The 72,089-nt window shown below is 45.3% G+C and overlaps 1 non-coding gene and 1 pseudogene across 1 annotated transcript; one reads left to right on the top strand and one right to left on the bottom strand.

Annotated features, from left to right (window-relative positions):
• The first annotated feature begins 25,470 nt into the window (after nt 1–25,470).
• On the top strand, nt 25,471–42,487 carry LOC123076252 (photosystem II CP43 reaction center protein-like; annotated as a pseudogene).
• TRNAS-GCU (transfer RNA serine (anticodon GCU)) lies at nt 38,898–38,985 on the bottom strand. Its single transcript has one exon. It is a non-coding gene; the product is annotated as a tRNA-Ser (tRNA).
• Nucleotides 42,488–72,089: the final 29,602 nt, after the last annotated feature.

Below are 72,089 nucleotides of genomic sequence, written 5' to 3' on the forward strand. Positions count from 1 at the left end.
TTTGGATCACGACGAGTATGACTCCATCAACCCCGTTCTCTTGAACGCTTCCACACGCGATCTACAAGGGTATGTAGATGCACTCCCCTCTATCTCGTTGCTAGATGACTCCATAGATTGATCTTGGTGATACGTAGAAAATTTTAAATTTCTGCTACGATCCCCAACAGTGGGATTCATATCGAGAGACATATAGGGTGTGTGAGAGAATCACATAGAGAGAAAGACAAAGTGAAAGATGAGTGGAGACTGTGGGTGTGGCGGTGAAAAAGAAAGCTTAGGTACCTAGTGATACGAGAGAACGGTAGAGACGTGAGAGATAATGAAAACCGTGTAATGTATAATGATAGGGAGAGTGTGACACTTCTCAAGGGAGACGTCGAGAGACCATGTTTGCGAGGATAGGAGAAACATGAAGTGAGCGTGCGGGTGAGCTAGAGAAAAGAGAGTGATAGCTACATGATGGAGCATGCATGCGAGATAGATGGGCGTGAAAGGAGTGAACATAAAAGGGATTCAAATATTTTAATTCGAGATGATGATACATGTAATCCATACTCGAACCAAAATTGATCTATCAAACATGCATACTCATATGAATCCACGCGCATCTATGTTATTTAATATGTAGATATTACTGATCCATACATTTTAGTAGAACATAATTTGGTTTAATTTTTTGAATTCAACCTTATGAATTTGAGATCATTGTATTTGTAAATCATATTATACATATAAAGGAGCAGAATTCTTTGTTGCTCTTTTGAAAGTATATATAAAAAATGATGTACATAGAATTTTATTCCAATCGAAAATGGATCCTGCCCGGAAAAAAAAAGAATACAAACGGGATTCGAATTGAGTTGGCACGGTAAACGTGCACTCTACAAAATTTGAACGAAGCGGGGAAAGTCGCAGTAACCGCGTGAAACCAAAATCTGCGAGATGGAAATTACTACTGCCTATCCCTGCCACGCAAAGCCTATCTGCTCGATTTCTATAGGTTTCGATAGGGGTAAGTTTGTAATTTCACTCAAACATGACATAACCGCCTCTCATCCGGATTCATACATGGTGGGTGCCAAAACACAGTGTGTCCTCGGCCGAAATCGACTCCCTCCCCGATTCATACACGGTGGGCGCTAAAAACAAACTCTCATCGGCAAATATTCGGTGTATGCAAGATTACCGTCCTATCCCCAACCGACTAATATTGCTGTGATGTAGGAAATTTGAAACGGGGGCTAAGTTTGTAAATTTCCTCGCATTTGAGACAAGCGCGCCCTGAAGACATGGTTCCCCCCTTCCTCTCTACCTCCATTTCCCCATTCGTACTCCGTGGGCGCCAAAACACCCTCTCTACCCCAGCCTCCTCCGTCCGCCACCCCATCCACCGCCGTCCTCCTCCACCATGCCGGAGCTGATACCCCGACGCCGCCGTCCATTACAAGAGATCGACCTCTCTCATCCACAGCTTCGGACCGGGATCCTTGCATCCCGTCCTCTCGCTTCATCCCCGCCGTCATCCACCTTGCCGGCGCCACTCCTACGACCGTCTCGTCCACCGCGCCCCGCCGCCACCGTCTACCCTCCTAGATCTGCTTCCACGCCGCCGGCAGCCATCTCTACCACAGTATTGTCAAATTCTCAGCAGATGCATACACGACGCCGCACTAGAGGCGGTACTCTTTCGTATCTGTTCAACTTATTTATCGCAGCAAGAAAATAGATCGCCACTGCTTTACTTTGATTTCTTGTCCATCACTTACTTTCTAGTTGAAAGCAAACATTGGTTGCGAAGTTGCCTTTGTCCAGTTTGCACCTTCAGATCTGCCATGGCACGCTCAACACTATACTCCCAATGCTTATGGTTTTCCCCTTTTATATTCCACACTAGTTAAATCACAGTAGACTAAATTTCAAATTTGGGTCAGTCGATTTTTCAGAGCTCGCCGGAGTTCGCCGGTGCGAACGAAGGGGCTAGGGTGGGGACGGTGGTTGTGGGGGGGGTGGTGGTTGTGGGGGCGGTGGTGGGGCCTCGCCCAACGAAGAAAACTCGACGCGGGTGGGGCAGGGGTGGGGGTGGCGGAGGAACAGAGGCGGTGGGGGACGGTGGTCCGGCCGGCGGCCCGTGCGGTGTTATGTATGGGAAGAATCAGAGACGAGGAAGAAGAAGGGTTAGGAGACGTAGGATCTTCATCCATCCGCCTGAAATGGTCGACTGACCCAAATGACAAAAGTCACGCGACTTGCATGCAGACATGCCTTTATATTCAGTACCATCATCGTACCTGCTTAGCACTGCTCCTGAATCCATCAAGCTAAACAACATGCCACTCATAATTCCAAACTTGTTGCTCAAGTACGAATCTGATATGATGCTGATATTACTAAAACAGATAATATTTAATTGGTCAGCTAATGTTCCTACTTTACTTTCGAAAAGCACGTGCACCACATATAGAGAGACAACAGGGAGTTGCTTTGTTAATGCGCTCTGGTTCATCATGTGTGGGCACTGCGCAACGAACATTTTATTATCCAAAATCTGCTTGCTCTTCTTTAGCATGTTCCTCTTCCGTTCTTCTTTAATAAGTACTCTCTCCATTCCTAAATACAAGTCTTTGTATAGATTCCACCATGGACTACATATGGAGCAAAATGAGTGAATCTACACTCTAAAATGTATCTGGATACATCTGTATGTGATCCATAGTGGAAATCTCTACCAAGACTTATATTTTGGAACGGAGGGAGTATGATAGTAGTACAGTATGTTCCTTGTAGTGAAGATGAGCAGGGACATTTGCAGTGTAGAGGTCTATACGGTCGGTTGTGGTGGACACTTTGAACTCTTCGGGCCTCTTTGATTCGTAGGACTTTGTAAACATGGGAATAGGATTTGTAGTGGCCTACCCACTTGAATCCTATAATAATAGCAAGGAAATGCGGGGAGCTATGTCGCCTTTGAGAGTTACACTGATATTAACAGTACCGCACCTTCAGCCGAAGAGAGCTGGTATCCGAAGCCTTTCTAGCCGTACCAGCAATACTAGCACATATATTCCAGCAAGTTCCACTTTCCTGATTTTACTCTGATGCTTACGGTTTCCCCGTTATATCTACACTATGATCTGTGTAGCTGCTTTGTGTCGCACTAGCAGCAGTCCACTCTTGAAGCTAAACACCACAATGACTTACAAAATTGGCACCAAGGTATTGAGTGCCATTCTAGATGCAATGAAACTCATATGCTCCCCACCTGTTGATTCTTGTTCAGAATATGATCCTAATGACTATTCTAACCTCGAGGAGTCAAAGGAAGATGGCCTGTCCTGTTCACCCATCAAGGTGCCTGTTCTAATTTGGCAAGGTTTTATTGATTGCACGTATCTTGCATATGTTGTCTTGCATTTCTTCTACATTGTTGCACTGCCATCTGCTTAGTTTACTCATCATATATGTCGAGATGCCATGCCCATCCATTATCAATACATATTCCATCTATCATCATACCATGTTTTTCCACTCAAATGTTGTTCTTGTGCATCAGACATCAAAAAGGAAGAGGGTGATTGCCGAACCTGAAGGAGCACCAGCAAAGTCCTTGAAAAATGTGGTGGTGTCGGAGAAATCAGACAGCACCCCACTTATATTGGTTGTACAACTAGTGACACAGAACGTAGGACCGACTCCTGCAGACTGTACCCATACTTCACTGGCCACACCACTAGCCCCACCACACAGGACCTGCACTCCAGCAAAAGGTATACCGATTGCAGTTTCCATAGCACCAGCCGTACCACAGAAAAATCCCACTCCAGCAAAAAGTACAGCAAGTCCACCGGCCAAAGACCTATCCCAACTGCAGAGACGGCCAATTCCCGCGGATTGGAACCCCATTCCAGTTATTCCCATTTTAAAAGACAATGCTTTCAATGTTCTTAGGGACTACGTGCATATATTCCCATCATGGGAAGATTATAGTGAAGACAAACACCATTTTCACATCTTCTTGTCCAACTTACGTGTAAGTGCTATTATTCATGGTTATTATTTTCCTGTTTTTTGCTTATTGAACACATCAATGATTTACATTACATTGTTGTAAGTGGGCGAGGGTCAATCTAGATAGTCATGACGAGCAAAGCTTGCTTGTGCTTTTCAAGGAAGCATTGCAGCAGTATCGATGTTACCTGAGGAAATCACACTTTGATGGCAAGTCTATAAACGAATTTCCTATGAAGTCTCCTGTGCTAAATTTAGAAGACATTGAATGGAAAAACCTTGTTATGCACTGGCCTCGTTCCCAGGATGAGGTACTATCTATGAAATCACATGAAAATTTGAACTTCTACTTTTCCGCATGTGCCTTACGGATCTTTTTTGCAGGAAATCTTCTTGAAGAAGAATTCCGGTTTGAAAAGAACGACAGGATATCGCAAATATGCTGCCCGCTGCTTTGCTCTTGTTAGTACCTGTTGTCCTGTATCACTGTACTTGCATACATACCTGGTTCATTATGTGACAGCAGTATGCATGATAGCTTGCTTATCAATTGTTCGCTCCAAATTATCTGATCTGTATAAATGGTTACATTAGTGTAGAATATATCCAATGCCAATAAAATTTTTTAGCTCGGCATTGTTCTTGTAAGTACTTGCTGTCCTTTATCAGTGTGCTTATATTGACAGGTAGTTGTTCATGTACCATCACTCTGCAGCTTATTTTCCTTTGCCCTCCATTTTCTACACATCAAATCTATATTTACTCTTACCATAAGGTTGGATAACACCGATGGTACTGAAGAAGTTTAGCTGTGCATTGCTCTTGGCTGTACCTTTTGCCTGTATCGCTGTACTTACACTTATAGCTACTTGGTTATGTAGCATCACTCTTCATCTTATCTTAAATATTCTCCATTTTTTCTTATATTATCACATCTATATTTACACTTAACAAAATCTAGAATAAAGGCAATGCTTATGAAGAAGATTCTGTGGTAAACTTCTTGAATTGCCCCCCCCCATCAGCATGGACAAGGGCTTTATAGAGCCTGTCTTCACCAATAATGTCAGTTTGTCCTTCTCAAGCCTTCAAACTTTGTTGTGTATATTTGGTTAGGCATGACTGCAACAGCTGTTTATTTTTGGTGTTTGCATCAAATTGCATGTTTAAAGTTTATTATGTAGTTCATAAACAAAAGTTTGTCCTTCTCAATTTAAGTTTTCAGTTGTACAACCAAGTTCCTTCTTCATACCATGTAAATTAAACTATACAGAGCAAGTGATCTTCTTTTGCACTGCATGTATGCTTCTGTTCTTGATCCGTAATCCAGTGGTGTGGTGAACCTACCCACTACAGCACAATGTCATATTCTGAAGTGTCTTAACTATGAACAATGTCATATCATTCTACTATTATTTAAACCGTCTCTTTATTTGCCAATCTGAAATGGGATAAATTGACAGCACACTAACCATTGATACTTATGAGTTCTTGATCTATAATCGAGTAGTGTCGTGAAGCTGCCAACTCCTTCACAATGTCATTTCCTGCCATGTCTTGACCTGAACAATACCATATTGTGTTAATGCAATTTTAAACTGTGTCACTTTGTTCGTCGGTAAGAAATGTGATGAATTGTCAGCACTAATACTTTTATGTGCAAAACCTGTCATCTGTCTGCTTGTTTATCTTTCAGAGTGAGGAGGACATAAGTGTTAAACAAGCGCGGTCTCATCAACTTGCTCAGCTGCTTGCGCTGCAACTCCCCAGCAAGGCTAACCGTTCTTGAACTCTATTGAAGTGCTGTCGGTTTTGTATATTATTTTGTCGGCGTGTTTAGTTGCACTGGTGGCGATCTTTGATGCCTAGTGTATGTAATCTGCTGTCTGCTTGTGCTTTATTATCATAGTGGCGAACTTTGATGCCCAGTGGATGTAATATGCCGTAATTTCTTTATTGTATAGTCTAGGTTTTTTCTTATTCACGATGCTGCAGTTATTTTACTATATATATATATATATATCCTGTCTTCGCAGTAAACCGGCCAAACCGTAAAATTACGGTACATAATCGGGCCGTCATGCAATCACGATGTATGATCCACATCATGGGCCCCGTCATCTTGGTCCGTTAAAAGGCCTAAATGTAAACTGGCCCACTAGTAGATTCGGGCCTTTAATAGGCCAAGTAAACCGCCGGCCCTCTTTTCACAAGAAAACTCAATGGGCTTTTAGGAGGCTGAGAAGTAGGTTGGGCCTGAAACATGCCGAACAGCTCACGGGCCGGCAGCAGCTCGAAATGGACCCCGGCCCATGATTGTGCCAATCAAATCACGGGCTTTTAACAGGCCAAAATTGTCTCAATCCTTGCTTGGCCCAATCAGATTATCGGCTGCGAGCAGGCCGGATGCAAACCGGGCCGTAGTTAGGCCCAACTATATGACGGGCTTTTAATAGGCCGAAACTAATATAGGGCCGAAATGTTAAACCAGCCCTTAACAGGCCGAAACTAATATCAGGCCGAATTACTAAATGGGCCTTTAGCAAGTGGGCCCAAAAGCATAGCGTCCATTTGACGGGCCGAATTTGATATGGGCCATAATTTAGCCCAAAGCCTCTTAAAGGGCCGGACCTGATCTGGGCCGTAATTTCGCCCAGAACGTGGTAGGCTTTTAATAGGCTGGATCTCATATGGGCCATTGTTAGGCCCGGAACGTGGCAGACCATTAATGGACCGGATCAAATATGGGCCGGCATTTGGCCCAAAACATGGCAGCAAATTAATGGGCCGGCCTACTAGGGTCCTCAAAATCTTGTGGGCCTACAGCTGGGCCGGCCCATTAATGTCGGTGAAATCTCGCGGGCCTTTAACTGGGCTGGCCCATTATGGTCCACAAAAATCTTGTGGGCCTTCACCTGGGCCGGCCCATTATGGTCCACAAAAATCTTGTGGGCTTCACCTGGGCTGGCGCATTATGGCCCGCAAAAATCTTGTGGGCCTTTACCTGGGCCGGCCCATTATGGCCCGCAAAATCTTGTGGGACTTTAGCTGGGCCAGCCCATTATGGTCCACAAAATCATGTGGGCCTTTAGCTGGGCCGGCCCATTATGGTCCACAAAATCTTGCGGGCCTTTAGTTGGGCCGGCCCATTTAAACTTTATGGGCCACTTTTGGGCCGATCCACGTGTCAACATATCATAGGCGCATCTTGCACATTGGATGAGTGACACCTGTGCCAACGCAGAGCTGACACGTGTTTCCTCCAGCCAATGATGATTTTACACGTGGAAAATCCCCATTGGTCTGGGCTGTTAACGGGTTATCGGATCCAAAACCGGACCCGATAGCTTAACGGCGTTCCGTTACAGTGGATGCCACGTGTCGGTCACCCTTGACGAAAGCACTTCTGTGACGCGCGATTTATCGTCATGGAAGTGGACACTTCCTTTATGATAATTTTTGTAATATCATGGAACACTTCTACGACAGCACATGTATGACTATCTTGATTCTGTCATAAAATCGTCATGGATGTACATGCAAGACAAAAAACATGACCTACTGTGAAAAACACGTATCATCACGGAAGTGTTTTTTCGTAGTGAATGGGTGCTAGCTCATCGATGTCTGCCGTTGTGCTCGTCCGATTGATGGTGCGTCTCCTGACGTCGTTGAATGGTGGTGCGAGCATCTTCTGCTCACCTTTCCACCAGCACTTGCCGCTGACCTTGCTGCGCCCGTGGATCTGAGGAGGCCATCGACACGTGGTCGGGCTGTGCATCCCACTGAGTTTGCTATGATTGCCTGCGCTGCTGCTAGGATTGCTGTCGTGGAGGTGATTGCACTATTGGCGGGTGCCACGAGGGTTCCGCCAACTGGGATCTGTTTGCACCGGCAAACTCGATCAAGCTCCGGATAGTGGCTCTCCACTCGTCCATCTTGTCAGCTACTAGAGGGAAGTCCAGCAGCATCTGAGCTCGCGCCATCGCTTCTGTCGCTGTAGAGGGCATGTTGGAGCGCGAAGAATGTGACGTCGCTCGACTCCTGGCAGAGCCAGTAGGAGCGCCGTTACGATCTTGTCGCCAAACTGCGGAAGCGGTAGCAGGTTGACGAGGTGGGAGTGGTGCCTGAAGATCCTGGACCTGATCGACAGGTGTCTTGCCGTGCGGGCACTGCTGTGGAGGCACAACAAGACCGCTCGATGTCACGTCGCACTCGTCTTACGGTGGATGCGCATGTGTCTTGATGTAGTTCCTCTCACCGGAGTTGCCGCAGCGGGAGGGTCGCAGCTCGCGCCAGACCGGGCAGGGTCACTCCGATGGCTTCGTTCGCCGATGCGCTACGGTGGCGGCGGCTGCGCGCCCGCACCACCCGCACCGTTGTTGCTATCTTCGCTGGAGGGTCGAGGTAGGTGCCCGTCTCCGTCGTCTCCACGGCTCACTCTCGCCGTAGTGGGCACGGCGACCACACCTCCTGTGCTGGACGCGCCTACCGCGGCTGCGATGCCGCCTACGCCGCTTGCATGCGCGTGTGGTGGGAGTTTGGATGTTGATGGCTTTGTCGTCATGGAGCCCTTCTTCTTGGGTGCCATGAAGGGTGAAGGAGATGTTGAAATTGATGAAGTCGACGCGCTGTTCGCCAGCTTAATTCATGTCGGTGATGCCCCCTACCTGGCGCGCCAAAGATGTCAGTGTCAGAGCCATCAATCTATGGGACAGAGATGCCCCTTTGTTGGTTCGGTGAGGGGCGTGCACACGACGCAAAGAGCAAGACAATGATGAGGACATGACTAGCTTGGATACTACAAAAAATATTGCATACACGCATATTTGTGAGGTGTATGGGCCATTTGTACAATCCACATATGAAGATAAGGAAAAAAGAGAAGTTTAGGTGATGTTCAGAAAGTCCTCTCACGTCACTTTTAGCACAAGAGAAGATAGAGTCCAAGTATCTCACGTTCTGGACTCAGATTCGAACTTCACAGACATACCTGGCTCAAAACACCAACATCTCTTTCATCCGAACTCCGAATTGGGCGATTTTTTATTTAAAGTAGGTTTCGTGCTCTTTCCATCCCAATTGGATTCACCTTCAAATTCGTTCGGAGCGTTGAGATATCGATGAAACAATCTGACGTTGCAGCAGAATCAGAGTCAATCTACAAGTCCAAAGGTGTTACATCACCTTCACTTGAGCCCATGAGCTTTGTACGACCTAGGGTTAGCTTTAGAGTGCCTTGGGACGTCCTCCCACCTCCTTGGCCGCCACCCCTTGCTCCTATATAAGTAGATCAATCTAGTAGCTTTTTCCTGGGGTTTTGTTTAGATTAAAAGTTCGCCATAGCTGCAACTCCGCGTACTTTGGTTGTGTTCAACGACCAGACCAAGATGTCACAGAAGCCCATTTTAATTAATAAAGCTTACCCCTTATATTCACAATATCCAAATTGTAATCTCGGTTTCTTGCTTGTTCTTCGTTTGCTCGCAGGAAATAGACCCTCGTGGTCAGGTTGATCGTGCTCCGGCGTGGTCAATAACCCCTCGGAATTTGGTTTAGCGATTGCTAAGGCGAGACGCCTTCGCATGTTCGTAGTCGGATCATCAAAGTCGACTCCCACAGAAAACGATAGCTATCTCATCGAAACATCGGGACACCTTCACCTATATCAGACGACGAGGGACACGACCGTGTTTACCTAGGTTCAGGCCACTGGAAGCTTAAAACCCTACTCCTGCCTTGGTTTATTGATAGGTGTGTACGCAAGCACGCAGAGCACTCCGCAAGCACGCAGAGCAGTCTCCCCCGGCACGCCACAAGGAGAGGGCAGTTGCACGAATACCTACGCCTGAGGTTGCAATGGGTTTGATCCATTGTAAAGGTTGCCATGGCCCTCCTTTTATAGCTCAAGGGGTTACCACAGTGGAAAAAGGGTCTTTACAGGGTGATTAGATAGAAACAGATCTATCATACCTAACTCTGCTAGTTAGGACAAAATGCATTAAATGCATCACTAGGTGTCATGAGGAGGAGGAGCCCCGGCAAGGTTGCCGCATCGCTTGTTCATCTTCCTCCTATTAAGCTGATACGCAATTCGGACAGGTGTCAATAAAGGTAATTTTCTCTCCCGCGGGCCGCGACGTGCTCGATAAGCTTTACCTAACTGCATGCTAGCTCAACACCTCACCGATGGGTGACTACCTGCTCGGTGAGGTGGATCGCTGGTGGTTCGGTGATGGCCTGCCGGGCTGAGTGCTTGCCAGGCCTTCATCTTTCCGGACTCGCCTTGCCGGCAAGAGCTAGCTTCAACTTTGAGGTTTGTCTTGGTCTTCTTGATGCACTCCTTAATCTCACGAAGCTCTGCTCTCATAGCTTGGGAAATCTTTGTTTGAAAATTTACTATTGCAGGGAAAGCTGCTACTTGTCTATGCATAAGTCAGGGTATTACATCCCTTGTTTAATACATGGACAAGAGGGTCTTCAAACTCTTTCACTATAAAGTGGTTGAAACTGTAGATGTGCTATTCGATGAGACTAATGGCTCACAAAGAGAGCACCTGCCAAATGTGCTAGATGAAGCCATCAAGCTAATGGGTACTGGAGAAATCATACGCACTGAGGAACAAGGTGATGATGAAGTTGTGATTCCATCCCCTATTCAGCGTGAAAACAATGCTGAGCCTGAAGACAATGTTGAAAATGTAGACAATGATCAGCAACATCAAAGTCTTTGTGTTGGCGTGGAGTCGGCGATCTATGGGGCAATGTTGCCCCTTCTGGTTAGGTGAGGCGGCGGGGGGGGGGGGGGTGCGCTCAACACAAAGAGCAAGAACAACATGAGACACATCGGGATTTACCTAGGTTCGGGCCGCTGAGAAGCGTAAAACCCAAGTCCTGCTTGGATGTATTGGCTGTGTGCACAAGTACATGGAGCTCTTTCCCCTGGCAAGGTACAAGGAGAAAGCAGCTACACGGGTAAATATGCTTGAGGTTACAATGGGTTCGAACCCTTGTGAAGGTTTCCCTGGCCCTCCTTTTGTAGCTCAAGGGGTTACCACAGTGGCAAATGTGTCATTACAGGATGATTAGATAGAAACAGTGCTATCTACCAAACTCTGCTAGTTAGGACAAAAACACATTAATGTACCGCTAGGTGTCGCAAGGAGGAGGAGTCCCGGCAAGGTTGCCGCACTGCTTGCTCAACTACCTCCTATTTGCTTGACACGCCATTAGGACGGGTGTCGATAAAGACAATCTGCTCTCCCGTGAGCTGACACGTGCATGCGAGCTCCACTGCACCGCCTGCGGGCTTGACACCTCACCGAACAACTAGCTGTTATCTGGTGAGCTGGAGCGCTGGTGGTTGGCGGGGATCCCCTTGCCGCGGGGCTTGCTAGGCCTTCGTCTTGCCGGTCCTGCCCTGATGGCAAGGGCCTGCTTTTTCTTGCAGTTTGTCTTGGTCTTCTTGATGCACTCCTTGATCTCTCAAAGAGCTGCTTCCTTTGAATTTGCAACTTTTATTAAGGTGTTCCTTTGGCAAGAGAGCTACTACTTCTCTGTGCATAAGCCAGGGTATTACACACACATGCTGTCGGGCATCGTTGGGCGAGGTCCAATGCACAAGCAAGACAACGTGATGTGATCACCCCCAGCTATGTAGCTAATATTATTGTACCATCAGAGAAGGTCACAGCTGAGAAGGATGCATGCGACTCTGGCTATAGAAAATATATCATACCAGCACAACATGGAGTAGTAGCTGGCATGAGGAGAAGAGGTGCAGGTATACTTGGGCCCATACCGCGAGCATATCAGTCAATGCTACAACATTCAGTTAAATATCTATAGCCTGCGACACCACCAACGGAAGATATCAAGCCAAACTTTCGGACTCCACCTTGTTGGAATTAACTAAACCATATATGTGAAGGTCTTCTGGTTATATGGAGAATTTACTATATTAGTTTTGCTCCTCCTAGTTAATTAGTTTTTTCAAGTTCGTTCGTGTCCTCGTGAGTTACGGGCTTATCCCAGGTTTCCTGCGTGCACCTATATAAATAAAGGCCGAGTGGCCATGTAAAGAGGAGGTTTTTAGTTTTGAAGTAAATACTCAAAAAACGCATCTGGTGGATGTGCCACATCTGTGCTCTTGCGTACCTTATTAGGGTTTGAAATTGCATCGTGTTTCGGCGGCGTTGATCACCAAGACACAAGCTCCATTTTGGTTCTAGCAATTCTGCAAGGGTCAGTCCATTCTGCATCCTTTTTCCCTCTAGTTCTACTAGCTCAGGGTCTCCATCTGTCTAATTCCGTCGCCGTCGCCGCTGCTAATCGCCATTAGCTTAATCCCTCCATCTATCCTAGTACTACTACACCACGTCTACACCAGATCTGTACTTCTGATTCATCCAGTATATTTCATCCAGCTACTACATACGCCCTACAAGCATATCCTATCATCTATTGTTTTACGTTCTTTGCTGCCAACCCCATTGCTACTTGTCTGTGCGTGCGGTGAAAGATCGGGCCACGCAAAAAATCGTCTCAAAGCTACTTGAGGCTTATAAGTTGGTATCAGAGTGCGCAAGGTTTATCACTGCGCGCGATGTCAACCACAAGCAAGCATGATGAGGATGAGGTGCGGGAGGATGATGGGCCGCCGCAATATGGTCCCGATCTGGACCCAGCTGTCCATGCTATGTTCAAGGCTACATACCAACACTTCGACAACCGCATGAAGGCCCTCGACGAGATGGTGACCGACGGGTTCCAGGCCATGCAGGCAGCCCTCCGTCGTCTAGAGGCAAGGGCAACTGGCGCGGCTGCTCTAGCGAGGGCACAACATGCCCTGCAGCAACGAGCACCTCTACACGTCTGTGACGCAGACGTTGCCAACGATGACAATGATGCTGAGCCGGAGGATGGTTCTGATGCTCGCGGCGACTTGCCTCACCGACCACGACATGATGCTCGTCCCCGTGATGATGGACCAAGGCGGCACCGCGATGAGGACGAGGACGGAGGTATTGGTAAAATAAAAATTACTATACCTTCGTTCACAAGCAAGGCCGATCCCGAGGAGTATCTTGAGTGGGAGATGCGTGTGGAGCAGATTTTTTATAACCACCGTTACTCCGAGGAGCGGAAGTTTCATTTTGCTTCTCTTGAAGTTTTAGGCTATGCATTAATTTGGTGGGATCAACTCAACCGCAATGACACACGACCAGAGTCATGGCGTGAGATGAAGCGTACAATGCGTGCTTGCTTTGTGCCAGCTTATTTTCTGAAGGAGCAACACATGAAGCTTCGACGTCTTGTTCAAGGAACCATGGCGGTGGATGAGTATTACCAACAGATGCAAGTTTTGTTGATTAGAACTAATGTACATGAGTCTGACGATGCAACCATGACACGTTTCTTTGAGGGGCTGAATGAGGATATACGCGACCGTGTTGATTTGATGCAGTATAATGATATGCAAGAGCTTCTTCATTAAGCAGAGCGCGCCGAACAGTGGGTCAAAGCAAAGCAAGTTTCCAAAGGCCGCACCAATTTCAGCATGAGGCGACGTTCCTATTCGTCTGACGATGATAATGTCAAGCCAGTTTCATCCTATAGGTCAGCTGCCACCGATCACAAGGAGATGAGGAAAGAACCTATGGCCGCGAGCAAAGGGGCTTCAAGGGCTGATTCTAGTGCGCAGTCTGTTATGCGTACTGGTGTGATTGTGTCTTACACATGCGGAGGTAGAGGACACAAATGCATTGATTGTTCGAATAAGAAGAGGGTGCTCCTTGTTAATGATGGATATGTTACCGAGGACAAAAATTACTCGGAGTCTGATGAGCCCAAGCAAGAGGAAAGGGAACCAAATACTATCATGTGCTACTAATAGAGGCGGGGTGTCCCGATCTTTCGATGAGATGATGACTATCGATTTGGTGGAGATGACTTTGACGATCCACCTACAAACATGCACGACGTTGCGCCTTAGCAATCGCTAAACCAATTCCGAAAGGCTATTAACCACGCCGGAGCACGATCAACCTGAGCACGAAGGTCTATTCCTGCAAGCAATCGAAGAACAAGCAAGAATATGATAAAGCAATCTGAATATTGCCAATATATATGAAGTATTGATAAAGGTGGGGATCTGGAGGCGGTCTTGGTCTGGTCGTTGGACATAGACGAAATACACGAAGTTGCAATGGCTAACTTTTAACTAAACAAATCCCCAGGAAAAATCTACTAGATGGATCTACATATATAGGAACAAGGGGTGGCGGCCAAGGAAGTGGGAGGACGTCCCAAGGTATCCTAAAACCAACCCTAGGTCGTACAAGGCTCATGGGCCCAAGGGGAGGTGATGCAACACCTTTGGACTTGTAGTTTGATTCGGATTCTGCTGGAGCGTCAGATTGTTTCGTCAATAACTCAACACTCCAGACGAATTTAGAGGTGAATCCAATTGGGTTGGAGAGAGCACGAAATCTACTTTTCAACAAAAAAGAATCAACCAATTCGGATTCCGTATGAAAGAGTTCCTCACGTTTTGAGTCAGGTATGTCTGTGCAGTACGAATCTCAATCCAGAACGTGAGAGACTTGGACTCTATCTTTTCTTGGCCCAAAAGTGAGATGAGAGGACTTTTTGAACAGCACCTAAACTTCTCTTTTCCCCTTATCTTCATATGTGGATTGTACAAATGTGCCATACACCTGCAACCTGACACAAAAGTTTGTGAAGTATTTTTGTCCTCGATGACATAAATAAATTATTGCATAGTTTGCATTAGAAATGACCTCACAAATATACATGTATGCAATATTTTTGGTCGTATCCAAGGTAGCCATGTCCTCATCAGCTACCCTATGGATTATGATCTGCCATGCATCATGGTGCAACGAGCTAAAGAGGATCAAATTCTAAGCGCGGGACAGCGGTGGAAAATTTTGTAGTCGCAATGCAAGATCAAAAACAAGTGTTGCAAGTTGATTATCGATGGAGGGAGCTACACCAGCATTATAAGCAAGTGTGTGGTGGATGTTTTAGGACTAAAGGCATGGCCACATCCGCAGCCACATTGCATTGAGGGGTTGTACAACTCCGGACGTTTGAAGGTGACTCACAAGGTATGCATAAAGTTTAACATTGGCACATATTATGATGAGGTCATTTGTGACGTTGTGCCAATGGATGTGTGCCAATTACTATTGGGTCATCCATGGCAATATGATCGCAACGCTATACATGAGGGAAGGTCTAACAGTTATGCGTTTCGAGATATTGGCATCCAATGTGTGTTGCAGCCCATGGGTAACAACGCTATCAAGATTGATCCTCTGTTTGCCATACACAAGGAGATTTTTAAGAGTGCCCTGAAACCGAGGACGGTTTGGCGTGAAGGGGGAGTGGATGATGTGATCACCCCTAGCTATGTAGCTAATATTAGTGCACCATCAAAGAAGGTCACGGCTGAGAAGGATGCGTGCGACTCTGGCTATAGAAAATATATCATACCAGCACAACATGGAGTAGCAACTGGCATGAGGAGAACAGGTGCAGGTATACTTGGGCCCATGCCGCAAGCATATCAGTCAATGCAACAACGTTCAGTTAAATATCAATCGCCAGCAACACCACCAACGGAAGATATCAGGCAAACTTTTGGACTACACCTTGTTGGAATTAACTAAACCATATACGTGAAGGTCTTCTGGTTATATGGAGAATTTACTATATTAGTTTTGCTCCTCCTAGTTAATTAGTTTTTTCATGTCCGTTCGTGTCCTTGTGAGTTACAGGCTTAGCCCAAGTTGCATGCGTGCACCTATATAAATAAAGGCTGAGTGGCCATGTAAAGAGGAGGTTTATAGTTTTGAAGGAAATACTCAGAAAACACATCTGATGGATGTGCCACATCTGTGCTCTTGCATCCCTTATTAGGGTTTGATATTGCATCATGTTTCGGCAGTGTTGATCGTCAAGACACAAGCTCCGTTTTGGTTCTAGCAATTCTGCAAGGGTCAATCCACTCTGCATTCTTTTTCCCTCTAGTTCTACTAGCTCACAGTCTCCATCTGTCTAATTACTCCGTCTCCGTCGCCGCCGCTAATCGCCATTAGCTTAATCCCTCCATCTATCCTAGTACTACTACACCAGGTCTGTACTTCTGATTCATCCAGTATATTTCATCTAGCTAATACATATGCCCTGCAAGCATATCCTATCATCTATTGTTTTACGTTCTTTGCTACCAACCCCATTGCTACATGTCTGTGCGTGCGGTGAAAGATCGGGCTACCCAAAAATTGTCTCAACGCTACTTGAGGCTTATCACAACATTGATCTGAAAGAATTGGCGCCAATGCTTTGAAATTTTCATTGCTTCTTCATAAACTGAACTTCAAGCTAGCCCCCAGTTTTCGTCTGGCATTTATTTTCTTTTAAATAGTTTCTGCCGTCCGTGCTAGAAATGGGGGGCGTTTATTTTCTTGCAACCACGGTCGGCGCGGATAGGCCTACGACCATGCGCAGTTTGTAGTAACTGTCATCTCTGCCATCACTCCCAACTTTACTGCAGCTTTCCCCCATCCCCCATGACGCGGATTAGGTGCGGGACATGGGATTGGTGCAGAAGGACGGTCGTGGTGGGAGTGTCTTTATTAGATGAGCCAGGACGCCAAATTGGTGAGGCTAGGCGGCTGATGGAGTAAAGTGCCCACCAGAAACGCAGGGCATGAGATTAGTCGAGCGGGGTGATTCCCCAAAGGTAGTGGAGAGCCAGCCCCCACGCCTTCCCCTATAAAAGGAGGGGGCATGGGAGGCGATGCTAATCCATCTCCTTCTCCTTCATTCTCCTTGCATCTTTGGTCATCATGGCGAGAGGAAGAGGCCGTGCTCGTGCTTCTGCCGTGGTAGCAAGAGGAAGAGGCCAGTTCCAGCATGCAGGGCAAGGTCCCAGTTGTCACAATGGTCGTGGTCGAGGTGGCTGAGCTGGGGCGCTCGTGGTCCACCTCCTGCGGCGCCGCCCCCAGCGGAAGGCCACACGGGAGACACCACGCTTGAATTCATCGTAGAGCTGCGTGATCCGCCGAGGAGAAGACTGCAGCTTCCTCGTCCCTTTGCGCTTGAATTGAAATGGACCAGTCGCTCAGGTTGTTGTTGCGCGTGAATGGTTGCATCAATGGTGCTGTTTGGCTAAACGTGGAGTTCCCTGCCAACGGCATCATGTACCTCACCCGAGGGTGAGAATCCTTCGCGCGCGCCCACTACTTGGCTTCGGGGCACTTCCTGCACTTCAAGCTAGTGGAGTCCAACGCGCTCTCCGTGAAGATCTTCAGACTTCAGGTGCTTGTCTGGGGTGCTGTGCGGAAAGCTCGAGCAACAGCGAAGGCTCCTCCTCGAGCGACGGCGATGAGGAGGACGCAGATGGTGAAGTCACCGATGACGAGTCGCCGGTCATCAAGTCCGAAGACGACGACTCGGACTCCAACTAAACGCCGGCAACACCTTCATCACCAGTTGAGCACCGACAACACCATCATCTGCAGCTGGACCCTGGCAGAGCGAATTCCCGGGGGTGCTTTGCCTACGCGCCCCTTTTGCCCTCCTTGCACTCGATGTAAACCCTGGGAGAAGAGGGACAAGAAAGGCATTATCGAGCACTTTCCGTTTTTTCAAGAAATGGATGATATCTGACATGCTGCAATAAATAAATATTATCCACATTGCTTGTCTCTGTTTCATATGATTTTCTTCCTAGTGCCCTACGCTGTCTGGAAGCTTGCCGGGGAGCGACCACCGGCAAATCAACTTGTCGGCCTCGAACGTAGCTTGCACAGATTCCGTCGAGCGAACTCGAGGTAGAACTGGAGCGCAAAACAAAAAAACGGCAAGATTCCTTCGCGTGCATGTTTTTATACAAACACTGGAGCTGCAAAAGGAGAAAATTCTAAGATGCAAACAATGAAACCTTAGTTGATTTTTTTTCCAACTTATCTTTCTTTGCTATAGTTCTTATCGTAGGAAGTGAACATCGAACGCGCCAGAAGCCATTCGGTACCCTTCACCATCCCTCCTCGGGAAACTTGTATGTGGGGGAATCCTTCTATCTTTGTTGAAAAAGAAAGAGGAGAAAAGGTAGTGCGGAGACCTTGAGGGCGTGTTAGCCATTTCATTTGAGCAAGTGAAATCACATCATACTATGCATTGATATGTAAGTAAACATGCATAAAAGTTTGTGGAACACTTAGTTTTATTTAGATATGCATAGGGTCTATGCCTCGCTTTGTACAAAGGGTCACAAGTCTCTGAGATTGTGCTTGTACAAAAGGGGTTGCCGGGACAAGGCCCGGCAACGGCGCCTTACGGGTAGAACTTGCAAAGATGCTCAATATTCCATGAGTTTCGCGCACGAATGCTATCCTGGTCTCCAGACGGACTATGCCAGGTCTAGTGACTCGTACTACCCGATAAGGGCCCTCCCACTTTGGTGTCAACTTGTTTGTTCCCTTGGCGGACTAAATGCGCCGAAGGACAAGTCACGTTCCTCAAGGCTTCGGGCATGACCTTGCAGCTATGATAGCGGCGCAAGGCTTGCTGGTAGCGTTCTGCTCGCATAGCCGCCCGAAGACGATCTACCTCAAGGAGCACGACATCGTCACGCCAGAGCTGCTCTTGCTCTACTTCGTCGTAGGCAAGTACTCGAGGTGACCCGTATATGAGTTATGTTGGCAACACTACTTCTGCACCATACTAGGGAGAAGGGTGCTTGGGGGCGTCGCTCTGATCGAGCAAAGAACCACTGGCAACTCGTCAATCCAGTGCCCTGTTCACTTGTGCAGCTTGTTAAATGTTCTTTTCTTGAGACCGTGCAACACTTTAGCATTTGTCCTTTCTGCTTGCCCATTGCTCCTTGGGTAAGCAAAGGAGGCAAAGCAAACCTTGCTTCCATGGCTCTAGATGTACTGCATGAAGGCATGACCCGTAAACTGTGTTCTGTTGTCAGTGATGATCCTATTGGGAACTTCAAAACGACAAACTAGTCCTATGAAGAACTTGACAGCCGACTATGCAATTACCTTCCTCACTGGCTCTACTTCATGCCACTTTGTGAACTTGTCAATGGCAACATACAAGAACTCAAGCCCCCGGTAGCACGGGGGAAGGGGCACAAGATATCGAGCCCCCAGACCGAAAAAGGCCTGGAGAGAGGAATTGTTTGGAGGGCTTGTGCTGGTTGATGTATGCTCTTCGAATGGAACCGGCATGCTTCACATCTTATTAATAGCTCAGTTGCATCCTAGAGGGCATTTTCCAACAAAAACCTTGCCAGAAGGCCTTCTCGACAAGGGCTCTTGATCCTATGTGAGAACCACATACACCTCCATGTATCCCCGCCAACAACTCCAGTCCATCTTCCTGGGAAATGCACTTCACTTTCACTCTATTTTGTCTCTTTCTGCACAGGATGTTGCCCACAAACTGATAGATACTTGATTGATGGGCTACTTTCTCAGCTTGCTCTTGTTCTTCGAGAAGTTCTCCTATTTGGAGAAACTGAACTATGTGTTGGGCCCATGCCGGAGCTTGTGGGTCGATGACAAGGACTAAAGGCATTTCTTCGGCTGCGGGAGCGCTAACCTCGATGGCAAGAATCTGAGACTCTGCTTGAGGCCGCGGCTCACTGGTAAGCATGTCACTATTCCCGGCAACAGTTTCATTGGCGGCTTCAGGAAGCTCTGCCGAAAAATATTTGCTGGAACTTATCTTTCTTCTCTTCTTGGCACTCGTTGATGGGGTGACTGTGATTGATTCAAATGGAGCACAAAAGTCCCTGGTTCCACACGTAGCTTTTGGGTAGCGCACTTTGACAGTTGATCAGCAATGTTGTTTTCTACACGGGGAATGTGCTCTGTTTGTAAAACGTCAAAGTGTTCTTCAAACTTCCTCACTTCATCCACATACACTTCCATCAATGGGCTCTGCTAATCCTTGTTCACTTGCTTCACTACGAGTTGTGAGTCTCCACGAAAGATCATCTTTTTTATTCCCAACTCCGCCGTAATTCTGAGGCCGACAAGTAGTCCATCATACTCAGCGGTATTGTTGGTAGCTTTCTCCCGGGGAAGCGCATTTGAACCAGTACTTGAGATGCTCCCCGATGGGTGTGACAAGCAGTACTCCGGCACCAGCGCCTTGTAGCGAGAAAGCACCGTCCAAGTACATGATCCAATTCTTTTCAGTTTCTCTACCAGGGAGGGATGACTCCTAGATCTCATCATCTTGCGTTGGTGTCCATTCTGCAATTAATTCTGCCAATGCTCTCCTCTGAATAGTTGATGTACTCTCGAACTTGAGTGCAGAACTTGACAGCTCCAATGCCCACTCCACTATCCTACCTGTTTACTCCGGATTCCTCAGAATGCGCTGCAGCGGGAAGTGAGTGACCACCGTGATCTCGTGCTCTTGGAAATAGTGAAGTAGCTTCCTTGAGGCCCTGAGTAGGCCAAAAAGCAAGTTATGCATTCCCGAATACCTTGACCTAGACCCCTGCTGGAGAGAGCTAACAAACTACACCGGCCGCTGCACCACCTTCCTCTTTGGCATAATTTGCTGATGAACCAGTTTCTCTAGCACTGCTTTTGTCTTAATGGCGTCTGGACCTGTCGAGGTGGACACTGCTTCGTCATGGGATGGCTTTCCTGTCATTGTTTCCTCATTGCTATCCTCTCTCTATGCAACCAGCATAGCACTGACCACTTGGTTCATTGCCGCTAAATATAGAAACAATGGTTCATGTGGCTTAGGTGCAACTAAGGTTGGCACAGAGGACAAATATCATTTTAGATCTTGCAGCGCAGCCTCCGCTTCCGAAGTCCATTTTACTGGACCTCCCTTTTTCAATATCTTGAAAAACGGCAAGGCGTGCTTAGCACACCTTGAAATGAACCTACGTACGGCTGCGACATAACCGGCAAGACGACACACATCCTTGACGGACTTGGGTGCTTGAAAATGCTCAATAGCTTTGATTTTGTTCGGATTCGCTTCAATTCCATGCTAGGACACAAAGAACCCGAGAAGTTTTCCGGATGGTACTCCAAACACGCACTTCTCGAGGTTGAGCTTCATGTTGATTTTGCGCAAGTTCGCAAATGTCTCTTCCAAATCTTTAGTGAGGGATGATTTGTCCTTGGTTTTTACCACTATATCATCCATATAGGCTTCCACATTCCTATGTAACTATGGTTCAAAACCAATTTGAACTGCTCTTGGAAACGTTGAACCAGCATTCTTTAGCCCGAAAGGCATACGTACAAAGCAATACGTGCCACTTGGGGTAATGAATTTGGTTTTCTCTCATCTTCCTTCGACATGAATATCTGGTGATAGCCGGAGTATGCATAAAGAAATGAGAGCAATTCATAGCTGGCAGTGGAGTCTACAATCTGATCAATGCATGGCAAGGGGAAAGGATCCTTAGGACATGCTTTGTTAAGATCAGTGTAATCAATACGAAGTCTCCATTTCCCATTTGCGTTGTGCACTACAACCGGGTTTGCCAACCAAGTTGGACGTAACACTCCTCTGACCAAGCCTGTAGCCTCAAGTTTATTAATCTCTTCAGCTATGAACTGTTGCCGTTCCAAAGCTTGCTTCCTGACCTTCTGCTTGACGGGCCGAGGATGGGGACATACATCAATGTGGTGCTCAATTTCCTCCTTGGGAACACCGGGGATGTCAGATGGTTGCCATGCAAACACATCTACATTCGCCCATAGGAAAGGTAACGAGCGCACTTTCCTATTTACTATCAAGGGTGGCGCTGACAGTAAAGGTACCGCCAGCGCCGTCCTCCCATGCCGGCACCTTCATTCTTGCAGGTGGAGTAGCTTTGGATCTTTTGCCGGCAGAGCTTTCTGGCAAGTCCTCAATGGGTGCGCAACACTCCGAGGTGGCACGCTTCCCGGAAGTCTTGCTAGATGTCTTGCAGGGTTTATACCTCTTCTTCTCCTTGGTGGGAGTTGTAGCCCTAACGGCATGTACTGCAACCGCGTCCCTATAAAGCTTGGCCACACATATAACTGCATCTTTATTATCAGAGTTGATGGAGATGACACCCATGGGCCATGGCATCTTCAGCGTATTGTAGGCATAGTGTGATGCAGCCATAAATTTGGCCAAGGCTGGGCGACCAAGAATTCCACTGAACGGCAAGGGGATCTTACCAACATCAAACACGATTTTCTCTGTTCTGTAGTTCAGTTCCCCGCCAAACATAACCGGCATCGTGATCTTCCCCTTAGGTTGGCTCCTCCCCGGGTTGATCCCTTGGAACGCCCCGGTCTTCTTGAGCTCTTCCTCAGGAATCTGCAGCCTCTTGATCACTTCAAAGGAGATCAAGTTCAAGCCAGTCCCACCATCAACTAGTATTTTCTTTACTTTGAGGTTGCGTATCATTGGGGAGACCAATAGTGGCAAACACCCGACCGCCGTTGTGCGATCAGGGTGGTCCTCAACATCGAAAATAATAGGTGTTTGGGACCACTTGAGGGGCTTTTGTGCATTGATACGTCTCCAACATATCTATAATTTATGAAGTATTCATGCCATGTTTACAACAATTTTATATGGTTTTGGTATGATTTGAATGGAACTAATCCAGACTGGCGTTGTTTTTAGCAGAACTACCATGGTGTTATTTTTTGTGCAGAAATAAAAGTTCTCCAAATGCAACAAAACTTATTGACGATTTTTTTGGAACAAAAGAGGCACTAGAAGCTTCATGAGAGGACCAAAAGGTGAAGGAGGTGGCCACCATCCACCAGGGCGCGCCAGGGGCCTTGCCTGTGTGTTGGTGGGTGGTGGTCCCCTCAAAGCCCATATGGACGTGAGACCGGCGCAAAAAATCCTATAAATACAGAAACCCCCAGAAATAACCCTAGATCAGAAGTTTCACCGTCGCAAGCCTCTATAGCCATGAAAAACCAATCTGGGCCCTGTTCCGGCACCCTGCCGAAGGGGCAAATCATCACCGGTGGCCATGTTCATCATCCCGGTGGCCACCATGAGGAGGAGGGAGTAGTCCACCCTTGGGGCTGAGGGTTTGTACCACTAGCTATGTGTTTAATTTTTCTCTCTCTCGTGTTCTTGATTTGGAATGATCTTGATGTATCATGAGCTTTGTTAATATAGTTGGATGATATGGTGTTTTCCCCTCTCTATCTTGTTGTGATCAAATGAGTTTTCCTTTTGAGATTTTGTTCTTATCGGGTTGAATACTTTTATGGATTTGAGAACACTTAATGTGTATCTTTCTATGAATACCCGTGGTGACAATGGGGTATCAAAGATCATTAAGTTAAAACCCAACCATAGCATTAAGTATCAAGTCCTCTTTATCCCATACGCAACAACCCCCTTACTCAGGCGTAAGCTTCTATAACTCGACCCACCCACAATAAGCGAATCATGAACGTATTGCAACACCCTGCAGCGGGGATCCATCACGCTTGCGCAACACGGAGGGCACCATAGGACATCACAAAAATAAAAATGCAACTCAAACTAATCATGATCATCAATCAACCCATAGGACAATACATGTCTACTCAAACATCATAGGATAACCACATATCATTGGATAATAATATATAGTGTTGAGCACCATGTTGAAGTACTGAATTACAACGGGAATAGAGAGGTTACACTTCTGCATAGAGGGGGAGAGAGTTGGTGTTGACAGCGGCAAAGTTGTTGGTGTAGATCGCCGTTACGATGATTGCCCGGGCGGCGCTCCGACGCCACTGGGAGAGAGGGGGAGAGAGCCCCCTCCTTCTTCTTCTTCCTTGGACTCCCCCATAGATGGGAGGAGAGTTCCCCCTCTGGTCCATGGCCTCCATGGTGGCAGAGGGGCAAGAGCCCCTCCAAGATTGGATCTCCCTCTGATCTCTTCAGTTTCGTGTTCCTGTTTTCTGGCCGACGGTTTCTTAAATATCCGGAGATCCATAGCTCCGATTGCTTGAAATTTTAACCCGGATTTTTTTTCGGATATAAGCTTCCTTGCAGCTGAAAAAGATCCCCAACCGACTTACGGCGTGCCCAATAGGCACCACCGTGTGCAAGGGGGGGAGGTCGCACCCTTGTGGGTAGTTGAGGTCGTGGGCCTCTGTTTGCATTGATTCCACCTCCCAAAAATCATATATATATATATTCCAAAATAATTCTTCATAAATTTTTATCATGTTTGGACTTCGTTTGATATGGATATTTTGTGAAACAAAAAACATGCAACATACAGGAACTGGCACTGGGCACTGGATCAATATGTTAGTCCCAAAAAATAATATAAAATGTTGCCAAAAGTATATAAAGTTGTACAATATTGGCATGGAAAAATAAAAAATTATAGATATGACGGAGACGTATCAGAAAGCTGCTAATGCCTGTGCATAAGTCAGGGTATAAAATACCAATGTTTTATACACCGACGGGAGCCCCTGGGCCTAGGCCATACGCGCTGCCGAAGCGTCATTGGGCTAGGCCCAAAGAATGCATAGACATGCGGCAGAAAACTGATGCTGTAATTTTTAATCATGATGGTTTTTGTCTTCTGAGACCTTCTTTGCTTCTTCATTGATCTAGATTCGTGTTTGCCTTTGGCCGTCCTCCAGCAAAGCCCTGCCTTTGGGTGGGCAGCTACTGTCTGTGCATAAGCCTTTGGAGTATGCGCGCATGCGAGGCGTCATTGGGCCACACCCGAACAGGTGCACAACCACACGTGGCAAAGAGTAATTGACATATCTATCATAATTTCTCCTTTACTGCGCCTTCCTCGCCACGCGCACTGCACGTAGAGCGTAGGATTGGTGAATCTGCGCAGTCGCTGGAGTGGTGCGCTTGGCAAGAACTACAAGGCACGAGATTGGTGACATAGGGCGGTCGCTGGAGTAGTGCGCCTGGCAATGACTGCAGGGCACGAGATTGGTGAAACCGGGCGGTCTCTCCAAAATGGTGAAGAGCTAGCCCTTGTGCCTTCCCTATAAGAAGGGGGCCATGGAGAGCAATGATCATTCACCTCTTAACATTCCAATCCCTCAGCCATTGTCGCCTCTTTCTTCTACCTTCTCCCCTGAATCTGCTGCCACTATGGCGAGGGGAAAGGGTTAAACTCATGCATCCATCATTGTTGCGAGAGCCTCTCCTCAGCACCATGCTCGTGTTCTGCACACGGATGCGAAGGCCGGCTCCAGTGCACGAGGAAGGGTTGCAACCCATGCTCGGGGAAAACGCTGCGTCCAGAGTCGAGGCGGCCATGGGGGGCACTCATATTTTTGTCCCCAACCACTTCACCCCCAGACAGAGGGTCATAAGGTGGACACGACGCACGAATTCATTGTGGAACTACGCCATCAGTGACGCAGCTGGCTGCGTCTTCCCCGTCCTTTTGCCAGGGTGATGGAGGACAACCATCTGCGTGGTCTGTGGCTGCGAGTGGATGGCTGCTACAACGGCCCTGTTTGGGTGGTTGTCGAGACCTCCGCCAATGACACCATGTACTTCACGCGCGGATTCCGCGTCCGCAGCCTGGGGCAAGGTCACCTCCTTCACTTCAGGCTGGTCGGTTCTGACACACTCTTCGTGAAGTGCTTCAGGGCTTCAGGCGCTCGCCTGGAGTGCTGTGCGGAGAGCTCATGAAGCAGCGACACCACTTCCTCTAGCGAGAGCGACAAGGATGACGATGATTCTCCAAGCGTGAAGATCGAGGAAGATGGCTCCGACTCCAGCTGAACACCGGTAGCACCATCATCTGGTCTTCCAGGAGCGAGTCGAGCTCCGCCTAGGCGCTCCTTTTGCCCCTGCATTGCACTCGATGTAAACCCTATGGCACAACATTAATAAATGTTATCGGACGCCCCCGAATGGGTAGCTACTGTTTACCATGTTTGATGAAAGAATGCATGCTATCTCCCTTGTTTCTCTTTGTCTTTCTATGATTTGGTTTTGTACCCTACGCATACCAGAAGCTTGACGGTGCATGCACTTGCCATGAGCGCTTGAGGAACGGGTCCTTAGCAGCCTGCCGGTAGTGCTGCCGCTGACAAGTTTTCCTTTGACGTTCTCAATGCAGCCACTGAAATTGTTGAGCGGACTCGAAACAAAGCAAGCACCCGAATGATCACGACAACGTTCCTTTGCGTGAAGGTTTTTCATACAAACACAAAATGGTTCAAGGGGAATTGCAAATGTAACAAGGAAGGAAATTGTTTCAAAGTTGTTCAACTTAACTTTTCCTTGCGCTTGTCTTTCTTGTCGTATGAAATGATCACTTGAACGCCAACGTCATTTTAAATGGTATCCCCATTGACACCCCTCGAAACTTGTACGTAAGGAATCCTTCTGTCCTTTGAGAAAAAAGAAAGAAGAGAAAAGAGTGGTTTGGAAACCTTGGTGGTCCATCAGCTATTTCATACAAATTAAAGCGTAACCACAACATCATACGCATTTTGATGACCCCCAAGTATAGGTGATCAATCGTAGTCCTTTTGATAAGCAAGTGACGCAAAATGGCTCGGGGGTTAACAATACTATGGCAAGAAGAATGTATAATGATGGGATACCACGATACCATGATGATATAGAGGTTGCCGTTCTTGCTTACAGTTAGGGTGTCAAAATGGTGAAGGTGGCCGATGTCGAATCCTTGGTGAAGCTGAGCGGCGGTGTTGTCGATGTCGAACCGTTCCTAGTTAGCCGAAACACCCTAGGAAACGGAAAACCACAACTCAAAATTTCCAAAGGCAAATTTCAAATTGTGGTAGCAAAATGCGGTGGTGGTTTCGGAAGCTCACTAGGATTGTGCAAGTGCAATGATGGGTTATGCGAGTCGTAGTTGAAGTCACTGTACCTAAGTAGCCGAAACACCTTAGGAGACACAAACCACAACTCAAACAAGCTCAAACAAAATTGGGTTAAAGTTGAGGTGGTGGAAATGTATGGTGGTCAAGGTTATGCGGAAGTTACGGTGGTGGTTGATGAAGAAGTAACCGTCCCAAAGTAGCCGAAACACCTTAGGACGCTCAAATCACTACTCAAGCAACCACTAATGCTATGGGGAACAAAATAGGTTAGTCTGCAGAAGTCGGTGGTTGTATAGCGGATGATGTGGTGAAGGCCATGGGCAAAGATGCCAAAGTTCCAAAAACATTGTGGGGTCAAAAGGTGGTCAACCCAAGATGAGGACCTCGGGCACGTCGATATCTTCGAAACGAGCCAAAGAACACTCTTCGGAGTTCGGAGCAAAAATTTATGATGAAAACGGCGAAGGAGGTCGATGCTGAAATTATGTGTAATGTTGCTAGTTAGGCCGGTAGTTCTGGGCTCCGGAGGTTCCGGGGGGTGACCGGAAGTTCTGGGGGTCGCAAAAAAAGTATAGAAGAAACCGAGGGATTTTGGGTAAACTTTCTGTTTGGCCCGGAAGTTCTGGGGAAAGGACGGAAGTTTCGGGGGAGTCCGGAAGTTCTGGGGGTCATGGAATTTCTTCCGGGACGAACCCTAAATTTCAGATCTGAAAATGGGGGCGGAAAAACATGAATTCCAGGGTCAAGATTGAGAAGATTTCGTGGATGGAAAGTGGGAAAAAGATGGGGAAACCTAGATCCACTCGAAACACGACGAATCCATGGATGAAAATCAACGAAACATCATCCAAACCAACAAATCACAAAACAACTTGGGGCTATTTTTGTGGGGATTTTCGAATTTTGGGATGAAATCAAGCAAAACAAGGCTAGAAAACGGTGGGGCAGAATCCAAAAACGTGATCAACGTGGCTCATGATACCAAGATGATGTAGGGTGGAACCCTAGGGGCTAATCTTTCATGATTTGCAGAGGGATTCCTGAAGAACACGATGAACACACAAAGGAAAACACAAGCGGAAATGAGAGGAAACACTCAAATTAACGAGAAACAATCACAGCTAGATCCACATACTCACAGATAGATACACGATCCAAATCCAACAAAGGGGGATACATATGTAGCTAGTTCTTCCCAATCCATGATGAGATGGGGTCTTGAATCCCTGAGGGGATCTTCCCTAGATGGGGTCTTGAATCCACTTGGGGGATCATCTCCTAGGAGGCCCCAGCCTCCAATACAGTATGTATCAAGTGAATGGGCAAAGCTCTATCACTAAAATAAGATAAACCAATGCTAACCCTAGAATGGAGGAGGGGGTGAGTATATATAGTGGTAGCCACAAAGGGGTAAGTGAGGGGCGAAAGGGTACATGGGCTTCAGCCGGAGTATCTGCGCATAGGCAGGGACGGAGGTTCTGAGCGAGGGTCTGGGCATGGTCTGGGCTATCCAGAGAGTTAGCATGGTTCGGGATGGCGTCGATGTAGCAGGTCCAGAAGTTTCGGGATGGCTAGAAGTTCCTGGCGTCGGAGGTTCCGGGCGAGCTTCCGGGCAGGGTTCGTGCTATCCAGAGAGTTGGCGCGTCCATGTGTCGCCTGGAGGGTCGAGGACCGGATGTTCCGGGAAGGCCGGAAGGTCTGGGGGCCAGAGGTTCCGGGCTATGGCTGCAAGTTCCGGGCTTGGCAGAAACTCTACACAAGTCTTGACGATGGCTGCTCATCCTCACTCTTCGAGACGATCGATGTACCTGATCACACATAGTGTCCATGACTTAGGTAGGAACCATGTCTCACTCGAATGGAAAGGGGAAGCATTTAGGAGCGGGTTCACCTTGTGTCCAATGGTGTATGCTCTAGGTCGAGGTCTTGTCGTATGTCCACTTCGGGTTTGGGGAGTAGTCGTAGTGTACATGGGGATGATCGTAGGATGCTTCGCATCGCTAGTTGTATAGTGGTGGTAGTAGTAGTACAAACTAGTACGTAGGAGTAGTACGGAGTGCTCCTTCTCTATCAACGAGTCCCATCTGACACCACATTTCTTGGCTTCCCCGTGCTACAGATAGATCTTCCTCTCGTCATTTCTGTTTTCCAACAAGGCAGACGGGGTGCGGTTTGCCGATAGTCGGTTTTCTCAACTGCACTCCCACATGAAAGTGAAAATGCTAGGCAACATGCCTTCCCCTAGCCTACCAGTCATGCGGGATGGTCCATGGAGTACTCCTGATTCCGGAGCGTGTGGGCATGCGATATGAACGCGGCAGGCCTTTTCCTTTAAAACATGTATAAATTTTAACATTTGGTTCCGCTCCTAGGTGCGAACGATACATAGAAATAACGATTGGAAACGCTAGGGCGGAGCTTTTCCCACCCGATAAGCGGAGTACATAGTAGCTAGGTTGGCACATCATCAAGTTTGGTCACATGTGGTCCCACATGTTGTAGTTATATAAAGCCTAGCCAATGCGCGTTGACCAGGGGGGCGGGACGACAATGTGGTATGCGACGCTATCGGGACATGATTCATGTATGTGTTCTAGATTCTCATTTTGAACTTGCGAATGTGACATGCTGTTGCATGAGTAGTTCATAGGTCGGGTGTCCAGCATCGTACGCAAATTATGAAGTTGAGGCAAAAGGTAAGCACAACGTCTTTCCTGGTTTGTTGGTCAAAAAAATGAGATTTGTATGGGTGTGACAGAGATTGCACAATTCATTCACTATCACTATCTAACGGTCGAGGACGTGCATCGCTTGAACATAATCAATATCTACTAGGTATCGTGGCCGAAGATACAATATTGATACAACACTATAAAGCTTGGAGATTCACATGTCAGACAAGTTTTTTCTTTCAAAGAGCCTTTTCCAATTGTGCATGCCAAAGTTATAGTGATATTTCTTCAAACAACCATTGTAGTTATCATGTACATGCATCATTGTTAGTGTTGCATTCAAACTCATTAGCTTTGGATGATTTAAGGTTCTATTATGAAGTAATACACGTAATATTCATACATGAATTCAACTGGTACTTCAATTTATGAAATGGAGGCCATGTAATCATATGAGGTAACACTTTTAAGTAGGGAACTATAATATCCATTTCTTATGCGCATCTATATTATCCATTTGTTAATGTGCAATATATTTAAAATTAACAACTCAATGGAGTGTGTTTCAAATAAATAACCAATGGCACTAAATTATATATTTACACGAGAAATATGTAGGCTGAGTGTTTGATCCATTTTGTATGAACGTGCCTCTACACCCGTACGATCGGCCGCGCCCGTGTGATCGTAAAAAGTTAACGGTGCATCATCCGGAGTTATATTTTACTAGGGTGGACTTCATACCAATTATTGTCTAACTGCTCAAGTGTGCCCAGTGTACACAGTCTCGCATGATCGGCTTCCCGCTTGACGGATTTGTGACACACAAACGCCACTTCCTAGTAGTGTAGGATCCTATTCTTGTGTGTTTCTATTGCTGATAACCATGGCAGGATCACAAGCCAACGATACTGACTGAGAGAACATGACGAACAAAAGAGTTACATGATAAGTTTCAGCAAATGATGAGTGGACAGGTGGAAGATGAGCTAAACAGATTTGAATAGGCCATGGACAAGATAGATGGCATTGAGAAGGCGTGCGAAACAAAGCTCGATAACAAGTTTAATGAATTGCTCGCGCGTCTTCCACAACCTCCGCCTGCTGCAACTGTCGCACCTCTATAGCAACAACAACAACAACAACAACATCGCCTTCCAAATCAAGTGGGACGAGAACTGCGCGTTCCCCTTGAGCCTGGTCAAAACTCGGGTGCCGCTATACCTACTGTTGATGCTTCTCTACCTCCTACTGCTACTGCAGAGGTGAAGGACCATTACGAGGATGAGGTTGATGAAAATCAGAACTACGTGCAACCACCAGCACAACCACCACCAGGCCGTCCTCATGCATATCATCATAACGGTAGGGCTGCACCACCACCTGAGGTACGAGATCTTGACCATCTTCCTAAACTAAAATTGAATATTCCACCATTTGAGGGTAGATATGTTCCTAATATATATCTTACTTGGTAGTTAGAAACTGAACAACGTTTTACATGTTTACGATATCCTAAGGAGAGACATGTTCCTGCTGATGTTTGTGCTTTCACTAGTTTTGCATGTGTTTGGTGGTCTGAACATTGTAGATTATATCCTATTCCAGCTACTTGGGCTGCTTTGAAAACTGTGATGCGTACTCGTTGGGTTCCACCATATTATCAACGTGAATTACTTCAAAAATTGCAGCGTTTAAGACAAGGAAAAAATTCTGTAGAAGAATATTATCAGGAATTACAAACTGGAACGATTAGATGTGGTATTGTTGAGGATAATGAAGCTATGCTTGCACGTTTTATGGGTGGATTAAATAAAGGGGACAATTGCATTTTTACCCCTAGTTGGTTCCTACCCACGGGTTTTGCCCTTACTTTTCGATCTTGCTCAGTTTTGCCCTTACTTTTTCCGTCGAGGTCCCTCGAATGCCCTTTGACCGTTTGACCAAAACTTTGAAAATTCATAACTAATTCATATGAACTCAGAAAAATGCAAATAAGATATCAAAATGTTCAGATAAATATTACCTTTATGTGCATATCATTTGCATTCAGGACAAAAGCACCCTTTAAACTACCTGAGGTAATTAATGTTATTAACATTATTAAAAATAAAAAGGTATAAACAATATTTTTTTCATGAATAAAAATTACATGCAAATGTAGGTGATGTTTTCTGAACATCCTGAACCAACTAGGGGTAAAAATGCAATTGTCCCTAAATAAAGAGATTCAGACCATTCTAGAGTATAAGGAGTCTAATAATATCACTTGTTTATTCCATCTTGCTTGCAAAGCTGAACGTGAAGTGCGGGATTGACAGGCATTGGCGCGAACAAACTTTTCTTTAGGTCGACCTTCATCATGGACACCGCGTGCATCGTCTACTCCCACACGTCCTACTGCAGCATCACTGACTTCAGCCGCCAATTCCAACCGAGATACAAGATAACAGGCACCACCACCACCATCTACCAGGAGTACACCTTCCAGTTCCGCACAGAGCTCTTCTTCATCCATGGCATCAATAGGGCAAACACATGATATTATTTGTCGTCGTTGCAAGGGTGGAGGTCATTATGCGAGAGAATGCCCATCTAAGCGTGTGATGATTGCTACTAAGGATGGTGGGTATGAGTCCGCTAGTGACTATGATGAGGAGACTTTGGCTCTTATTACAAGTGAAGAACACGGTGGAGATGATTCTGATCATGAGACACAATACATGGCTCCTGAAGACGCTAACAGGTATGAATTTTTAGTTGCTCAACGTGTTTTGAGTGTGCAGGTCAAACAAGCTGAGCAAAATCAGAGGCATAATTTGTTCCATACAAAGGGAGTTCTGAAGTAACGTTTTGTTCGCGTCATCATAGATGAAGGCAGCTGCAATAACTTGGCTATCATGGAGATGGTGGAGAAGCTATCTCTGACCACAAGACCACATCCACATCCTTACTACATCCAATGGTTCAACAACCGTGGCAAGGTTAAGGTAACACGTACTATTCATGTGCATTTTAGTATCTCTACATATGTTGATTATGTTGATTGTGATGTGGTACCTATGCAAGCATGTTCCTTATTACTTGGTAGACCATGGCAATTTGATACAAATTCTGTACACCAGGGTAGAAACAATGATTATACTCTTGTTCATAAGAATAAAAATATTACTTTGCTTCCTATTTAGTCCTGATTCCATTTTGAAAGATGATATTAATAGAGATAATAAAGCAAAACAGGAGAAAAATAAGAGTGAAAATCAGATTGTGGCAAAGGAATTTGAGCAACAAATGAAGCCTAATAATAAACCATCTAGTGTTGCTTCTGAAATTAAATTGAAAAGTGCATGATTACTTGCCACCAAATCTGATATTGATGATCTAGATTTCAGCATCTGTTTGCTATGCTTTTGTGTGCAAAGAGGCATTATTTTCTTTCAAGGATGTACCTTCCTCTTTGCCTCCTGCTGTCACTAACATTTTGCAGGAGTTTTCTGACGTCTTTCCACAAGACGTGCCACCGGGATTACCACCTATTCGAGGGATTGAGCATCAGATTGACTTAATTCCCGGTGAATCACTACCCAACCGTGCAACATACCGTACCAATCCAGAGGAGATGAAGGAGATTATGCGTCAAGTACAGGAGCTGCTCGACAAAGGTTATATACGCGAATCACTTAGTCCTTGTGATGTTCCTATTATACTAGTGCCAAAAAAGGATGGTACATCGTGTATGTGTGTTGATTGTAGAGGCATTAATAATATTACTATTCATTATCGCCATCCTATTCCTAGGCTAGATGATATGCTTGATGAATTGAGTGGCTCTACAATATTCTCCAAAGTTGATTTGCATAGTGGATACCATCAAATTCGTATGAAATTGGGAGATGAATGGAAAACAGCTTTTAAAACTAAGTTTGGATTATATGAGTGGTTAGTCATGCCTTTTGGGTTAACTAATGCACCTAGTACTTTCATGAGATTAATGAACGAAGTTTTACGTGCTTTCATCGGACGATTTGTGGTAGTCTATTTTGATGATATATTGATTTATAGCAGATCTTTGGAGGAACATTTGGAACATTTACGTGCTATTTTTATTGCTCTACATGATGCACGTTTGTTTGGTAACCTTGGGAAGTGCACCTTTTGCACCGACCGAGTATCTTTTCTTGGCTATGTTATTACTCCACTGGGAATTGAAGTTGATAAAGCCAAGATTAAAGCTATTGAGAGTTGGCCACAGCCCAAAACGGTCACACAAGTGAGGAGTTTTCTTGGATTCGCTGGTTTTTATAGGAGTTTTGTGAGATATTTTAGCACCATTGCAGCACAGGAAGGATGTGCCTTTTGTTTGGGGTACCTCACAGGAAGAAGCCTTCACGATATTGAAAGATAAGTTGACACATGCTCCTTTACTCCAACTTCCTGATTTTAATAAGACTTTTCAGCTTGAATGTGATGCTAGTGGAACTGGATTAGGAGGTGTGTTATTACAAGATGGCAAACCTGTTGCATACTTTTCTGAAAAATTGAGTGGGCCTAGTCTGAATTATTCTACTTATGATAAAGAACTATATGCTCTTGTTCGGACTTTAGAAACATGGCAACATTATTTATGGCCCAAAGAATTTGTTATACATTCTGATCACGAATCTTTGAAACGTATTAAAAGTCAAGCTAAACTGAATCGTAGACATGCTAAATGGGTTGAATTCATTGAAACTTTCCCTTATGTCATTAAACACAAGAAGGGTAAAGAAAAGGTTATTGCTGATGCATTGTCTCGTCGCTATACTATGCTGTCACAACTTGACTTCAAAATATTTGGTTTGGAGACCATCAAAGATCAATATGTGCATGATGCTGATTTTAAAGATGTTTTGTAGAATTGTAAAGAAGGAAGAACCTGGAACAAGTTTGTCGTTAATGATGGATTTGTGTTCCGTGCTAACAAGCTATGCATTCCAGCTAGCTCTCTTCGTCTTTTGTTTTTGCAGGAGGCGCATGGAGGAGGATTCATGGGACACTTTGGCGTGAAGAAGACGGAGGACGTACTTGCTACACATTTCTTTTGGCCAAAGATGAGACGGGATGTTGAGCGTTTTGTTGCTCGCTGCACTACATGTCAAAAAGCTAAGTCACGACTCAATCCTCATGGTTTATATATGCCTTTGCCTGTACCTAGTGTTCCTTGGGAGGATATATCTATGGATTTTGTTTTAGGAATACCTGAAACTAAGAAGCGGAGGGATAGCATATTTGTTGTCGTGGATAGATTTTCAAAAATGGCACACTTCATACCATGTCATAAAAGCGATGATGTTGCTAATGTTGCTGATTTATTCTTTCGTGAAATTATTCGCTTGCATGGTGTGCCAAATAATATTGTTTCAGATCATGATACTAAATTTCTTAGCCACTTTTGAAGATGTTGATGGGCTAACTTGGGGACTAAACTGCTTTTTAGTACTACATGTCACCCCCAAACTGATGGACAAACTGAAGTAGTCAATAGGACATTGCCTACTATGCTTAGGGCTGTTTTGAAGAATAACAAGAAAATGTGGGAAGAATGCTTGCCTCATATTGAATTTGCTTATAATCGTTCGTTGCATTCTACTACTAAGATGTGCCCTTTTGAAATTGTGTATGGTTTCCTACCTCGTGCACCTATTGATTTGTTGCCTCTTCCATCTTCGGAGAAGGTTAATTTTGATGCTAAACAATGTGCTGAATTGATCTTAAAAATGCATGAGTTAACTAAGGAAAACATCGAGCGTGTGAATGCTAAATTAAAACTTGCTGGAGATAAAGGTAGAAAACATGTTGTGTTTGCACCTGGAGATCTTGTTTGGTTACATTTGCGCAAGGATGGATTTCCTAATTTGCGCAAATCAAAGCTAATGCCATGTGCTGATGGTCCTTTTAAGGTGTTAGAGAAAATAAATGATAATGCATATAAAGTTGAGTTTCCTGCAGATTTTGGGGTTAGTCCCACTTTTAACATTGTAGATTTGAAGCCTTATTTTGGTGAGGAAGATGAGCTTTCGTTGAGGACGACTTCATTTCAAGAAGGGGAGGATGATGAGGACATCAATACCATTGTTAGACCCACAACCCCTGCTGCTATACATAATGGACCAATTACTAGAGCTCGCGCGCGCCAATTGAATTACCAGGTACTTTCGTTTTTTGGTAACGATTCTAATGTTCATGAGAATATGATGCTGTCTAAATTGGATACATTTGTTTTTCTTACAAATGAAGGGCCTAGCTTGGTCAAGAAAGATGAACCTTGGAGCAAGTTCAAGCATGGAGATGATGGCATGTGCAAGGGGAACAAGAACGGAGTTACAACTGATGATTCCAGGACATTAAGCCACCATAATGAGTGCATGAAGCCTTGGAGGAAATATACAAGATGCCACTTCATAAATTTCATCCAGAGGCTATTCTAGGTGCTGCGTCACCTTATTATTGGGCCCGGCCATGTAATTTTGAAATACTTTATTATAGGTTGTTTTTAGAGTCCGTATGTGTGGGGAAACAAGAGTTAGGGTTGGTTTCGGACCCCTCCTCCAAGCGCCACGAAATTCCCCCCTCTTCCTCCATATATACAGCCCTTAGGGCATCGTTTAGGCTTTGGGTTTTGTTTAGATTAAAAGTTCCCCATAGCTGCAACTTCGCGTACTTCATTTGTGTTCCACGACTAGACCAAGACGTCACAGAACCCCACTTGATCAATAAAGCTTTCCTCTTTTATTCACAATATCCAGATTGCAATTTCAGTTTCTTGCTTGTTCTTTGTTTGCTTGCAGGGAATAGACCCTCGTGGTCAGGTTGATCATGCTCCGGCGTGGTCAATAATCTCTCGGAGTGGGTTTAGCGATTGCTAAGGCGCGACATCCTCACACGTTCATAGTCGGATCATCAAGGTCTACTCGAGCATGGCCACCACATCATCAGGATCGAGGTTGACACGGCTGCCACGAGCAATGATGATGCTGCATGCTGCCTTTGTCTTGACTGAATCACAGAGGTCCTCTGCCCATTCCTTGCGAGGCATCAGGCTCTCGATGAGCACTGGTGACGGCGGTTCGTCGGGTGGGTCGTCGATCATGCCGCCGAGCAGCTCTGGATCTTTTGCACGGTGGATGGCAAACTGCTCATCACACCTCCTTTGCAATATGTCGAATGTGCTCCCAAGAACTGTGATGCCGATATCGCTGCCGATGGGCCATGGTGCCTGCACCGGCTGATGAAGCTCTTGCTCCCCAACCTGCTCCGGCTCGTTCTCCTTGCCGAAGATGTAATGCAGGTAGGTGTCGACATCGAAGCTTTGGTCGTTATCTGGCATGCTTGGAATAACTAATGGTAGATGGGTGAGGACTAGATCTTCACAGAGTGTCGCGGCGGTGCGTTGCCGCCTGGGTTATATACAGCAAGCCGTTAGCTGGTGGCGGGAAACCGGTGAGGGAATAGGCATGGATTTTACAAATCACTCATGTGGAGCGCGGGAAGTATTCGCTGGAGCGCGGGAAGACTAAGTGGAGCACACACACAACCCGAATACCGTATCCGGTGTCACGTGTTATTTATCACACAAGTGTTAACATAAGGAAATGCATGTGTAACTTACTAATCATCGCACACGAGTACTCGCAGACGCATCGTGTGCGATACTCCTAGCCACCGCAAGCAAGTAGTTTGCATTTTTCCAAGTTTCTTGTACACACAGAATCACACACGAACTAACTATATTAACCGTCTGTGTTGTAAATTCTCATCACAAACAGTTCATCCGAGTCGGCTGTTTGCCACGTATCACACACATCCTATTAAGTTGAACCATTTCTGTTGCGTTCGCTAATCGAAAATAGTTCGTCCGAGTGAACTGTATGCCCTATATCACACACACCTTGATCTGGCTAACCATTTATGTTGCACACCCTAATAGCAAACAGTTCATTGAAGCAAACTGTATGCCGTATATCGCAAACACATTGATATGGCTGCCCGTTTCTATTGTTCTGCCTCATCGCAAACAGTTCGAATGGGTTAACCGTGTGCCCTGCATCGCACACACAACTAAAATCTGAACCGTGTTTGATGCATCCTCCATCGCAAAAGTTTTGCACCTTTTTTGATGGTTTTTTTACATCCCCGTTTGTGATTAATGCGTCGCACACAGTTTCGTGAAAGGGTCTCTGATCGTAGTGTCGCGTTAGCAGCATCCTGCAATAGTGTAAGCAAGTTCTCCCCGGCAGGCTATCCTGCCGGTACCCTTAGTTCGTTGCCGCGGAGCTAGGGCTACCGGGCACAAATCATAAAGAGGGACCAGATGATGTAGGGTAGAACCCTAGGGCCCGATCTTTCATGAAATGGAGGGGATTCCGCGAAGAACACGAGGAGAAACGCGAGGGAAATCACGAGGGGAAATGAGAGGAAACACTCAAATAGACTAGAAACGATCACACATGTGCTAGATCCTCAAAACATAAATAGATACATGATCCAAAGTCAACAAAGGACGATACAAACGGTAACTAGTTCATCTTCGTGAGGAGGTCTTGAATCTGCGAGGGATCTTCCCGTGAGGGGTCTTGAATCTGGTGTGGATCTTCTCCGTAGAGGCCGCGGTCTGTCAATCGAGAAGAACCATAAGGACGAGCAAAGCACTATCTCTAAAATGAGCAAACCTTTGCTAACCCTAGAATGGAGGAGGTGGAGGAGTATATATAGTCTAGGGCCACGAAGGGGTAAGTGAGGGGCGAAAGGGTACATGGGCTTTGGCCCGAGTTTCTGCGCGCACGCAGGGCTGGATGTTCTGGGCAGGGCCGGAAGTTTCGGGCTTCGGAAGTTCCGGGCAAGTTCCCGCCGGGTTCCGGGCTACCTAGAGAGTTGGCGCGCTCGGGGCTGGTCTGGACTCCGGGGGACGGAGGTTCCGGGCAGAGGCCGGAAGTTTCGGGCTTTCCAGAAGCTTGTCCATGCTTCTTCTTCCTTCTCTTCCATGCTTCCCTTGCGGATGGTGTAGGTGATCCTTGGCGCTTGCACTCCTCCTCGTCGTCCGAGAAGCTCCGAACCTATGCATGCACACAGGAGAAAGTGTCAAGTAGTATACCATCCCCGGAGGGGTCAAGTGAGCACATGTAAAGGCGATGATTCACCTTTTTGTATGTGAAGTAGATGTGGCACGTGTCACTTGCCGAATGAACTCTTGACATGGTGATGTCCGTACATTGAGCAGTTTTTTCTTACTGGACTTGTTTCGTACATTTATCTATGAGAAAATCCAGGGGTTAGAATTCTTTCCAATTCAAAAGTCCCAAATGATCCAAGGGAGCGGAAAGAGAGGGATTCGAACCCTCGGTACAAAAAAATTGTACAACGGATTAGCAATCCACTGCTTTAGTCCACTTAGCCATCTCTCCACATTCCAAAGCGAAAGGTTTCCGTGATATGATATAGGCAGAAATAAGAAATAACGGTTGCAAAACCCCCCCTTTTTTTTCTTTCAAAAGTCTATAAAAATTAAATCGCCAATTCCATTTTAGTTATATTCTTTTTTCTTAATGTTAATAAAAAAGAAAATTCTTGTTTTTTCTTTCTAAAAACCGATATTGGCCGAGAGACAATCAAATAGATTTTCTCTTTAGCAGGCATTTCCATATTTCCATATAGGACTTGTTATAATTATAATAAAAAAATAAGCAAGTTATATAAAAAAATGCTTTTTTATCGATTATTTATCAAGAAAGCAAAAAGGGTTCTTATCAAATCCACCATAAAATTGGGAAGAATCATAAAGTAAGTAGACCTCACTCCTTTAATGATGCCTCTATGCGCTATTCTGATATATAAATTCGATGTAGATGAAAATGTATAAGAGAATTTTTTGTATTTCCCTAGACGTAGATCGCACAAGACAAGAATTTTTCGCTATTTAGGATTTCATATTCTTGTTACTAGATGTTCTATAGGAATAAGAAGAAATTGCAACTCCTTTGCGCTAAACATAAAATCGGATTTCGAAGGTCCATTTTCTTTCAGAATCCTCTATTTTAGTTCTTCCACCCATGCAATAGAGAGGGAATGGGAAAAGAAGGGTTACTTTTATTTTCATTTTCCCCTTAAAAGATAGACTTTGAAATAGGAGTCTTGGAATAATGCTCAATTCAAAGGTTATTTCTTTCTATAGTATAAAAAACAATTTATTTCTATTTCTATAGTATAAGAAAAACAAATAGTATAAGAAAAATAAACTGAATCAAATTCATGGATTTACCACCACCTCAGTTGTGACTCCATAGATAAAAATGGGAAATTTCTCTCTTCGAGACCATTGAAAAAGGGCATTGAACGAGGAAGAAATCGTGCACAGATAATAAAACTATCATATGCCTTGGAAAGTGATATGAGGTGCTCGGAAATGGTTGAAGTAATTGAATAGGAGGATCACTATGACTATAGCCCTTGGTAGAATTCCTAAAGAAGAAAATGATCTATTTGATACTATGGATGACTGGTTACGAAGGGACCGTTTCGTTTTTGTAGGATGGTCTGGCCTATTGCTCTTTCCTTGTGCTTATTTCGCTTTAGGGGGTTGGTTTACAGGGACAACTTTTGTAACTTCTTGGTATACCCATGGATTGGCTAGTTCCTATTTGGAAGGTTGTAATTTCTTAACCGCAGCAGTTTCTACCCCTGCCAATAGTTTAGCACACTCTTTGTTGCTACTATGGGGGCCCGAAGCACAAGGAGATTTTACTCGTTGGTGTCAATTAGGCGGTCTATGGACTTTTGTAGCTCTCCACGGGGCTTTTGCACTAATAGGTTTCATGTTACGCCAATTTGAACTTGCTTGGTCTGTTCAATTGCGGCCTTATAATGCAATCTCATTCTCTAGTCCAATCGCTGTTTTTGTTTCTGTATTCCTTATTTATCCACTAGGGCAATCTGGTTGGTTCTTTGTGCCGAGTTTCAATTCTTCTTTTTCTTCCAAGGATTTCATACTTGGACGTTGAACCCATTTCATATGATGGGAGTTGCCAAAGTATTAGGTGCAGCTCTGCTATGCGCTACTCATGGAGCAACCGTAGAAAACACTCTATTTGACGGTGATGGTGCAAATACCTTCCTTGCTTTTAACCCAACTCAAGCTGAAGAAACTTATTCAATGCTCACTGCTAACCGCTTTTGGTCCCAAATCTTTGGTGTTTCTTTTTCCAGTAAACATTAGTTACATTTATTTATGCTATTTGTACCCGTCACCGGTTTATGGATGAGTGCTATTGGCGTAGTTGGCTTGGCTCTGAACTTACGTGCCTATGACTTTGTTTTCCAGGAAATCCATGCAGCGGAAGATCCTGAATTTGAGATTTTCTACACCAAAAGTATTCTTTTAAACGAGGGTATTCGTGCGTGGATGGTAGCTCAGGATCAGCCTGAGGAGGTTCTACCATGTCAAAATGCTCTTTAATAGAACTTTCGGTTTAGCTGGTCATGACCAAGAAACCACCGGCTTTGCTTGGTGGGCTGGGAATGCCAGACTTATCAATTTGTCCGGTAAACTACTTGGAGCTCATGTAGCCCATGCCGGATTAATCATATTCTGGGCTGGAGCAATGAACCTATTTGAAGTGGCCCATTTCGTACCAGAAAAGCCCATGTATGAACAAGGGTTGATTTCACTTCCACACTTAGCTACTCTAGGTTGGGGAATAGGGCTAGGGGAAGTTCTAGATACTTTTCCGTACTTTGTATCTGGCGTACTTCACCTAATTTCCTCCGCAGTCTTAGGCTTCGGTGGCAATTATCATGTGCTTCTGGGACCCGAGACTCTTGAGGAATCCTTTCCATTCTTTGGTTAAAATGACTAAAATTTTGGGTATTCACTTAATTTTGTTAGGTCTAGGTGCTTTTCTTCTAATATTCAAGGCTCTTTATTTTGGCGATGTGTATGATACCTAGGCCCCTAGGGGGGAGATGTAAGAAAAATTAACAAATTGACCCTTAGTCCCAGTGTTACATTTGGTTATTTACTAAAATCTCCTTCTGGTGGAGATGGGTGGATTGTTAGTGTAGATGATTTAGAAGATATAATTGGTGGGCATGTATGGTTGGGTTTTATTTGTGTATTTGGCGGAATTTGGCATATTTTAACCAAACTCTTCGCATGGGATCGCCGTGCATTTGTATGGTCTATAGAAGCTTACTTGTCTTATAGTCTAGCTGCTTTATCTGTCTTTGGTTTTATCGCTTGTTGTTTTGTATGGTTCAACAATACAACTTATTCGAGTTAGTTTTATGGACCCACCAGGCCAGAGGCTTCTCAAGCTCAAGCATTTAGTTTTCTAGTTAGAGACCAACGTCTTGTAGCTAATGTGGGATCCTCTCAAGGACCCATAGGTTTAGGTAAATATCTAATGCGTTCCCCAACTGGGGAGGTTATCTTTGGAGGGGAAACTATGCATTTTTGGGACCTTCGTGCTCCATGGTTAGAACCTCTAAGGGGCCCCAACGGTTTGGACTTGAGTAGGTTGAAAAGAGACATACAACCTTGGCAAGAACGACTCTCAGCAGGATATATGACCCATGCTCCTTAAGGCTCTTTAAATTCTGTGGGTGGCGTAGCTACCGAGATCAATGCAGTTAATTATGTCTCTCCTAGAAGTTGGTTATCAACTTCTCATTTTGTTCTAGGATTCTTCTTTTTTGTGGGCCATTTATTGCATGCAGGAAGAGCTCGAGCTGCTGCAGCAGGTTTTGAAAAGGGAATCGATCGTGATTTGGAACCTGATCTTTACATGAACCCTCTTAACTAAGATTTTCTTATTTATACCTCCTCTACTTTTTTTTCTATTCTGGCTCGGTTATTCCATCTAGCCGAGCCATTCATTCCTTTTTATCAAAGAAAGATAAGGGACATAAAAATGAAAGAAACAAACGTTTTCAATCAGCAAAAGGAGAGAGAGGGATTCGAAACCTCGATAGTTCCTAGAACTATTATGGTTTTCAAGACCGGATCTATCAACTACTCAGACATCTCTCCACAGTCTAATCCTTATTTTACTCCTACAAATAGAACATAGCCATATACAAAATAAAAAGATTTATTAGCCTCTAGAAAGATATCAGATACAAGTTCCTTTTTGATATATCTATGTATACTGTATACACGGATACATGATCTGCTTTACCCGTTTGTGAAATAATGAGTAAATAATCTCTTCTCACCCCCATATCCAAATAAAAAAGTGGTTTAAGTAATGAATTTGAATTAAAGAGAAGAATCAATGGATTCATGATTAAACCCCTCCTACTTCTTGTATTTTTTTACAATTTTGGTTAAGTCAGGGATCAAATATGTAGTCAACTTTATTTGATGGTAACTTGGTGGATTAGAAATATGACTATTGCTTTCCAATTAGCTGTTTTTGCATTAATTGAGACTTCCTCAGTCTTAGTAATTAGCGTACCCCTTTTATTTGCTTCTCCTGATGGTTGTCAAATAATAAAAATGTTGTATTTTTTGGTACATCATTATGGATCGGACTAGTCTTTCTCGTAGCTATTCTGAATTTTCTCATTTCTTAAATTAAATTTGGTTAATATTTATTAACCCCATAAAAAATGAAAAATAAAGGCCATTTCTTCTAAAAAATTAGAATAGTGAGACGTATTAAAATGCAATTTGCGTTCCGAGTTGCTAGCTCTTCTGTTTCAGTATTATGAAATTCCATTCCCATTGGAATAATCATTGTAGATAAAAAAAGGAAAACTCTAATATAATAGAAAATGAAATGAAATGGTCGACCGAGACATAGAAGGTCGACCCAGGCGGATATAGGCTATAAAATATATACCGTAGTGAGCGTAGTGCAATGGTAATATATCTCCTTGCCAAGGAGAAGATACGGGTTTGATTCCCACCGCTCGCCCGCTTAATTTATCAAAGTACTATGATAAAAAGTTTAGTCTAGTTAACTGTTTAGCTACTTATGTTAAATTAAGTATTAATTAGGTGTTAGTCTAGTGCCATATCCCTTACTATCTTACCGTTCCTTTGCATCCCACTCAAAAAAAGAGGGCGCTCCAGAGGCAGAAATAGAACTCTCCAACAGAGCTCCAAAATTTGCGTATTAACTGAGACAAACAACAGGGTTTTAAAGGGAAGGGAGAGGTAGACTGTCCCTTTCGTTTCGTCTTTATTTTCTGCAGGGTAGGGAGAAGCTTGCACCTTCTTTTTTTGAAGGCAAGTGACTTCGCAAACTGCTCAATTTTGCCCTCTAGGGCCGGGAACTAATGAATAAAAAAGGGTTGGATACGCCCCTCTACCATATCTAGAGAAATAGAATGGTCCTTTTATATAGACTGCTAAGTGCGGAGACTCTTAGCTTTGGATCTATTTATACTTTTCGAGTATATTGACAATTCCAAAAAACTGCTCATACTATGATTATAGTATAATCACGAGTGGTTGTATATGGCCCTATTGTCTAGTGATGCCCCTATCGTCTAGTGGTTCAGGACATCTCTCTTTCAAGGAGGCAGCGGGGATTCGACTTCCCCTGGGGGTAGGGAGTATTATGAAAGGAGGTTAATCATTGACTAGAAAAAACCCTAGAATAAATTCTTCCTGTGTCGATGCCCGAGTGGTTAATGGGGACGGACTGTAAATTCGTTGACAATGTCTACGCTGGTTCAAATCCAGCTCGGCCCAAACCAAAAATCTAGGGCTTCGTGAATATGAACTAAATCCTTTTGTTTTTCTTTCATAAAATAAAATGTCTGATCTATAGAAATAAAAGATAAAGAAAAAAGGGAATTTTTTTCTAATCCATATCTCTCTCATTCCTTTCTTACAAAGAAAAGAGTTTTTCTTATTGAAGGCTGGATTATTATCCATTTTTAGTGATAAAAATCATGACATACTAGTTTTGTCACTCTCACTATACCCACGTATAATATAATATGTGGGTATGTAGTATATGATTCGTCTATTTCTTAGAGTATGAAAGAAGAATCGAATCTTCTTATGGTTCTATTTAATAATGGGTATGCAATACACCCCGTAGGGATTGTAGTTCAATTGGTCAGAGCACCGCCCTCTATCGGGGAAAACGACACCTATGAGACCACGAGGATCCCTTCTACGATTTGGCAGGGAACATGGGCTAAGCAAAGTGCAGATCTGGTGATCAACACCATGGGTCTTTACCCAGGTTAGGGCCGCTGAGATGCGTAAAACCCTAGTCCTACTGATTGTGTATTGAGTGTTCTTGAGCTTTGGCTCGTTGCTATGCATGCAAGCTGGCTCGAGAGGTCCAAAAAGCCGAATCCCCCTCCAGTACGCCGTGGGCCTCCTTTTATATGACCAAGGGGTTGCCACAGTGGCATACAGGAGGTGTAAAGTAACTACAGTGTATGCAGGAGATGTAAACCGCCATAGTACACATGCTTATCTTGGTCATCTAAGGACAAACACATTAAATGTGCCGCTTACGTGCCCTCTAGCTTTATCGGGGACGGGGAGAGTGCCCGTTGTCGGTGTCAAAACCGGCGGATCTTGGGTATGGGGGCCCGAACTGTGCGTCTAAGGATCGAAGGTAACAGGAGATAGGGACACGATGTTTACCCAGGTTCGGGCCCTCTTAGTGGAGGTAATACCCTACTTCCTGCTTGATTGACTTTGATGAATATAGGGGTTACAAGAGTTGATCTACCTTGAGATCGTTATGGCTAAACCTAGATGTCTGGCCTGTATGATTATAATTGCCTCTACGGACTAAACCCTCCGGTTTATATAGACACCGGAGGGCCTAGGGTTGTATAGAGTCGGTTTACAGAGAAAGGAATCTTCATATCCGAACGCCAAGCTTGCCATACACGCAAAGGAGAGTCCCATCCGGACACGGGGGAAAGTCTAATATATTATATCTTCACGGCCCATTAGTCCGACCCACGTCATATAGCCCGGATGCCCGAGGACCTCATAATCCAGGACTCCCTCAGTAGCCCTGGACCAAGCTTCAATGACGACGTGTCCGGCGCGCAGATTGTCTTTGGCATTGCAAGGCGGGTTCCTCCTCTGAATACTCCAAAGTAGTTGATCAACAAGAACTATATCCGGTTCTGTTTAACAGTTACAACCCACTACCACAAGGGCATAATGCTTAATCAGAAAACATAATATGTCTTTGCTGACGGTTTTGCTGGCGAGACGTTACGTCTGACCTCTTCATTATTTGAATCTTTTTCAATCTTCCCGTTTCGCATTTCGAGACGCAGCCTCCGGTGACATGTCTTGTCAAAGCAGAGATCGTATCCCCTCATTCCGGGATTCTCATCAATACGGGCATGGGTAATCCAACCGTGCCGTCCGCACGACCCCTTGGGTATAGGCGAGTTTTAAGGCTCTTAGGGGGACGCTTGATATTCACTGCCTTTATAAGGAGATAAGGATCCACTTTTTCACCCCACGCCTTCTTCTTACTCAGCCCATCCGCCCTCGAGCTCCAGCGCCCAAGCTTCAATCCCTTTCATCCCCAGAAAACACTCTAGCCATGTTCGGATCTGGGGCGCAGGGCAAGTGGATGGCCTCCTCCGTCACGGAGGAGAACATCAAGGAGCTCCGGGAAGCGGGGTACTTAGCCAAGGAAATCGCCCACCCGCTTCCGGCCAAGAAGCAGATCGTCCCTACTCCGGAGCCCAATGAGAGGGTAGTATTCATCCCTCATTTCCTTCGCGGATTAGGGTTTCCCCTCCGTCCTTTCGTCCGCGGCCTTATGTTTTACTATGGGCTAGATTTCCATGATCTAGCCCCGAATTCCTTCCTCAACATTTTGGCGTTCATCATCGTGTGTGAGGCATTCCTCCGCATCCCTCCCCACTTTGGCCTATGGATCAAGGTCTTCAGTGTGAAGCCAAAAGTGGTGGATGGTCAACACGCGGAGTGTGGCGGTGCCATGGTGAGCAAGCTCCCCAACGTTACCTGGCCCAAAGGCATCTTCGTAGAGACCGTGAAGGGATGGCAGCAGGAGTGGTTCTATGTCACGGAACCCCGTGACACCACATGGGCCGCCGCTCCTGAGTGCAAGTCCAGGCCTCCACTGCGGCTGACATCCTAGCTAAACAAGGGCCTAGACTGGGCGTCATCCGATGAGGTGATGACGCTGCAGAAGCGCATCAAGAGTATGGTAGACAAGAATACCAGTCTTGCCAGTGTGATCTAGGTAATGCTTTTTCGCCGTATTCTCCCCTGCCAACGCCAGACTCAGTACATGTGGGAGTTCGACCTGGCCGGTCCCCGGACCCTGCAGTGGTTCTTCGGCATGAATCATAAAGACATGTGGAAGCTGCTGTTCAAGACCCAAAAGACGTGGCCGAAAACGACCGATGACCTCGGCCTCGACTGTACTCACGTAGCGTCTCCCGTAAGTTTTACAATAACTTTACTATTCATAAATCCAAGGGGCATACTAAGCCTTCCATTCTTCCCACAGGGCTGGACGAAGAAGGCGGAGCAGATTCACTGTCCAGCTCCGCTACCCAAAGACACAACCATCCCTCTATTAGCGAGGATGCTGGTTCCGGCGCCATATCAGGCGCCGGAAAAGAAGGCCAAGAAGAAGGGCAATGAGGCCAAAAGTGGCCTCCGCCGTAAAGGTCCTTCGGACGTAGTGTCTGAAGACACCGAGACTCACTCCTCCCCTGACAAAGACGAAGAGGATGAGGAAGAGAATAATTCTTCCCTAAAGGGGGGAAGAAGAAAAGGGGGGCTTCCACGGATCTGGAGGCGGAGGGGTCCAAGAAAGGGAGAATCTCCCTTACAGATGACTCCGAATCGGATGCCGATGAGTGGCGCCCCAGGCCAAAGCCACTGGCCGGATCGTAAGTACCCAAAAGCACTTGTACTTATATATTTATCCGGTTTTCCACCTTCAGATTTTAATATACTGAATTACATGCTGCATTCCAGTTCACGTTCTCCCCCAGCGATCCTCATCTTCAGGGAATTCGCTGGGTCCGAACATGATGGATAGCGAGTCACCTCCAGCGGCCTCCCCCCCCACTGCTACGGACAATGCCGAAGTGTTGTCCCAGAGGACCCTTTCAGGTCAGGTAGAGGTGCGGGAAGCCGTCGAGGTGGCGCTAGAGGGTGATACCTCTGCTGCCGGAAACATGGGGGAATCGACCCCCATGGAGACTGGTGACAGGGGCCATGCCCAATTCGGCCCCCAACCGAATATTATTCCGGAGACCCGTACGGCTCCGGAATCAGGTGAGCAGCCTCCTTCGAAAGAAGGGGTGCACCAATTCCACCGGCGACCTCTACCAATCCGGAGGCCCTGGATACTCTGGTGGAGCGCTTCAGAGAGCCACCATTCTGGAGGAACACCGTACCCTTATGGGTACGGTGGTTGAAAAGGTTCATTTCGCAAAAAGCGGATTGAATGAGGCCTACGCTAGCCTTCTAAGAGGCTTTGAGGTATGTGATATAATGCCTTGTAGCTAAAGAGGAGGAATGCCTGTGTATAGATAATAGCCCCTGAAACTCTGTTTGGCGTCCAAGGCCAAGAAAGAGGCGGAGGAATAACGAGCCGCCCGTCTAAAACATGAATCAAGGGTGGAGGAGGTCCAGCAAGAGCTCAAGGATGCTATAAGCAAATGTGAGTCCTTAGAGCGCAAGATTTCGGATCAAAAATCCGAACTTGCTAAAGCCCTCCAAAGTGCACAGGGGGGCCCGGGCCGAAGCCCAAAGCGCCTGCCGGGAGATCCAAGAGGCAAAGCAGATTGCGGCGGGTAAGGCCTTTAACATGCATAGCAAATTTGTGAAAAGAAAGTATATCTTACTGACCCGGATTTGGAGTTCTCCAGGAGCGTTTGCGGACCTGCCCCGAAGTGTTGCCGATGCTGCTGAGTTCTTCCGAGCCGAAGAGGGGAGCTCGACGGAAAAGCTATTCTGGTCGCAGTACCTTGCGCCAGAGCATCCCGTGCCCCTCAGCGATCAGCTGAAGCAGCTGACCGAACTGCATATTGTAGGGTAACGCAGCAGAAAACAAAAAAAAATCGACCTACGCACCAGCCCAGGACCACTATGGAGACTGCATACAAGGTTTGATCTTTTTTGTTACCGACTCGTAGCGCAGCGGGAAGTAGAGTCGATGACGATCGGCGGTGCAGATCCCCGCAGCTAGGATTTACAACCTCCCAACCGCGAGGATGTATACCCTCATCTGCTCCTCAGACAGCCCTCCGAGAGGCGGTCGAACAGCCCCCCGGACGGTGTCGCGGGCAGCCCTTCGGGAGGACCTTCGAAACTCGAACGGTTACTCGGACAGCCCTTCGGGAGGACCTTCGAAACTCGGACGGTCACACGGACAGCCCTTCGGGAGGCATTCATGAACTAAGACCGAAACTACGATCTCTCTACAGAGTTGCACACATACGGTGTCATCTATCCGGCAGGGCTTCGCTGTCCAGAACTAGTTCCCACCGGAACCCAGACAGCCTTCCGGCTCTACGAAACTATTTCGCTGGGAGGGAGAGAGAAGCCAGATCATGCATGGCACTTGTATGTGAGAAGGGATGATCCTTTAGGCAGCCCCCTCCACCCCTATATATAGGCCAAGCCCAAGGGTGGCTTCTCCAAGAAGCCAAGGGGGGAAATACCAAAAAGGCCCTCAAGGTGGCTTCTCCAAGAAGCCAAGCAAAAAGCACTTTCACTATTCATGACCACATTTTTCAGCGTCCGTTCGAATTGAAAATATTTAAGTGGGCTCAGAACATTTCCAGTACCCACTAAAATAATTTTCAACGCGTTCCGAAACAATTTCGGTTTAGTGATTTTCATCTGCGAAAAGCAAACAAGAATGCATTTTCACTATTCATGAAGACAATTTTTCGCGTCCACTAAATCCGAAAATATTTCTCTGGGTCTTAAATAATTCCAGTACCCACTAAAATGATTTTGGATTCGTTCTGAAACAATTTCAGATTAGTGAATTTCATCTGCGAAAAACAGCCAAAGCGGTACCGGCAACTCCGAAACATTTTTGGTTTTTATTTCTGAAAATTCCAAAACGTTTCCAGAATGATTCTGGCACCCTCCAAGAATTATCAGGCATGTGCCGAAACCATTTTGACTTAATGGCATACCCCGAAACAACTTTTTTCGGTTTCACCGAAACTCATCCGGTGACCTCTCTCTGCGGTACGATTCCGCTGTCCGAAACTTTTCGGTGTCCGAAACTTTTTCGGCTATTTTCTCTCAGACTCCCTGTCTAGTATTCAGCAGATAGATGACCCTTGCGTGTGACCCTATAGGTTCGGTGAAGTATAGACATGACCTGGAACCCCTTCCGATCAATGATCAACATCGGAGCCGTGGACACCCATATTGACCCCTATACCCACACGAATGAATATTCGAGTGAACCTCCAGTTGAGGTGAGCTATTCCTGTTGCTTCACGATATATCACAACACCTGAGGTGAGATTTATTGCATCCCCGTGGACCAACACTTTGTCCACTATGCAAGTTACCTCGTTACCGGTTTTGTTCTCTTTTCTCGTTTCGTGTTCCGGCATCCCCGTGATCAAATCACAAAGTGTCTGGCCAGACGATGATGGACACCGTAACACCGAGTGGGCCCGAGTATATCTCTCCATCGTCGGAGGAGCAAATCCCAATCTCGAGCTATCAAGTTACTTAACATACTTTCCCATGAACCCGTAAGCCGCCGTAATAGCCATCCAGTTACGGATGACGTTTAACAAACCCCAAAGTTCATGAAGCAAGCATGAAGAAACTCGATACTCTCATGGTCTAAGGAATTATGCAAACATTAACTATCTCTGTGTTATAAACCATTAACTTGTGACGAATGTATCTCATAGCATAACATCAATTCGGGTCGATTCAACACAAATGTCCTTCTTGACATTGTGCCCTCAAAGTTGCTTGGCATAGACATGCCCATGATTGGGAAAACATAATCATCATGCAACACTTGAGCTAGTCTTAGAGGCACGACTAGGAATACATTTTACCGTTTATTATTCCACACGTGCATATGGGTTCTCCCCAGAGCCTTTATGGATATACGGGCTCGGGAACCACAGCAGTTATAGCATGGAACATAAACATAATTATGAACAGGGAGATAATCAATAACATTTATTATTGCCTCTAGGGCATATCTCCTACAGACTCCCACTTGCACTAGAGACAATAATCTAGCTTATGCTAATGCACTTCACACCTGTGGCACACCGGTGTAAATATGCTTCGCTTGTGGTATAGCCTGATGTCCAATGGATCTGACGACTTCAGTTCCGTGTGTATCTTTGCATGTCCTCGCGTTTTCACGTTTTCACAAAATTCATATTTTGTGTGGACTTGGCTTTGTATGTATGTGAATCACAGGTCGAACCTGGATTCCTCAGACTGAGTTATGGAGCAACTACCTGCAGTAGTGTCCCATTGTCAAAAGCCATCTTGGAACTATACTAAGTTCATGAATGAACTATATGATTCAACATCTTCTTTGTCGCTTCTAAAGCGTCAACATACTTAGCCCTTGTTATAGAATTCGCCACAGTAACTAGTTTGAACAAATTCCAACTAACTGTGCCACCACATTGTGTGTTACACAAAACCCTTAATTTAAATCGAAAATCGCATGGAGAAAAGATGAAGACTGTATCGATGTAACATTTTACAACGAACTCTTCATGATCTCTGCTTGCGAGAAAACCATGTCATCAGTACTTACTCTAGTACTCTGTGACATCTTTCACTGTTGTCCCATGATCAGTAATTTGATCACTTTGGTATCCATACTCGCAACACCTTGGGAGTATCGGACATATCTGGTTGTTTTACATACCATGGAATACATGATTAATCCAAACACAAAAGTGTGTGGAATCTGCATCATGTATTTTACTCATCAGTGTTTTGGGACACCGAGTCTTGCAAAAACTCTTTCCATGTGACTTTGGCAAGAATCACTCCTTGGCGTTTTAAATGCTAAAAGGTTTTAGCATCTTGTCAATATGTATTCATTGCTTAGCCCCATTAGGTAAATCTATCTCCATAGATCATCATGCCTAATATTGAGGCTATTTAGCCTAAGCACTTCATCGAAAAACTATTTTCAAATGAAGTCCTAATTTGTGTCAAGAAATTTATTTCCAATTACCAATGTGCCAAGCACATAAGGTTTTTAGAAATATTATTACGCTCCCACTTACTTTCTTGAATTACAAGCATCTTCGTTACCCATTGATGAAGTCAAAACCCCTTTGACCATTTCATCAAAACACGAAGATTCCAACTCCATTTTGCTCTCTTCTGTCCATTGCTGGAACTCTGAAGTTTGCATACCTACTAGCATCCTCTGGATCGACAAATTACTTTGGACTGTATCATATACAAGTCCTAGCTTTCATTTCCATTAGATGGAAATCCTTTTATCATCCATGTTTCATATCTCATGATTGAAATATGTATTAATTGCTAGTTCAACCCGAACCGACTTTAAGCATCGCTACGATGAAAACAACCTCATCGTAGTCAACTCTTGAACTTGTTACTTCAACAAGTCGAGCTTTATGGATAAAACATTTTATCCGTATCAGTTTTAAGTTCCATAAATATTCGTTAGACTCTAAGTCTTCCGAAAGGTGTATCAAGGTTTTAATTTTGAATCACTTACATGGAAACTAACTCGGGTTGTATTGGCATTTAGCCAATTCCAGAGTCAGGGCCCATCAATGCTTCCCTGTGTATCGTAGGTATAATGTTGTCTAACAACAATATCTCGTTTGCGCACCTGAGAGGTTTGCACGAGCCTTGCCTACGTGGTTCAGCTGCAAGTTCGACCGAAGTTCATACATTTTATTGTAGAGACTTCCGTATCAGTCGCAGTAGGAAACTCTGGAATTACTTCCAAGGTCTCTTTCCTTTGATCTGATGACGTAGATACTGTTTATCTCGTCGAGTTGCACTATTCTCCCACTCACCTTTTTGAAAGAACCATTCTCTTTAAAAGCACACCGTTTCGCAGCAAAACTATTTGCCTCGGTATAGTGAGGGAGGAATACCCAACATTTTGGTATAACCTACAAAGTACCACTTGTCTGATTTGGAATAGGTTTGTAACCTTTTACACAAGCCCCATATTCCAAATGTTAAGAAAAGATATAAGATGGTTGGGCGTACCATACCATGGCTTCATTTCAACAGACCCGATGTAGCTCTTTTCAGTGTAAAAGCCGCAGTCTCTAAAGCATCACTTTAAAAGGGATAATGGCAAATTTATTTATGTCATCTTTGACCTTACCATGTCATCAATGGTTTGATTACATCTCCACGGACTTTCCACTTGCAGTGGTGTTCCGGGAGGTGCAAGTTATGAAACCCCTTTCACAACTCATCAGACATTCGCTAAACATGTAACTCAAGTATTCCTTTGTGCAATCAAATTGCAGAAACATAATTTTCTTGTTAGAATAACTTCTACTTCATTTTTGAGAACCTTTCGAATGATTTCAAAAGATCTAGACTTACGTCTCATCAAGTAAATATCCATATATCTATTTGAGTCATTTCTGAAGATAAATAAATCCACCACTAACAACACTTACCGGACTACACACATCAAATGTATGATCACTAATAAGTTTGTTGTTCGTTCCTTATGGCCTGTGAACGGTATTTTAGTCACTTCACTTTTCGGAGGAAAGTTGCAAGTGTCAGATGATTCAAAATCAAAAAGACTTCAAAATCCATCATAATGGAATTTTCCATGCGGGTTTCTCCAATGTGACCAAATGTAGTGCCACACTTGTGTGGTATTCTTTTAGTCTTGCGACATTTAGCGTCAGTGTTATGGATGTATCATATTACCCTCAATATTCATAACATACGTCCCATCGATGATGGAAGTATGGCCCTTATGTTATTCATAATACTTAACAACAATTGTTGTTTTTATGAACAACTCTTTTGCAACAAACATTGTGCAATGGGATAGAGTGTATGAAACTCTAAAATGAATTATGAAAGTAAACCCAGAGGTATTGTATTATTATCAATATTCATAACATACATCACATTCATAATGAAAGTATGGCCCTTGTGTTATTCATAACATCGAACATAAAAAGTTCTCTTATGAACAACCTTCTTGCAAGATACCTTATGCAATGGGATAGAGTTTGTAAAACTCTAAATGAATTATGAAAATAAATACAGACGGCAATACACCGATGGAAGGTATAGTAACATTTACTATGTTCCCTATGTATACCTTAACCTCATTTCTAGCTAGTCTTTCAGGCCATAGTAGTTCTTACATCGAGTTGCAACAGAATGCAATCGAGCAGGCATTTTTGTGATGAACTCACAATACCCAAGAATTAGTGATTAACATGTTTAACCATAATTCGCAAGAACTATATCTTTGACCAGCCTTCTATACATCAAAAACTTGTATGACATTCATACATGAGCTGGATATTCCAGTCTTCTTTCCTTTTGCCTTTATACTTCTAACAGTTTAACTTTTAGTATTTCTCCTACTCGCAAAAGAAGCACCCAACTTAAGAGTGGCGTTAGCCCCGGACTTCCTAGGCGTGTAAGTCATACTAACACCCTTTGGACACTTCCTTTCTCTTTAAGTTGTTGTTTTATTCACCTTTCATTATATGACAGGCGTTCTTCTGGATCCCTTTCCCAACAGTCAAATGCATAGTAAACACTTTTACTAATACTTGCAAACAAACATTGCTTTGTTTGTATCTGGAAATAATTTTCAGTTCCATGAATATCATATAACTATCCCAACTTTCGAAGTTTGGGTTTCATGGAAGCAAACATATTCCACTTGACCGTAACAGAATTCTAGCTTTTGGATCGAAGGACGAGAGTCACATGATCCATATCATTAGCGGGAGGATACGGAAAGCATGCGATAGGATAAAGTCCTTCTCGGCACTTTTGAGGACAATCCTCATACTACGTTACCAATCATAAAGTTTTAACCAGATATTTAACAGCTATTCAATTTTAACAGGGAAAGTGGAAATGCGAGCCATTATTCTACAACTATTATGCAAGAAACACTTAGACAGTGTTCATAATTACTTGCACTGAGAATTAAACATGTTAATTCAACAGTGCGCTCCCACTCAAATCAATATCTCTCACAATTAATTTTGAGTGATACAAGATCCAGACTTCAATTCATCGCCATAGAATCATCATCTCATAACGGGAATTTTAATCGGTAGGCCAACTTGCCGATCACATCTCTATGAGACTCTTGCTCATCTTTCGATGCGTGTGTTCCGAGCTCAGGACGATCCTGCCATGAACGTCAAGACAACCAAGTGATCTTGCTGCGAGGTCTGACCTCACCCGCCTCACACTTCTCTAATCGTTCGTACCCATGCATCCATGGCGCACCCCGAAAAGATAGGTGCCGTGACGGTGCTACACTTGGGAGAACACTAACTACTTGATATTTTAAGTGAGAGATCACCCTGATAAAAGCGACTACCGCGCAATCAAGAAGGGTGCATCATAAGGGATAAACATCTCAGGCAATTCATAATAGCATGATATGGTATAGCCCTTTCTGACGGAGAAGTATTTCATTTCTTTGTCTTCGGCATTCGCGTCGGTGTTCACCTTCGCGAAGATTGCCACCACCTTGTCGATGCACCAGATAATATTGCTATCTCTATAGCTAACAAAATAATGCATTACAACAAGGTTGACATGCAGGTCATTAAAGTGCAATCATATGGCTCCAGCCATCATGCCGAATCATGACACGCAGGTCATGTTAATCAAATTACATCATATAGTCATCTCATACATAATCGAATTAGTATGAGCACTGCTATACCACATCACATGCATATCCTGCAAAACCAAGTTAGATGCCTCTAATCGGTTTATGCAAAATTTATTTTACGTGGCTTCTAAGGTTTTGACTTAAACCGCAGCTACCAACATTTTATCATCAAGTATGATTATTCAGGTTGCTAGATTAACATCTCGGGGTGTAGGAAACACGGGATAATTAAATCCCGAGCCCCATACTAAACTTCATCATACGCATGACCCCCGTGCAGATCATATCTGCAATGCCCTTTCATCTGTGAATTTCATCTTTCTTTTGACTACGGGAGAACCCAAAGAACTGATAGCACTTCCATGATCAATCAGGATCACGGATTGCCAGAACTTTGTCAAATTCCACCATGCTGTCTCGAGATTGAGCAAACGCAAATTCTAGGGAAGCAACAAGAACGTCGGGTAACAGATTTCATCTGTCACCCGCATAAATAATTTTCAGCAATAGATCTCATCCACTCCAAAATTATATTATGCAATACCCATACATCTCTATGTATTCTAGATCGCAACCTGCATCTACGCATAGCACGGCTCATGATGCCACTGTAGGGTAACACAGCAGAAAACAAAAAAATTCCGACCTACGCACCAGCCCAAGACCACTATGGAGACTGCATACAAGGTTTGATCTTTTTCGTTACCGACTCGTAGCGCAGCGGGAAGTAGAGTCAATGACGATCGGCGGTGCAGATCCCCGCAGCTAGGATTTACAACCTCCCAACCGCGAGGATGTATACCCTCATCTGCTCCTCAGACAGCCCTCCGAGAGGCGGTCGAACAGCCCCCCAGACGGTGTCGCGGACAGCCCTTCGGGAGGACCTTCGAAACTCGAACGGTCACTCGGACAGCCCTTCGGGAGGACCTTCGAAACTCGGACGGTCACACGGACAGCCCTTCGGGAGGCACTCACGAACTAAGACCGAAACTACGATCTCTCTATAGAGTTGCACACATACGGTGTCATCTATCCGACAGGGCTTCACCGTCCAGAACTAGTTCCCATCGGAACCCAGACAGCCTTTCGGCTCTATGAAACTATTTCGCTGGGAGGGAGAGAGAAGCCAGATCATGCATGGTACTTGTATGTGAGAAGGGATGATCCTTTAGGCAGCCCCCTCCACCCCTATATATAGGCCAAGCCCAAGGGTGGCTTCTCCAAGAAGCCAAGGGGGGAAATACCAAAAAGGCCCTCAAGGTGGCTTCTCCAAGAAGCCAAGCAAAAAGCACTTTCACTATTCATGATGACATTTTTCAGCGTCCGTTCGAACTGAAAATATTTATGTGGGCTCAGAACATTTCCAGTACCCACTAAAATAATTTTCAACGCGTTCCGAAACAATTTCGGTTTAGTGATTTTCATCTGCGAAAAGCAAACAAGAATGCTTTTTCACTATTCATGAAGACAATTTTTCGCGTCCACTAAATCCGAAAATATTTCTGTGGGTCTTAGAATAATTCCAGTACCCACTAAAATGATTTTGGATTCGTTCTGAAACAATTTCAGATTAGTGAATTTCATCTACGAAAAATAGCCAAAGCGGTACCGGCAGCTCCGAAACATTTTTGGTTTTTATTTCTGAAAATTCCAAAAAGTTTCCAGAATGATTCTGGCACCCTCCAAGAATTATCAGGCATGTGCTGAAACCATTTTGACTTAATGGCATACCCCGAAACAACTTTTTTCGGTTTCACCGAAACTCATCCGGTGACCTCTCTCTGTGGTACGACTCCGCTGTCCGAAACTTTTCGGTGTCCGAAACTTTTTCGGTGATTTTCTCTCAGACTCCCTGTCTAGTATTCAGCAGATAGATGACCCTTAAGCGTGTGACCCTATAGGTTCGGTGAAGTATAGACATGACCTGGAACCCCTTCCGATCAATGATGAACATCGGAGCCGTGGACACCCATATTGACCCCTATACCCACACGAATGAATATTCGAGTGAACCTCCAGTTGAGGTGAGCTATTCCTGTTGCTTCACAATATATCACAAACACCTGAGGTGAGATTTATTGCATCCCCGTGGGCCAACACTTTGTCCACTATGCAAGTTACCTCGTTACCGGTTTTGTTCTCTTTTCTCGTTTCGTGTTCCGGCATCCCCGTGATCAAATCACAAAGTGTCTGGCCAGAAGATGATGGACACCGTAACACCGAGTGGGCCCGAGTATATCTCTCCATCGTCGGAGGAGCAAATCCCAGTCTTGAGCTATCAAGTTACTTAACATACTTTCCCATGAACCCGTAAGCCGCCGTAATAGCCATCCAGTTACGGATGACGTTTAACAAACCCCAAAGTTCATGAAGCAAGCATGAAGAAACTCGATACTCTCATGGTCTAAGGAATTATGCAAACATTAACTATCTCTGTGTTATAAACCATTAACTTGTGACGAATGTATCTCATAGCATAACATCAATTCGGGTCGATTCAACACAAATGTCCTTCCTGACATTGTGCCCTCAAAGTTGCTTGGCATAGACATGCCCATGATTGGGAAAACATAATCATCATGCAACACTTGAGCTAGTCTTAGAGGCACGACTAGGAATAAATTTTACCGTTTATTATTCCACACGTGCATATGGCTTCTCCCCAGAGCCTTTATGGATATACGGGCTCGGGAACCACATCAGTTATAGCATGGAACATAAAAATAATTATGAACAGGGAGATAATCAATAACATTTATTATTGCCTCTAGGGCATATCTCCTACACATAGGGTGGCCGGATTGGCCATGAGGGATTTTATAATCTATCTTTGGCCTGCCGAACCCATACCCAGTAGCTACTTCGGGCTCGTGAAGCGGCTGGTCAGTGCCTGCCCCCAGCTTGATGCCGTGAAGCGGTCGGTCTGTATCGAAGGTGCGCGGATGGCCTTCGCCCGTGTCAAGGTGCAGTGGGTGAAGATGAACGCCGTCAAGCTTGCAACCGAGGGACCGCCCGCCGCAAAAGAGCACCGCACGCCGGAGCGGTATTTCGAGGACGTCCTGGAAGGATCCCGCCTTGTTAGGGGCCAGTGTTCGAAGGACATTATTTTTGAATGAATGTATCCGTGTTGTCCAATCATTGTGTTATGAAACAAGGCTTACGTATCATATGTTGCTTGTTGTACTTTAAAATCCTCCTGTGCGGCCGTTTACGAATCTGAGAGTTGGCCAGTCGTCGGCTTCAGCCCCTACGTAGGTAGTACGAGGGTGTTCGGAATAGCATCTAAACACACTTCACCCAACGAGTTGGTCCTTGAAGGAGGTGTTAATGTGGTGAACCAGGCAATCGGACTATGTGGCTTTATCGCTCTCACTTAGCCATAGGAGTTTGATAATGAAGGTGTAGGCGCAACCCCTAGTGTTATTCGATTATCCGAACTTGGGTGCTATATATGCCCGACCGGGTGAAGGCCGGTCTGTCGTGTGATGCGGAAAAAATCGCAAAAGATTTATACTTAGTCACCGAATAGCTGACCAGCTCTTGCCGTATCATGACAGTCAGTTTTCGGCTTTCTCTACTGAGCTGTTTATCCGGATGAACCAAAAAACACAATCGCAGTAGTTCTCCCTTTACTACCTTAGCCGAACAAGCGGAAGGTAAGGCAGTAACCACAGGAGCCGGGAAACCCAACTATTGACCAAAGACATGATTCGGAGCCGATGCATATAATGCTATATTCAGGACGACGAATTGTACTATCAAAGTGTTCGGACTTTGTTTTATATTTAAAAAATGTATGTGGCTCAATAGAGCCCCTGGCGATATAACTTGTGCCAGGGTGTACATGGCAATCGGACAAAAACAGGAAAATCCATATTTAAGAAATGGGCCAATACCGTATAGGTTGGGCTAGAAACTGTTTCCATTATAGTCTGATTGATACGTCAAAACGTATTTGTAAAAGGAATGCAATAAGCAACTGTCATAGCCCTAGCATTGTTTGCAAATAGTGGCACAAGCATCCATGCATCATGTCTAAATTCATTTGAAGTTGAAATGGGGATTGATCAAACCCTAGCACCTAAAAGAATTCAAATAGGTTCAAATAAAATCTTTCTCAAAGAACCCAAAATGCCCTTTGAAAATGTTCATGATTTCTGATAAAGGTGAAAACCTCTGCCAAAAATGATGAATATATTTCTAGGTCGTTCGCCCTACGGATGCGCTGTGAGCTCCCCGTCCGTTTCCCCCTTACCCCGTCGTCACGCGTGAAGCCTAGCTAGTTTTCCTGCCGTCCCGCGAGCTTGCTGCCGCCGCGCCTGTCGCCGCCGTCGTTGCAGGTCACCAAACTCGCGTCCGAGCACGACCGCGAGCTCGTGGATCTCCGAGGAGCCCGCCCAGCCTCTCAGCTCGCTCGCTCGCCAAGCGTAGCCCCGCGTCCGTGCTGGCCCGAACTCCGATCACTGCCGCGAGCTTGCCTCCGGCGAGCTCGGGCCACCTCAGCCCCTGCCGTTTGCACAGATGGACGCGGGCGAGTCCCAGCTCTGCGTAGATGCCCTCATCCGCCCCTTTGGTCGCCGGAGATGCAAACCCGAATGTCTCCGCCGTCTCTGGCTTCGCCGGCGACGAGCCGCGGGTCAACTCCGGTGGGTTGACCCCGGTTGACCGGGGTTTGACTGGCCTGAGCCTATAACAGGTGGGTCCATGCCCCTGTTTGTTTAGCATTAACATTTAATTAGTGTTAACTAATTTAGTTAGTTAGATGTGACACTGACATGCAGGCCCCACGTGTCAGGTTTGACCTGGACCCGCCCCAGTTGACTTGTGACGTCACACCGACGTCATGCTGACGCAGTAAAGTTTTCTGGAATTAAAATAAATTAGAAATGATTTATAAATTTTAGAAAATACCCCAAACTTCTGAAAATCATAGAAATTAAACCGTAGCTCCAAATGAAATAAGTTATATACGAAAAATGATCAGAAAATCCAAGAAATCTGAATATCACATTTTCATGCATGTTTGAACAAGTTAACCTCACTGAATAGGACAATTCATGATTATGGAATAAATGGTAATTAGTTTTGGAGTTGGAATTTGCTATAGGTTTGAATTCCACTTCAATGAATATGACTAACTATTGCACTAGGTCAATTCAGTACCTTAATATGACATATCATTCATATGTATGTGCATTGCATTGATTGTGGTTCCTTTTCTGTTTGCCGGTGGTTGTTCCCTCTCGGTAGACGTTCGTTCCGACGATGAGTTCGATGACACTGATGAAGAACTATACTATCTTCAGAAGTGCCAGGCAAGCAAAACCCCCTTGTTCATTCCGATACAATCCCACTCTCTCGCTCCTGCTCTCTTTTACTGCATTAGGACAACAATGTTTCAACTGTTACATGCTGCGGTAGTTGAACCCTTTCCTCTGCATGACCTGTCACTGCCACAGTAAATAGATGAAACCCACTAGCAAGAGTAGGAGTTGTTTGAGCCCTGATGTTCCTACTCATTCACGCTTTGTTGTCATGCCTGCTATTGCTTAGAGTTGAGTCAGGTCTGGTTCATCGGGGATGAATTGGAATGTGGTGAACATGTCCTATTATTGAGAGCTAAGTGTGTGAACACGATTTGGTAAAGGTAGCGGTGAGAGGCCATGTAGGAGTACATGGTGGGTTGTCTCATTGCAGCCGTCCTTAGGAACTGAGTTTTGTGTTTGTGATCCATGAACAGTCACTACCACGCATTGGAATGCTTAAGTGCCCCTCTCGACTTATTAATCAACCTGATCTCTGTCCAGGAGTTGCAACTAGTTTCTGGTGTTTGTAGGCAGTGTTAGTAGTCTACCAAGTGGCACCCGGTACAGGTGGGCTTGGGACAGACTAGGCACCGTGGCCGGGTATGCCAAGCGTCGCCCGTTTGGTGGGCTTGGAACCCTGTACACATCGTTTGGGGCCGTGAGCGACACCTCGGCCGGATCTCCTTGCGGATGGAACCCGAATAGGCGATAAACCTGGACTAGAGACTTGTGTGGTTAGTCAGGTCGTGGCCGACTCCCTCGCCAGGCTTCCGCTTGATGGTTGCCAAGATACACGACGTGTACATGGTGGTAAGTGGCGAGAGCGTGTGTGAAGAAGTGCAGCCCTGCAGGGTTAACATCATCTATTCGAATAGCCGTGTCCGCGGTAAAGGACTTCTGGGTTGCCTGTACAGTTCATAGACAATTGAAAGTGGATACTCTAAAATGCGCAAGATAAGTGTGAGTGCTATGGATGGCGTTCTCGTAGGGAGACGGGAGCGGATCCATAGTGGTGTATTGATATGGTGAATATGTGGACTCGTGTGTGCCACCTCAAAAGAGTTACTTGTAGTCGTAGTTCAGGATAGCCACCGAGTCAAAGCTGGCTTGCTGCAGTCAAACTCCACCACCCCTTTGTTGATACTGGTGCATATGTAGATAGTTCTGATGTAAGTCTTGCTGGGTACATTTGTACTCACGTTTGCTTAATTTATGTTTTGCAGAGAGACGTCAGTCTCACTAGTAGTTCCGCGTGGACTTCGACGTTTAGCTTGTAACCTCAGCTACGAGCTTGTACCTTGGGAGGGTCTTGTAGTTAGTCATGCTTCTCAGCCTTTTTCTTTTGTAGTTGTCTGTACTCAGACAAGTTAAGCTTCCGCATGTGCTTGTTGCTTGTATGCTCTGTATGTTGGGTCATCAGACCCATGTTTGTAATATCTGGCTCTTAGGAGCATAATGAATAAATACTTTGAGTCGTAGAGTTTTGTTGTGATGCCATGTTGTATTTACACATATCGAGCATATTATGTGTATGATTGAAATGCTTGGTATGTGTGGGATCCGACAACCTAGTTGTCTATCCTTGGCAGCCTCTCTTATGGGGAAATGTAGTCTAGTGTTTCCACTGAGCCATGGTAGTCTGCTACAGCCCGGTTTACCGGAGTCCTGTTAGCCCAGTTGCTACTGCTCCGGAACACTTAGACTGGCCGACATGTGTCCTTCTTCGATCCTGTGTCTGTCCCTTTGGGGAAATGTCACGCGGTGTCTTTCGGAGTCCTGTTAGCCTGCTATAGCCTGGATTCCCGGAGTCCTGCTAGCCCAGTTGCTACAGCCCGGATTCACTCGCTGATGACCGACGCGTTCGTTGCTGGGTCATGTATGCCTGTCCCTGTAAGTTAGTGCCACTTTGGGTTCACGACTAGTCATGTCGGCCCGGGTTCTCTGTCATATGGACGCTAGAGACACTATCATATACGTGAGCCAAAAGGCGCAAACGGTCCCGGGCCAGGTAAGGTGGCACCCGTGGGAATACCGTGCGTGAGGCCGCAAAGTGATATGATGTGTTACATGCTAGATCGATGTGACTTAGGATCGGGATCCTAACAGAAACAAGGATATTTTACATGCCGAGCGCAAGGGATAGCTGCGTACGGGTCCTAAAAACAGACGAGGTGATCTCTAAAGACCCTTTAGATACTCTGCCACGCGTCTATGCTGCTTTTCTTCTTGGTGTATTATCCTTCGAAAGGATCGACGATCGGGTTTTCATGATGGGCCCAGGAAAGGGCCCTTGGTACTGTCGAAAAGGAACCTGGAAAAATAAAAATAAGAGAAAAAGGAGATATGAGTGTCCAGATAGGGTCTAGCCATATTATGCACTTTATCTTTATTATGCCTCCATCTTTGCCCATGGTATCTTTAATGCGTAGTGATGTACACGTGGTACATATGTCTCAATTCGGTTGGGGCTGAGACAGAGGCCAAATTGCTAATCGGGCTCCTGACGAGCTGGACTGTCGTGCTGCGGGGTAGTCCGGACTCGTTTGATAGTGTCCGGGGGCTTGGCCGCCGATGTAATAGTTGGCTTGAGAAGTCCGCCTTGTACCTCTGCTGCCAGGGCCGCGGTGTGCTCCTCCGCATGGAGTGAGCGTTCCATGTTTCCATTGACTGTTATAACACCGCGTGGTCCGGGCATTTTGAGTTTAAGGTAGGCATAGTGTGGGGCCGCATTCAAGCAAGCGAACGCGGTTCGTCCGAGCAATGCATGGTAGCCACTGCGGAAGGGGACGATGTCGAAGATCAAGTCTTCGCTTCGGAAGTTGTTCGGCGAACCGAAGACGACCTCCAATGTGATTGAGCCCATGCATCGGGCCTCTACACCAGGTATTACTCCTTTAAAGGTAGTTTTGGTGGGCTTGATTCTTGACGGATCAATACCCATTTTGTGGACTGTATCCTGATAGAGCAAGTTAAGGTTGCTGCCGCCGTCCATGAGGGCCCGCGTAAGGTGGAATCCATCAATAATTGGGTCAAGGACTAGTGCGGACGAGCCTCCATGACGGATAGTGGTCGGATGGTCTCGACGATCGAAAGTGATCAGACAGGCTGGCCATGGGTTAAATTTTGGGGTGACTGGCTCTATCGCATAGACGTCCCTTAGTGCGCGCTTGCGCTCCCGCTTTGGGTTGTGAGTAACGTATATCATATTCACCGTTTTGATTTCGGGGGGAAATTTCTTATGTCCCCCTGTGTTCGGTGGACGAGGCTCCTCGTCGTCGTCCTCGCTGGGTGTCCCTTTCCAATTATGTTCGGTATTCAATTTACCGGCCTGTTTAAAGACCCAACAACTTCTGTTGGTATGATTGGCAGGCTTGTCGGGGGTGCCGTGAATTTGGCAGGGTCAATCGAGTATTCGGTCCAAGCTAGATGGACCGTCTTTGTTTCTTTTGAATGGCCTCTTCCATTGACCGGACTTGGGGCCACTGAATCCGGCGTTGACTGTCGTATCTTCGGTATTGTCGTTGTTGCTTTGACACTTGTGTTTGTTGCGTCGGGGCCTACCGTTGCCAGTTTCTATCTTCGGAAGTGCCAGGGTCGCTGGTACTATTATTGCTACGAGCTAGCCAGCTATCTTCGCCCGCGCAAAAGCGGGTCATGAGTGCTGTGAGGGCTGCCATGGACTTCGGCTTTTCTTGGCCTAGGTGTCGAGCGAGCCATTCGTCGCGGATGATGTATTTAAAGGCCGCTAGGGCTTCGGCGTCTGGACAAGCGACAATCTAGTTCTTTTTGATTAGGAACCTGGTCCAGAATTTCCTGGCCGACTCTCCGGGTTGCTGGACTATGTGACTGAGGTCATCGGCGTCCGGAGGCCGGATATACGTGCCTTGGAAGTTGTCTCTAAAGGCGTCTTCCAAGGCTTCCCAGCTTCCGATGGAGTTTTCTGGGAGGCTGTTTAACTAGTGCCGAGCTGGTCCCTTAAGCTTTAGTGGGAGGTATTTGATGGCATGTAGATCATCACCGCGAGCCATGTGAATGTGGAGAAGAAAATCTTCGATCCATACTGCGGGATCTGTTGTGCCATTGTAAGATTCGATGTTCACGGGTTTAAACCCTTCTGGAAACTCGTGCTCCACTACCTCATCGGTGAAGCATAGGGGGTGTGCGGCGCCTCTGTATCGGGCCATGTCATGACGTAGCTCGGATGAAGTCCGCATGCGGTTTTTGTCCTGGGCATTGCTATGCTTGTTGCGCCGGGCTTGATAGCCGTCTTCTCATGCGGGCGCACGCCCCCTAAATCCATAGATTGATCTGGTCTGACCGGCTCTATTTTCCAGGTCCTGTCGGAGGTCATATGTGTATCCCCGAGCTGTTGTTTCTCTGCCTTTACGGCGAGGTGGTGCGGGCTGGTGTTCGGTTTGAGTTGTCGTTCTGTCCCGGGCACGTGGTGGTCGGTCAGGTCCGTCAGCCGCATTACGCGCTGGTGGTATGGGCTCCAGTGCCTCATCGTCGAATTGGGGTAGCAGCTTGCGCTTCGGGTAACTCTTGGTTGGGTGTTCGAGGCCGTATTCTTCGGCTGCCAGGACATTAGTCCATCTGTCATTAAGCAGATCTTGATCAGCTTGAAACTGCTGCTGCTTCTTTTTTCGGCTTCTTGCAGTGGCTATTAGCCGGCGCTTAAAGCGTTCTTGTTCGAGGGGTTGCTCTGGCACGATGAAATCTTCGTCGCCGAGGCTCACGTCGTCCTCGAAGAGTGGTAGATAGTTGCTATCCTCCGAATCCTTGTTCCCTGCTAGCTCATCAGGGTCGACTTGCCCGTCCTCCCGATCATCCTGTTCAGATGTTGGTTCGATGGGGGCTTCTTGGTCTTCGGCGTTCTCCGGAGTATTATTGTCTCCGGTGCCGGTATTGCTGTCTTTTCCACCATGCGATTTAGAGCGGCGCCGCTGACGTCGACGCTTTGGTGGTATCTCAGGAGGTTCGTCCTCGGCTGGATCCTTCCCATCATCGTCGTCGCCTTCTTTAGGCATGTCCACCATGTACACGTCATATGAGGAAGTGGCCGTCCAGCGTCCAGTGAACGGCGGGTTTTGGGCCTGCTCCTCTCCGGCATCCTCGTCCATACCGTCGATGTCTTCGGAGGAGTAATCGAGCATGTTGGGTAAATCCTTGACAGTGGCTATGAAGTGGGTGGTGGGTGGGAAGTAAAATTCCCTGCTTTCAGCCCCTAGTCCGGGCTGGGCACAATTCAGAAGCGATTCCTCTGTGATGGCGAGGGATCACATTAAGTCCAAAGCCTCGTTTAAGAGCGAGGTTTGAGCGGGGAAGCGACAGTCCGTGGAGTAGGGCGGGACCGAAGTTCCCTGGCCGAGGTGACATCACGCGGACTTCGAGGGTTCGGAGCTAGTGTCCGGAGAAGAGTCCGACTTTATGATGATCCGGTGACATTATCCCCTCCGGTTCTCTAGTGTTGAGCTCTATAGCCGTAGAGAGTCCGGCGGGCTCTAGACTCCCGTCTTCGGACCTGGTGACGCACTCCTGAACTAAGGCCAGAGTGGTGGTTGTGTCCGAGAACCCTTGGGAGATCATGTCTCCTCGGATATCAGCGACATAGTTCAGATTTCCAAAACTGATCTGGTGACCAGGGGTGTAGCTGTCGATCTGCTCTAGGTGGCCAACCGAGTTGGCCCGCACTGCGAAGCCGCCGGATACAAAGATTTGGCCGGGGAGAAAAATATCCTTCACAGTAGCATTGTTGTAGATGATCGATGGAGCCATTGAGCCTTTCGACGACCGCACAGTAGAACTCTTAGTGAAAGGACCAATGTCGGTGTCAAAACCGGCGGATCTCGGGTAGGGGGTCCCCAATTGTGCGTCTAAGGATCGAAGGTAATAGGAGACAGGGACACGATGTTTACCCAGGTTCGGGCCCTCTTAATGGAGGTAATACCCTACTTCCTTCTTGATTGACTTTGATGAATATAGGGGTTACAAGAGTTGATCTACCTCGAGATCGTTATGGCTAAACCCTAGATGTCTAGCCTGTATGATTATAATTGCCTCTACGGACTAAACCCTCCGGTTTATATAGACACCGGAGGGGCCTAGGGTTGTACAGAGTCGGTTTACAGAGAAAGGAATCTTCATATCCGAACGCCAAGCTTGCCATACACGCAAAGGAGAGTCCCATCCGCACGTGGGGGAAAGTCTTCTATCTTGTATCTTCACAGCCCATTAGTCTAGCCCACGTCACATAGCCCGGACACCCGAGGACCCCATAATCCAGGACTCCCTCACCCGTCCCGTCCGTTGCCGCCCCGCCCCGTCTTGACACGCGTCCATGCTGATGGGCATGCAGTGTCAAGTTGGCTGGCCAGCTGCTGCGCCGGAGAGGTGGCAGGGTCTTCACGAAGATCGGCATGCCTCCATGCAGGCGCCTGCTAGGCTAATAGGTCAGCCCCCGCACTGGAGTGGTGACTGGGTAGCTGAGTCTGGCCACGGTCTTGCCGATGTTCTCGGCAAGGATCTTGCCGGGGCCTCGTGGGCGTCCTCGACAAGGATCTTGTCGACGTCTCGTCTTCTGGCCTTCACAGAGATATACACACCACTACGCGCGTGCCCTTGGATTCTGGCCTTAACGTTATCGATGGTGTCAGAGCTCTCAACCACAAGGGTGGTGCTCTGTAAGTCGTCCCGGCAAGGATCTTGCAGGGGTCTAGCAAGCCGCCCCGGCAAGGGCCTTGCCGGGGTCCGAGCTTGTCCTTTGTTCTCTGTCTCGACTGTTCTTTTTTGTCTTCTATCGGTCCCCAATCGCCCTCTTCGTGCTTCGCCGCACGTGGGGTTAAGACTGCTCGTGCACAAGTATGGGGTGCTAAAGGCCCAAACTTTAGTACACCGACACCGTGTCAAGGCGGAAGTTGCGGGTACACCGACACCGTGCATCTCTCATTAAAGACGGAGGGAAGGCGTATAGGATTTTTTTTCACTAATCCCAATCGATAAAGATAACGAAAGACACACATACAATATGTGGATTAGTAGAATTTAGGATATTATATTGTATTATATTACCCTATCTTTCTTTATGATGATACCATCCTCATCTTAATTTCCTATTCCACTCTTATGAAATGAGTACCGGTATTTTACCGGAATCCATACATAAATCGTATTCCCTTGTTATTTCAGACCTCTTTTCCCCATCTCACTTCTACTGCTGATTATCATGTCTATGTGACCCATAGAAAGTTGGTCATATAATACATACATAATTGTATCTATAACTATAAGAAAAAGGAAGGGTAATTGTATAAGATTAAGAAAGTATAAGATTAAGAAAGTATAAGATTAAGAAAGCTCGTGCGTTAGAGATATAGAAAACAAAAAGTAGAAAAGGATTAAAAAAGAGGGAATTCCTAATCCAATCAAAAAACCCATTTTGGTCTTCGTGTGGATAGAGGATCTTCCTATGTTATACTATGTAACTCTCATCCATGGAATATAACTCTCATCCATGAATTGATTTGATAGATCCGATATTCATAATATTGAATTGATTCGGTATTATCAGGATGCAAGCCCTACCCTTGAATTTACAAGATACCGCTTTTTCCTCTCCATGGGATTACATCCCGAGTTATAGTAAAAATAAAAAATAAAGAGGTTATGGAAGTCAATATTCTCGCATTTATTGCTACTGCACTGTTTATTCTAGTTCCTACTTCTTTTTTACTTATTATTTATGTAAAAACAGTCAGAAAAAATAATTAATTGGAATTCCAATTAATCATTGAAGAAATTAAAAAGGTATTAAATAAAAAATCCAAGTCTTAAATGAAAGGATCTGGTTGGAATCTTAAAGTGTGGTAGAAAGAACTACATATAGTTTTTTCTACGACACTTTAGATTCTTTCTATTATATTATCTTTGAATCTACATAGAATAGATTAGTAGATTGAAATAGTTAATTAGTCTAATTCAATTTCTTTTTTCATTGCATCCACTTAATTTCAATCAGGTCAAAATAAAAAAAATCTAAGACAAGTCTTGACCAAAGAATCCATGGAAGGAAAGAAAAATAATATTAAGAATAGACTATAGTAAAAAGTAAAAGGAAATGGAAAATGTGTGATATGCCGTGAATAGTTCCGCGGAAGAAAGTCTAATTTTCTTATGTATATACTTTTTTTAACCATTCGTCATTTCTACTAGAAATTCTGAATTGGTATAATGGCTCTTTCATACAACTTACAATACAAGAGTTTCTTACACGAGTGAAACAAAACTAAAGAAAAGATTAAAGAATAACGTTTAACAAAATGATTAATGCAAAATGATCCATTAAAGAAAAGAATTGATACGAAAATTTTATTACTTAATCAATTAGTAGTATCCCTAGAGTCCGCTCCTTCCCCATACTACTAGTGAAAGAGGAAATGTAAAGACTACCATTAAAGAAGCCCAAGTGAGACTTACTATATCCATCTAAATTATGTCTCCTATTTCTATGAAGGGATTATTCTACTATTGATCAATAATCATAGTGGAATCAAGGGTACATAGTAAAAAAGGGATTCCGCCTTAAGGCCATGGATCAATCAGTTCAAGGAATTTACTCCTAACAAATTCTTATAGGAATTCTGGTAGAATTAGAGAGCATTAAAAATACGATACTATAGCCCTTTTTTCCCTAAAAAAGAAAGAGTACGGGAATGATGTCCTGAATAGAAGAAGCGGGAATAGGAATATTTTTTATTCCTTTTGTTACTCTTTTTTAAGCAAAGGATGCCGGAATATACCATAAAATTATCGATAGATAAATATTTATTGGATACCTACCTTACCTATGTTTATTTTTTACCTAAACCCTGCAGCCTTGCTTTGTATCATTCTATGAAAGAATGAAGAGACTTTATCCATAACACAACTCCTAAATTGATTTTTGATCGACCTATTTAATCTATTCAACCAACCATATGATAGGAGCAACAACTTAACAAGTCAGATGCAACACACAAGGCATATATATCATGAGGCATGGAAATGTATAAATGGAAAGTCGAAGCAAGATCTCTAACATGTGCACAATCAAGTAGTCCAAGATGACCAATAAGTCTCATGGTGCAAGCAACACAAGTAGTATGATCCATAATATTCATGGTCATGGTTTTGGGTTTCTCGAAAGAGAAGGATATCACCTTGAAAGCATGTCCTTGTGTGTCCTTCACAATGCCGAAGCACAAGCAAGTGCGATGTAGAATCGTCATGGTAGAAGGTGGTTCGATCTCAAGAGCTCGAATGCTCAACTCACGTGAAGTGGAAGGTGACACAAAGTCCAAGTATCCTACACATGCACAAAACAAAGCAAAGAACATATGCGCATGGTAGATAAACACGTCATCTATCACGTTGGTTCTCATGATGAGGACATCAATACCATTGTTACACCTACAGCCCCTGCTACTATACATATTGGACCAATTACTAGAGCTCGCGCATGCCAATTAAATTACCATGTACTTTCGTTTCTTGGTAATGATTCTAATGTTCATGAGAATATGATGTTGCCCAAATTGGATACATTTGTTTTGCTTACAAATGAATGGCCTAGCTTGGAGAAGGTTGCATATTGGAGCAAGAACAAGCATGGAGATGATGGCATACGCAAGGGAAACAAGAACGGAGTTTCAAGTGATGTTCATGAGAATATGAAGGCTTGGACGAAATATACAAGATGCCACTTCATAAATTTTGTCCAGAGGCTATTATAGGCGCTATGTCACCTTATTAGTGGGCCAGGCCCATGTAATTTCGAAACACATAAGTATAGGCTGTTTTTAGAGTCCGTATGTGTGGGGAAACAAGAGATAGGGTTGGTTTCGGACCCCTTCCCCAAGGGCCACAAAATCCCCCCCCCTCTTCCTCCATATATACAGCCCTTAGGGCATCGTTTAGACTTTGGGTTTTGTTTAGATTAAAAGTTTGCCATAGCTGCAACTTCGCGTACTTCGTTTGTGTTCAACGACCAAACCAAGGTGTCACAAAACCCCACTTGATCAATAAAGTTTTCCTCTTTTGTTCGCAATATCCAGATTGCAATTCAGTTTCTTGCTTGTTCTTCGTTTGCTTGCAGGAAATAGACCCTCATGGTCAGGTTGATTGTGCTCCGACGTGGTCAATAACCTCTTGGAGTTGGTTTAGCGATTGCTAAGGTGCGACGTCCTCGCACGTTCGTAGTCAGATTGTCAAAGTCTACTCCACCATAAACGATAGCCACCATCTCATCGGAAGACGGGACACCTTTGCCTCTATCAAGTGGTATCAGATTTCTAGGTTGCCCGTTGAGATTTCACAGTTTCTCATAGTTCAGATCGAGTCTGTTCTTCATACCTACATTCCACGAAAAAGCCAAAAAGAATTAGGGTTAGTTCATCATATCCGAACCAATCTGAGACATTGCATAATCTTTTTAGGGTTTGCATTGTTGAATTTGCGGTTGCATCATCGTGTCTAGTTGCTGGTTTTAGTGTCTAGTCCTTCAGAGTTTCGAGTTTTGTTCACAAGTTGTCACGCCGCCGTATCATCGTCGTGGCCGCCGCATCATCGTCATCCTGTTCTGAGTCTAATATTTGTTCCTTTGTTTTCGATTTCCAGATCACGCCATACTCCGAGTCGTGACCAAGTCGGACTCCCCAATTTTCGTGCTACATGCAGTAGAAAAATAGTTCCAGTTTAAAAAAATGAAGTCTGGAAAATTCTGGCTAGGCAGTTTTTAGACCATTTGTAGACTTTTTCGAAAAACCTGTTGCGGAGCAAAAAAAATAGGAGGATAAAAAACGAGCAAAAAAAGTGAAAAAAGGAGAAAAAAATTCAGAGTGTTCTCCTCCCTTGTGTACGTGCAGCGCCGTGATTTTGTTAGTGTTCTAGGCTCGCGTCTCTAGCACGGTCTAGCCTAGGACTAGCACAGTACTGTCGTTGAGCGTTTATTCAACTTTGCATCTCCGAATTGACTATTGCTAATCTTTTGCTACCATATACTTAAGCCTTCCAAGCTCCACATATTTCTACACCGTGTATATGCACTTTCCCCTGGCAATCGCTTCACTCAATCTTTGGAGTTATTTGACACCGCTGGTTGCCGGTCACCACCTGCTGCATGGTAAGAACTTATAAGATATTGAGATTCGCTATAGTGTGAGCATTTTACCACCACTTCCAAGTAGTTCATAGGAACATTTTTGCTACCATATCATAAGCCTTCCCAGCTCCACATACATCTACATCGTGCGTTTGACACCACTTGGTAATCGCTCTGTCCAAGATTTGAGAGTTTTTACTACAACGGTTGCCGATCACCACCTA

Source organism: Triticum aestivum, chromosome 3D, assembly GCF_018294505.1.
Source record: "Triticum aestivum cultivar Chinese Spring chromosome 3D, IWGSC CS RefSeq v2.1, whole genome shotgun sequence".
In the NCBI taxonomy this organism is placed as follows: Eukaryota; Viridiplantae; Streptophyta; class Magnoliopsida; order Poales; family Poaceae; genus Triticum; species Triticum aestivum.